This window comes from Anopheles ziemanni, chromosome 2 (genome assembly GCF_943734765.1).
Source record: "Anopheles ziemanni chromosome 2, idAnoZiCoDA_A2_x.2, whole genome shotgun sequence".
Classification (NCBI taxonomy): domain Eukaryota; kingdom Metazoa; phylum Arthropoda; class Insecta; order Diptera; family Culicidae; genus Anopheles; species Anopheles ziemanni.
This window is the reverse complement of record NC_080705.1, coordinates 45,933,365-46,005,453: the sequence shown is the minus strand read 5'-3', so window position 1 is coordinate 46,005,453 and position 72,089 is coordinate 45,933,365.

Here is a 72,089-nt window from a genome sequence, read left to right as displayed (position 1 = left end):
CACCGGAACATCAAAAAACGTTTCCGCTGCAGAACATTTCCATATGAAACTACACCGGAACATCAAAAAACGTTTCCGCTGCAGAACATTTCCATACAAAACTATACCGGAACATCAAAGGACGTTTCCGCTGCAGAACATTTCGATACGAAACTACACCGGAACATCAAAAAACGTTTCCGCTGCAGAACATTTCCATACAAAACTATACCGGAACATCAAAAAACGTTTCCGCTGCAGAACATTTCCATACAAAACTACACCGGAACATCAAAAAACGTTTCCGCTGCAGAACATTTCCATACAAAACTACATCGGAACATCAAAAAACGTTTCCGCTGCAGAACATTTCCATACAAAACTACACCGGAACATCAAAAAACGTTTCCGCTGCAGAACATTTCCATACAAAACTATACCGGAACATCAACAAACGTTTCCGCTGCAGAACATTTCGACACGAAAATACACCGGAACATCAAAAACCGTTTCCGCTGCAGAACATTTCCATACAAAACTATACCGGAACATCAAAAAACGTTTCCGCTGCAGAACATTTCCATACAAAACTATACCGGCACATCAAAAAACGTTTCCGCTGCTGAACATTTCGATACGAAACTACACCGGAACATCAAAAAACGTTTCCGCTGCAGAACATTTCCATACAAAACTATACCGGAACATCAAAAAACGTTTCCGCTGCAGAACATTTCCATACAAAACTATACCGGAACATCAAAAAACGTTTCCGCTGCAGAACATTTCGATACGAAACTACACCGGAACATCAAAAAACGTTTCCGCTGCAGAACATTTCCATACAAAACTATACCGGAACATCAAAAAACGTTTCCGCTGCAGAACATTTCGACACGAAACTAAACCGGAACATCAAAAAACGTTTCCGCTGCAGAACATTTCCATACAAAACTATACCGGAACATCAAAAAACGTTTCCGCTGCAGAACATTTCCATACAAAACTACACCGGAACATCAAAAAACGTTTCCGCTGCAGAACATTTCCATACAAAACTATACCGGAACATCAAAAAACGTTTCCGCTGCAGAACATTTCCATACAAAACTACACCGGAACATCAAAAAACGTTTCCGCTGCAGAACATTTCCATACAAAACTATACCGGAACATCAAAAACGTTTCCGCTGCAGAACATTTCCATACAAAACTATACCGGAACATCAAAAAACGTTTCCGCTGCAGAACATTTCGACACGATACTACACCGGAACATCAAAAAACGTTTCCGCTGCAGAACATTTCCATACAAAACTACACCGGAACATCAAAAAACGTTTCCGCTGCAGAACATTTCCATACAAAACTATACCGGAACATCAAAAAACGTTTCCGCTGCAGAACATTTCCATACAAAACTATACCGGAACATCAAAAAACGTTTCCGCTGCAGAACATTTCGACACGATACTACACCGGAACATCAAAAAACGTTTCCGCTGCAGAACATTTCCATACAAAACTATACCGGAACATCAAAAAACGTTTCCGCTGCAGAACATTTCGACACGAAACTACACCGGAACATCAAAAAACGTTTCCGCTGCAGAACATTTCCATACAAAACTATACCGGAACATCAAAAAACGTTTCCGCTGCAGAACATTTCCATACAAAACTATACCGGAACATCACTGGAAGCTGACTACACCGTCGACGACGCGGCTGCTAATTTTACGTCTGTGATCTCGTCTTTCCTATCCTCCTGCTGTCCCGTCCTTCACCCCCCAACCCACCCGTTGTGGTCTGACGGTCACCTCCGTGCTCTTAAGTCTGATTTTAAGCGTGCGCTTCGTGCGTATCATGTCTCCCGTTCCCAGCACCATCTGCGTGTATTCAAGTACGCTGCGTCCGCCTACCGCAGCTATAACCGGGTGCGCCTCAGGACACACGTCCGGCGCATTCAGGGGAGGCTGTACTCCAATCCTCGGTCGTTCTGGCGGTTCGTCAACCAGCGCAGAGGCCACTCCCGTATCCCCTCCACTATGTCCTCGGGCAACCGCTCGGCCTCCTCTCCCCAAGCGATCAGTAACCTGTTTGCTGAACACTTTGCTGGGCTTTTTGTCGACCCAGCACATTCTACAGCGTCCCTCTCGTCTGGAGTGGCGAATGTACCGCGTGACGCAGTCCATGTCGACTCCGTGTGTATTGATGTTCGCTCGGTGATCGCTGCACTTAACAAGCTGGAATGCTCCTACTCCCCCGGTCCCGACGGCATTCCCTCCTCGGTACTGATCCAGGCCAAGGAAGCGTTCGCCCCCGTCCTTGCTCGGCTCTTCTCTCGGTCGATCAGGGATGGGAGCTTTCCCGCCATGTGGGCGTCTGCTTGGCTGGTCCCGGTGCATAAGAGTGGATGCCGTACGTCCACCTCTAACTACCGAGGCATTTCCCTCCTTTGTGCTGTCTCCAAAGTCCTCGAGTCTATTATCCACTCTGCTATCCTTCCTTGTGTTCAACCTATTATCCCATCCACCCAGCATGGTTTCATGCCCAGACGCTCCACCGTTGCTAATCTGATGTCCTTACTGCAAGTCCTGTACCCGTGTCTTGTTTCAGGGGGGCAAGTCGATGTCATCTATACCGACTTTAAGGCGGCATTTGACTGCTTGCCCCACCAGTTACTGTTAGCCAAACTCGAGCGGATGGGTTTCGGGGGGCCACTTCTGCGCTGGCTCCAGTCCTTTCTACAGGATCGGACGTACAGGGTCAGGGTCGAGGGGTCCCTCTCTGATCCGTTCACTGGCTTATCTGGTGTACCTCAGGGGAGCGTCTTGAGTCCCCTCCTTTTCACTCTTTTCATCTCGGATTGCGTCGGCGTTCTCCCTCCCGAGGGCTGCCTGATGTACGCCGACGATGTTAAGTTTTATCTTCCTGTGTCCTCGTCCAATGATCCTCTCTCACTGCAACAGTTTGCAGACGCCTTCTCGGCTTGGTGTACCGTCAACGGTCTGGTGCTATGCGTGGCGAAGTGTTGTGTCATCTCGTTTGGTCGCTCTCCCGACAAACTGGTGCACAACTACCATCTCAGTGGCCTGCCTCTTCCTCGTGTGACCGTAGTCAAGGATCTCGGGGTGTGGCTCGATGACCGGCTGACTTTCAGGTCGCATCTGGATTCAGTCGTCGAACGGGCCAGCAGGCTGCTCGGACTCATCGCCCGCATGTCAACAGAAATTCGTGACCCCCTATGCTTGAAGGCGTTGTACTGCTGCTGGGTTCGACCCATCCTCGACTACGCTTGCGTTGTCTGGTCTCCGGCGGGCGTCACAGCGATGGACAGATTGGAGGGGGTGCAGAGGAAGTTCACGCGTCTCGCCGTTCGGCGATTCCTGAATGACCCTTCTGCTACCATGCCTCCCTACTCGGTCCGGTGCCGCCTGCTGGGGCTGGTCAGCGTCAAGGACCGCCACAGTCATGCACGCTCGTTACTGATTGCCAACATCCTCCTTGGTCGCATTGACTCTCCCGTCCTTCTCGCAGCCATTCCTTTTTATGTTCCGTCCCACAGGCTGCGGGTCCGACCTCCTTTGCACATTCCCATACGCCGGTCGCTGTTCGCCCAGAACGACCCTTGGCTGCGCGCTCTATCGGACTTCAACACCGTTGGTCACCTGTTCGATCACAACACGTCCTTTGCCAGTTTCCGTTCTCGTCTCTTGTCCACTGTCTCCTAATCCCTTTCCTCGGCCCCTGTCCCTTTTTACTCCCTTCGGCCATGTTTGTCCATCCGTTTAAATTCTAAGCTCGGACTTTGTATAGCCTACAGGGCAAACAATTTGAAAAATAAATAATAATAATAATAATAATAATCAAAAAACGTTTCCGCTGCAGAACATTTCCATACAAAACTATACCGGAACATCAAAAAACGTTTCCGCTGCAGAACATTTCCATACAAAACTATACCGGAACATCAAAAAACGTTTCCGCTGCAGAACATTTCGACACGATACTACACCGGAACATCAAAAAACGTTTCCGCTGCAGAACATTTCCATACAAAACTACACCGGAACATCAAAAAACGTTTCCGCTGCAGAACATTTCCATACAAAACTATACCGGAACATCAAAAAACGTTTCCGCTGCAGAACATTTCCATACAAAACTATACCGGAACATCAAAAAACGATTCCGCTGCAGAACAATTCCATACAAAACTATACCGGAACATCAAAAAACGTTTCCGCTGCAGAACATTTCGACACGATACTACACCGGAACATCAAAAAACGTTTCCGCTGCAGAACATTTCCATACAAAACTACACCGGAACATCAAAAAACGTTTCCGCTGCAGAACATTTCGACACGATACTACACCGGAACATCAAAAAACGTTTCCGCTGCAGAACATTTCCATACAAAACTATACCGGAACATCAAAAAACGTTTCCGCTGCAGAACATTTCGACACGAAACTACACCGGAACATCAAAAAACGTTTCCGCTGCAGAACATTTCCATACAAAACTATACCGGAACATCAAAAAACGTTTCCGCTGCAGAACATTTCCATACAAAACTATACCGGAACATCAAAAAACGTTTCCGCTGCAGAACATTTCCATACAAAACTATACCGGAACATCAAAAAACGTTTCCGCTGCAGAACATTTCGACACGATACTACACCGGAACATCAAAAAACGTTTCCGCTGCAGAACATTTCCATACAAAACTACACCGGAACATCAAAAAACGTTTCCGCTGCAGAACATTTCGACACGAAACTACACCGGAACATCAAAAAACGTTTCCGCTGCAGAACATTTCGACACGAAACTACACCGGAACATCAAAAAACGTTTCCGCTGCAGAACATTTCCATACAAAACTATACCGGAACATCAAAAAACGTTTCCGCTGCAGAACATTTCCATACAAAACTATACCGGAACATCAAAAAACGTTTCCGCTGCGGAACATTTCGATACGAAACGACACCGGAACATCAAAAAACGTTTCCACTGCAGAACATTTCCATACAAAACTATACCGGTACATCAAAAAATGTTTCCGCTGCTGAACATTTCGATACGAAACTACACCGGAACATCAAAAAACGTTTCCGCTGCAGAACATTTCCATACAAAACTATACCGGAACATCAAAAAACGTTTCCGCTGCAGAACATTTCCATACAAAACTACACCGGAACATCAAAAAACGTTTCCGCTGCAGAACATTTCCATACAAAACTACATCGGAACATCAAAAAACGTTTCCGCTGCAGAACGTTTCCATACAAAACTATACCGGAACATCAAAAAACGTTTCCGCTGCAGAACATTTCCATACAAAACTACACCGGAACATCAAAAAACGTTTCCGCTGCGGAACATTTCCATATGAAACTACACCAGAACATCAAAAAACGTTTCCGCTGCAGAACATTTCCATACGATACTACACCGGAACATCAAAAAACGTTTCCGCTGCAGAACATTTCGCCACGATACTACACCGGAACATCAAAAAACGTTTCCGCTGCAGAACATTTCCATACAAAACTATACCGGAACATCAACAAACGTTTCCGCTGCAGAACGTTTCGACACGAAACTACACCGGAACATCAAAAACCGTTTCCGCTGCAGAACATTTCCATACAAAACTATACCGGAACATCAAAAAACGTTTCCGCTGCAGAACATTTCCATACAAAACTATACCGGAACATCAAAAAACGTTTCCGCTGCTGAACATTTCGATACGAAACTACACCGGAACATCAAAAAACGTTTCCGCTGCAGAACATTTCCATACAAAATTATACCGGAACATCAAAAAACGTTTCCGCTGCAGAACATTTCGCCACGAAACTAAACCGGAACATCAAAAAACGTTTCCGCTGCAGAACATTTAAAAACAAAACTACACCGGAACATCAAAAAACGTTTCCGCTGCAGAACATTTCCATACAAAACTACACCGGAACATCAAAAAACGTTTCCGCTGCAGAACATTTCCATACAAAACTATACCGGAACATCAAAAAACGTTTCCGCTGCAGAACATTTCCATACAAAACTATACCGGAACATCAAAAAACGTTTCCGCTGCAGAACATTTCGATACGAAACTACACCGGAACATCAAAAAACGTTTCCGCTGCAGAACATTTCCATACAAAACTATACCGAAACATCAAAAAACGTTTCCGCTGCAGAACATTTCGACACGAAACTACACCGGAACATCAAAAAACGTTTCCGCTGCAGAACATTTCCATACAAAACTATACCGGAACATCAAAAAACGTTTCCGCTGCAGAACATTTCCATACAAAACTATACCGGAACATCAAAAAACGGTTCCGCTGCAGAACATTTCCATACAAAACTATACCGGAACATCAAAAAACGTTTCCGCTGCAGAACATTTCGACACGATACTACACCGGAACATCAAAAAACGTTTCCGCTGCAGAACATTTCCATACAAAACTACACCGGAACATCAAAAAACGTTTCCGCTGCAGAACATTTCCATACAAAACTATACCGGAACATCAAAAAACGTTTCCGCTGCAGAACATTTCGACACGAAACTACACCGGAACATCAAAAAACGTTTCCGCTAAAGAACATTTCTCTACAAAACTATACCGGAACATCAAAAAACGTTTCCGCTGCAGAATATTTCCATACAAAACTATACCGGAACATCAAAAAATGTTTCCGCTGTAGAACATTTCGATACGAAACTACACCGGAACATCAAAAAACGTTTCCGCTGCAGAACATTTCCATACAAAACTATACCGGAACATCAAAAAACGTTTCCGCTGCAGAACATTTCCATACAAAACTATACCGGAACATCAAAAAACGTTTCCGCTGCAGAACATTTCGATACGAAACTACACCGGAACATCAAAAAACGTTTCCGCTGCAGAACATTTCCATACAAAACTATACCGAAACATCAAAAACCGTTTCCGCTGCAGAACATTTCCTTACAAAACTATACCGGAACATCAAAAAACGTTTCCGCTGCAGAACATTTCCATACAAAACTATACCGGAACATCAAAAAACGTTTCCGCTGCAGAACATTTCGATACGAAACTACACCGGAACATCAAAAAACGTTTCCGCTGCAGAACATTTCCATACAAAACTATACCGAAACATCGAAAACCGTTCCCGCTGCAGAACATTTCGATACGAAACTACACCGGAACATCAAAAAACGTTTCCGCTGCAGAACATTTCCATACAAAACTATACCGGAACATCAAAAAACGTTTCCGCTGCAGAACATTTCCATACAAAACTATACCGGAACATCAAAAAACGTTTCCGCTGCAGAACATTTCGATACAAAACTACACCGGAACATCAAAAAACGTTTCCGCTGCAGAACATTTCCATACAAAACTATACCGAAAGATCAAAAAACGTTTCCGCTGCAGAACATTTCCATACAAAACTATACCGGAACATCAAAAAACGTTTCCGCTGCAGAACATTTCGACACGAAACTACACCGGAACATCAAAAAACGTTTCCGCTGCAGAACATTTCAACACGAAACTACACCGGAACATCAAAAAACGTTTCCGCTGCAGAACATTTCCATACAAAACTATACCGGAACATCAAGAAACGTTTCCGCTGCAGAACATTTCGACACGAAACTACACCGGAACATCAAAAAACGTTTCCGCTGCAGAACATTTCCATACAAAACTATACCGGAACATCAAAAAACGTTTCCGCTGCAGAACATTTCGATACGAAACTACACCGGAACATCAAAAAACGTTTCCGCTGCAGAACATTTCCATACAAAACTATACCGAAACATCGAAAACCGTTCCCGCTGCAGAACATTTCGATACGAAACTACACCGGAACATCAAAAAACGTTTCCGCTGCAGAACATTTCCATACAAAACTATACCGGAACATCAAAAAACGTTTCCGCTGCAGAACATTTCCATACAAAACTATACCGGAACATCAAAAAACGTTTCCGCTGCAGAACATTTCGATACGAAACTACACCGGAACATCAAAAAACGTTTCCGCTGCAGAACATTTCCATACAAAACTATACCGAAACATCAAAAAACGTTTCCGCTGCAGAACATTTCCATACAAAACTATACCGGAACATCAAAAAACGTTTCCGCTGCTGAACATTTCCATACAAAACTACATCGGAACATCAAAAAACGTTTCCGCTGCAGAACATTTTGATACAAAACTATACCGGAACATCAAAAAACGTTTCCGCTGCAGAACATTTCCATACAAAACTATACCGGAACATCGAAAAACGTTTCCGCTGCAGAACATTTCCATACAAAACTATACCGGAATATCAAAAAACGTTTCCGCTGCAGAACATTTCCATACAAAACTATACCGGAACATCAAAAAATGTTTCCGCTGCAGAACATTTCCATACAAAACTATACCGGAACATCAAAAAACGTTTCCGCTGCAGAACATTTCGATACGAAACTACACCGGAACATCAAAAAACGTTTCCGCTGCAGAACATTTCCATACAAAACTATACCGGAACATCAAAAAACGTTTCCGCTGCAGAACATTTCCATACAAAACTATACCGGAACATCAAAAAACGTTTCCGCTGCAGAACATTTCCATACAAAACTATACCGGAACATCAAAAAACGTTTCCGCTGCAGAACATTTCCATACAAAACTATACCGGAACATCAAAAAACGTTTCCGCTGCAGAACAATTCGACACGAAACTACACCGGAACATCAAAAAACGTTTCCGCTGCAGAACATTTCCATACACAACTATACCGGAACATCAAAAAACGTTTCCGCTGCAGAACATTTCCATACAAAACTATACCGGAACATCAAAAAACGTTTCCGCTGCAGAACATTTCCATACAAAACTATACCGCAACATCAAAAAACGTTTCCGCTGCAGAACATTTCCATACAAAACTATACCGGAACATCAAAAAACGTTTCCGCTGTAGAACATTTCCATATGAAACTACACCGGAACATCAAAAAACGTTTCCGCTGCAGAACATTTCCATACAAAACTATACCGGAACATCAAAAAACGTTTCCGCTGTAGAACATTTCCATATGAAACTACACCGGAACATCAAAAAACGTTTCCGCTGCAGAACATTTCCATACAAAACTATACCGGAATATCAAAAAACGTTTCCGCTGCAGAACATTTCCATACAAAACTATACCGGAACATCAAAAAATGTTTCCGCTGCAGAACATTTCCATACAAAACTATACCGGAACATCAAAAAACGTTTCCGCTGCAGAACATTTCGATACGAAACTACACCGGAACATCAAAAAACGTTTCCGCTGCAGAACATTTCCATACAAAACTATACCGGAACATCAAAAAACGTTTCCGCTGCAGAACATTTCCATACAAAACTATACCGGAACATCAAAAAACGTTTCCGCTGCAGAACATTTCCATACAAAACTATACCGGAACATCAAAAAACGTTTCCGCTGCAGAACATTTCCATACAAAACTATACCGGAACATCAAAAAACGTTTCCGCTGCAGAACAATTCGACACGAAACTACACCGGAACATCAAAAAACGTTTCCGCTGCAGAACATTTCCATACACAACTATACCGGAACATCAAAAAACGTTTCCGCTGCAGAACATTTCCATACAAAACTATACCGGAACATCAAAAAACGTTTCCGCTGCAGAACATTTCCATACAAAACTATACCGGAACATCAAAAAACGTTTCCGCTGCAGAACATTTCCATACAAAACTATACCGGAACATCAAAAAACGTTTCCGCTGCAGAACAATTCGACACGAAACTACACCGGAACATCAAAAAACGTTTCCGCTGCAGAACATTTCCATACAAAACTATACCGGAACATCAAAAAACGTTTCCGCTGCAGAACATTTCCATACAAAACTATACCGGAACATCAAAAAACGTTTCCGCTGCAGAACATTTCCATACAAAACTATACCGCAACATCAAAAAACGTTTCCGCTGCAGAACATTTCCATACAAAACTATACCGGAACATCAAAAAACGTTTCCGCTGTAGAACATTTCCATATGAAACTACACCGGAACATCAAAAAACGTTTCCGCTGCAGAACATTTCCATATGAAACTACACCGGAACATCAAAAAACGTTTCCGCTGCAGAACATTTCCATACGAAACTTCATCGGAACATCAAAAAACGTTTCCGCTGCAGAACATTTCCATACAAAACTACACCGGAACATCAAAAAACGTTTCCGCTGCAGAACATTTCCATACAAAACTACACCGGAACATCAAAAAACGTTTCCGCTGCAGAACATTTCCATACAAAACTATACCGGAACATCAAAAAACGTTTCCGCTGCAGAACATTTCCATACGAAACTTCATCGGAACATCAAAAAACGTTTCCGCTGCAGAACATTTCCATACGAAACTACACCGGAACATCAAAAAACGTTTCCGCTGCAGAACATTTCCATACAAAACTACACCGGAACATCAAAAAACGTTTCCGCTGCGGAACATTTCCATACAAAACTACACCGGAACATCAAAAAACGTTTCTGCTGCGGAACATTTCCATATGAAACTACACCGGAACAACCGAAAACGTTTCTGCTGCGCAACATTTCCATACAAAACTATACCGGAACATCAAAAAACGTTTCCGCTGCAGAACATTTCCATACAAAACTATACCGGAACTTCCAAAAACGTTTCCGCTGCGGAACATTTCGAAACGAAACTACACCGGAACATCAAAAAACGTTTCCGCTGCAGAACATTTCCATACAAAACTATACCGGAACTTCAAAAAACGTTTCCGCTGCTGAACATTTCCATACAAAACTATACCGGAACATCAAAAAACGTTTCCGCTGCAGAACATTTCCATACGAAACTTCATCGGAACATCAAAAAACGTTTCCGCTGCAGAACATTTCCATACAAAACTACATCGGAACATCAAAAAACGTTTCCGCTGCAGAACATTTCCATACAAAACTACACCAGAACATCAAAAAACGTTTCCGCTGCAGAACATTTCCATACAAAACTATACCTGAACATCAAAAAACGTTTCCGCTGCAGAACATTTCCATACAAAACTATACCGGAACATCAAAAAACGTTTCCGCTGCAGAACATTTCCATACGAAACTTCATCGGAACATCAAAAAACGTTTCCGCTGCAGAACATTTCCATACAAAACTACACCGGAACATCAAAAAACTTTTCCGCTGCTGAACATTTGCGTACAAAACTTCATCGGAACATCAAAAAACGGTTCCGCTGCAGAACATTTCCATTCAAAACTATACCGGAACATCAAAAAACGTTTCCGCTCCAGAAAATTTCCATACGAAACTACATCGGTACATCAAAAACGTTTCCGCTGCAGAACATTTCCATACGAAACTATACCGGAACATCAAAAAACGTTTCCGCTGCAGAACATTTCCATACAAAACTACACCGGAACATCAAAAAACGTTTCCGCTGCAGAACATTTCCATACAAAACTACATCGGAACATCAAAAAACTTTTCCGCTGCAGAACATTTCCATACGAAACTACATCGGAACATCAAAAAACGTTTCCGCTGCAGAACATTTCCATACAAAACTACACCGGAACATCAAAAAACGTTTCCGCTGCAAAACATTTCCATACAAAACTACACCGGAACATCAAAAAACGTTTCCGCTGCAGAACATTTCCATACAAAACTACATTTTAACATCAAAAAACGTTTCCGCTGCAGAACATTTCCATACAAAAGTACACCGGAACATCAAAAAACGTTTCCGCTGCAGAACATTTCCATACAAAACTATACCGGAACATCAAAAAACGTTTCCGCTGCAGAACATTTCCATACAAAACTATACTGGAACATCAAGAAACGTTTCCGCTGCTGAACATTTCCATACAAAACTACATCGGAACATCAAAAAACGTTTCCGCTGCAGAACATTTCCATACAAAACTACACCAGAACATCAAAAAACGTTTCCGCTGCAGAACATTTCCATACAAAACTATACCGGGACATCAAAAAACGTTTCCGCTGCAGAACATTTCCATACAAAACTATACCGGAACATCAAAAAACGTTTCCGCTGCAGAACATTTCCATACGAAACTATATCGGAACATCAAAAAACGTTTCCGCTGCAGAACATTTCCATACAAAACTATACCGGAACATCAAAAAACGTTTCCGCTGCAGAACATTTCCATACAAAACTACATCGGAACATCAAAAAACGGTTCCGCTGCAGAACATTTCCATACAAAACTATACCGGAACATCAAAAAACGGTTCCGCTGCAGAACATTTCCATACAAAACTATACCGGAACATCAAAAAACGTTTCCGCTGCAGAACATTTCCATACAAAACTACACCGGAACATCAAAAAACGTTTCCGCTGCAGAACATTTCCATACAAAACTACACCGGAACATCAAAAAACGTTTCCGCTGCTGAACATTTCCATACAAAACTACATCGGAACATCAAAAAACGTTTCCGCTGCAGAACATTTCCATACAAACCTACACAGGAACATCAAAAAACGTTTCCGCTGCAGAAAATTTCCATACAAACCTAAACAGGAACATCAAAAAACGTTTCCGCTGCAGAACATTTCCATACAAAACTATACCGGAACATCAAAAAACGTTTCAGCTGCAGAACATTTCCATACGAAACTACATCGGAACATCAAAAAACGTTTCCGCTGCAGAACATTTCCATACGAAACTATATCGGAACATCAAAAAACGGTTCCGCTGCAGAACATTTCCATACAAAACTACACCGGAACATCAAAAAACGTTTCAGTTAACGCACTGCTGCGGGTGTTTGAGTTTTAAAAAAACTTAAACTTTATTTCCTACAACATATGTGCGGGTTAATACCCAACTATCGTGTTCGGATGCTGGATACCAACTGATGATCGGTTCGCGATCTGGATCGTTGGTTCACGGTCTTCTGATTCTAGGTGGTCCGCGTCGCTGCGGGAATCTGCAACTCAGCATAATGTTGTGGTCCGGGGGCCGCGTCTCGATGATCGAATGTTGACTCACAATGTATGCTCTGGCGATGTCCACAATGTATGCGATGGCGTTGTCCACAATGTATACGCTGGCGTTGTCTTGACTCCTCCCTTCTTAAATGACTTTGTCCTCAAAGTCTTGTTGCTGCGTGGAATGATGTTGGTCTGCTTACGAATGTTTCTCCGCGTTGCGGTTCTTGGTTTATGTTTACTTTTACCATTCTCCTTCTATTGAAAAATAAGCAGATTACGGTTGCGCATATGAATAGTAACATGAAAGTTCCTCCGAATGCATGAATTTTCCATTTGATGGAATTGTTTTGTAGATTTATACTTTGTAGCGTTTCTCGATGTTGCAACGTAAGATTGTTTAGATATTCTATCGGTGGTCTGTCTTCAATTTCGCTTATGTTGACTTTTATTCCCGCTGTCGAGTAGTATGGTTTACCGGGAATGATGGCTTCGTTGTTTGAATAAATTTCTCCGTTGATGATTATGTTGCAATTTTCAAATTGTATCAAGTATGACCCGTTCAATACTTGGTTTGCATTACTGCAATTTGACGATATTTCTGCGATTGCATCATTAATGAGAATATTGGCGTCATTAATGCGTTTCACCAATCCTTTCGAGTAAATTTTTTCGTATTGACATTCAGCGTCTTCTCGTTTCACGAGTTTTTCTATGCATTTGGTGGGTTGTTGCAGATTTACTTGTTGGCATATGTAGAAATCTTCCTGCTCTTGGCATCTTTCCGTAATTTCGAATACATGCGTTCGATTTCGTATTATGAAATTTTGTTTTACGATAATCCGTCTCTCGTGCTGGATTATGGAGTCAATGTATTCGTATTCGTACATTTGTGTGGTTACTTTGGGGAACTTTAGTATGTAGATAATATGCGTTTGGTTTACAGCAACTTGCGCAGTTGATTGCCCTAGCAATTCCTCTGGAGTACGGTAAGTAATGTTGTTACTCTCTAGGAATTGGGCTACAGAGTTTAGATCATCTAGGGATAGTAGCTTGCTGCTTGGAATCCCGTGTTTCGCGAGTATGATGGCATCTTCAATTACTTCTAATTTTTCTTGTAGCATGTTCATGTTTGATAACAGGATCAGTTGACGAATCTCTGTCTGGTGCGTTTCGTATCGTTGATTTTCAATGTTGATAACCGTGTTGGCGACTTCTGTTATTTGTTGGAGTCGTTCATTTAAACCTTGGTTGATAACTACTTGTTTGTTGTTTTCAGCAATTAGGGAGTTTATCGTTGAGTTAATAATATGTAGGTCGTCGGCGTCTGGATTTCCTGCGATCCATTTCCAAACTTTTCCGATCGTGTCCCATCGTTTTTCTCTGTTTGTAAACGGTCTAATCTTTCTAAAGGTTTCCTGTAGCGTTCTAGCTTTTATATTAATCAAACTTTCAATTGATGCCGTATAGATTCCATTTGGAATTTCTTCTAACGTTTTTTCTACTGCTTCTTCTATGTTTGATAAATCGATTGGATGTATCGTCCTTACATATCCGATTTGAATTTTAGCTTTACTTATTGGTATTATAGCTAAGGGATTATTACTTAGATCATATATGCTTATATCTGCTACAATAAGCTTGATCAACAGGGTTGTAATCACTCTGTAACGATAGTTAAAAGAATTTCAAAGAGTGTATTAATATTTCTTCCTTATTTCCTTAGATTCATTTTATGAATTTTTCGATTATTTGAATCGATTATATAAGTTGGATAATTCTCCTTTACTTTTATTATGTTGAAACGACTTTCGCGTTTATTATTTGTTTTCTTCCTTTCATATACATATTCGCTTTCTTCATAGTCTTTATATTTTTCATCTTTGATTTTTTCATCATTCTTTTTGAATATTTCGAGTATTCTTTCATTTGTAGCTTCTCTTATTCTTGCTCTTTCTTGTGGATCATCTGATCGTTCTCCTACGTACACATTTCTTGGTGTATCCTTTATAAATGAGTGAATAGTATGATTATATTTATAAACGGCTTGTTGCACTAATGTTATGATACTCATTTCTGGATTGAGTTTTTTCGTACATCTTGCTTTGTAAAGTAAAGCGGTGGATCGGAATAATCGATCTGAGCGGGGGCGACATTGCACGCTTCGAGTGCGGCAATGCGGTTAATAATTTGGTCAAGGTCTGGTCTCGACATTTTGAAGGAAAAAGATTGTAATGAATTTATAAGATCCTCCAGGATTTTTTGTTTGTTTTAACACGTTTTTCACTTCACTAGGTAATTTTACTTAATATTTGTTAATCGCGTTTTTGTAATCACTTGATTTTTGTTTCACAATTTTGTGTTTGTTTCACAATTTTTACTTACTGTTTTTTTTTGTTACTTACAGTACCATACGCATCCTGTATCGGGCGATGGTTTTATGATTTATGATGCTCCTCTGACGGGCGTTGTGTTTTACTGCTCCTCTAGCGGGCGTAGTTTAGTTTCTGGAAAACCGGCTGTGAATGACTTCCTTCTCGGTGTAATGGATGGCTCCTTTTTGTCCTGTGTGAGCTGCTAACTGCACAGGTGACTCGGGATCCTTTTTACACGGCTGCACTCGGCGATCAGGAAAGTCTTTTTAAGTTTGGGATTCGGTGGTAACTATCACTCTAGCGTGGTTACTTTCACTTTCACTTGTACTTAATTTCACATAGCGCGGTCCCTATTCGGGCGCCAGTTAACGCACTGCTGCGGGTGTTTGAGTTTTAAAAAAACTTAAACTTTATTTCCTACAACATATGTGCGGGTTAATACCCAACTATCGTGTTCGGATGCTGGATACCAACTGATGATCGGTTCGCGATCTGGATCGTTGGTTCACGGTCTTCTGATTCTAGGTGGTCCGCGTCGCTGCGGGAATCTGCAACTCAGCATAATGTTGTGGTCCGGGGGCCGCGTCTCGATGATCGAATGTTGACTCACAATGTATGCTCTGGCGATGTCCACAATGTATGCGATGGCGTTGTCCACAATGTATACGCTGGCGTTGTCTTGACTTTTCCGCTGCAGAACATTTTCATACAAAAGTACACCGGAACATCAAAAACCGTTTCCGCTGCAGAACATTTCCATACAAAACTATACCGGAACATCAAAAAACGTTTCCGCTGCGGAAAATTTCCATACAAAACTACACCGAAACATCAAAAAACGTTTCCGCTGCTGAACATTTCCATACAAAACTATACTGGAACATCAAGAAACGTTTCCGCTGCTGAACATTTCCATACAAAACTACATCGGAACATCAAAAAACGGTTTCGCTGCAGAACATTTCCATACAAAACTATACCGGAACATCAAAAAACGTTTCCGCTGCAGAACATTTCCATACAAAACTACACCGGAACATCAAAAAACGGTTTCGCTGCAGAACATTTCCATACAAAACTATACCGGAACATCAAAAAACGTTTCCGCTACAGAACATTTCCATACAAAACTACACCGGAACATCAAAAAACGTTTCCGCTGCAGAACATTTCCATACAAAACTACATTGGAACATCAAAAAACGTTTCCGCTGCAGAACATTTCCATACAAAAGTACACCGGAACATCAAAAAACGTTTCCGCTGCAGAACATTTCCATACAAAACTATACCGGAACATCAAAAAACGTTTTCGCTGCAGAACATTTCCATACAAAACTATACTGGAACATCAAGAAACGTTTCCGCTGCTGAACATTTCCATACAAAACTACATCGGAACATCAAAAAACGTTTCCGCTGCAGAACATTTCCATACAAAACTACACCAGAACATCAAAAAACGTTTCCGCTGCAGAACATTTCCATACAAAACTATACCGGGACATCAAAAAACGTTTCCGCTGCAGAACATTTCCGTGCAAAACTATACCGGAACATCAAAAAACGTTTCCGCTGCAGAACATTTCCATACGAAACTATATCGGAACATCAAAAAACGTTTCCGCTGCAGAACATTTCCATACGAAACTATACCGGAACATCAAAAAACGTTTCCGCTGCAGAACATTTCCATACAAAACTACATCGGAACATCAAAAAACGGTTCCGCTGCAGAACATTTCCATACAAAACTATACCGGAACATCAAAAAACGGTTCCGCTGCAGAACATTTCCGTACAAAACTACACCAGAACATCAAAAAACGTTTCCGCTGCAGAACATTTCCATACAAAACTACACCGGAACATCAAAAAACGTTTCCGCTGCAGAACATTTCCATACAAAACTACATCGGAACATCAAAAAACGGTTCCGCTGCAGAACATTTCCATACAAAACTATACCGGAACATCAAAAAACGGTTCCGCTGCAGAACATTTCCATACAAAACTATACTGGAACATCAAAAAACGTTTCCGCTGCTGAACATTTCCATACAAAACTACATCGGAACATCAAAAAACGTTTCCGCTGCAGAACATTTCCATACAAACCTACACAGGAACATCAAAAAACGTTTCCGCTGCAGAAAATTTCCATACAAACCTACACAGGAACATCAAAAAACGTTTCCGCTGCAGAACATTTCCATACAAAACTATACCGGAACATCAAAAAACGTTTCAGCTGCAGAACATTTCCATACGAAACTACATCGGAACATCAAAAAACGTTTCCGCTGCGGAAAATTTCCATACAAAACTACACCGAAACATCAAAAAACGTTTCCGCTGCAGAACATTTCCATACAAAACTACACCGGAACATCAAAAAACGTTTCCGCTGCAGAACATTTTCATACAAAAGTACACCGGAACATCAAAAACCGTTTCCGCTGCAGAACATTTCCATACAAAACTATACCGGAACATAAAAAACGTTTCCGCTGCGGAAAATTTCCATACAAAACTACACCGAAACATCAAAAAACGTTTCCGCTGCTGAACATTTCCATACAAAACTATACTGGAACATCAAGAAACGTTTCCGCTGCTGAACATTTCCATACAAAACTACACCGGAACATCAAAAAACGTTTCCGCTGCAGAACATTTCCATACAAAACTACATCGGAACATCAAAAAACGTTTCCGCTGCAGAACATTTCCATACAAAACTACATCGGAACATCAAAAAACGTTTCAGCTGCAGAACATTTCCATACAAAAGTACACCGGAACATCAAAAAACGTTTCCGCTGCAGAACATTTCCATACAAAACTATACCGGAACATCAAAAAACGTTTCCGCTGCAGAACATTTCCATACAAACATACACAGGAACATCAAAAAACGTTTCCGCTGCAGAACATTTCCATACAAAACTACATCGGAACATCAAAAAACGTTTCCGCTGCAGAACATTTCCATACAAAACTATACCGGGACATCAAAAAATGTTTCCGCTGCAGAACATTTCCATACAAAACTATACCGGAACATCAAAAAACGTTTCCGCTGCAGAACATTTCCATACAAAACTATACCTGAACATCAAAAAACGTTTCCGCTGCAGAACATTTCCATACAAAACTACATCGGAACATCAAAAAACGTTTCCGCTGCAGAACATTTCCATACAAACCTACACAGGAACATCAAAAAACGTTTCCGCTGCAGAACATTTCCATACAAAACTATACCGGAACATCAAAAAACGTTTCCGCTGCAGAACATTTCCATACAAAACTATACCGGAACATCAAAAAACGTTTCCGCTGCAGAACATTTCCATACGAAACTATACCGGAACATCAAAAAACGGTTCCGCTGCAGCACATTTCCGTACGAAACTACACCGGAACATCAAAAAACGTTTCCGCTGCAGAACATTTCCATACAAAACTACATCGGAACATCAAAAAACGTTTCAGCTGCAGAACATTTCCATACAAAAGTACACCGGAACATCAAAAAACGTTTCCGCTGCAGAACATTTCCATACAAAACTATACCGGAACATCAAAAAACGTTTTCGCTGCAGAACATTTCCATACAAAACTATACCGGAACATCAAAAAACGTTTCCGCTGCAGAACATTTCCATACGAAACTACATCGGAACATCAAAAAACGTTTCCGCTGCAGAACATTTCCATACAAAACTATACCGGAACATCAAAAAACTTTTCCGCTGCTGAACATTTCCGTACAAAACTTCATCGGAACATCAAAAAACGGTTCCGCTGCAGAACATTTCCATTCAAAACTATACCGGAACATCAAAAAACGTTTCCGCTCCAGAAAATTTCCATACGAAACTACATCGGAACATCAAAAAACGTTTCCGCTGCAGAACATTTCCATACGAAACTATACCGGAACATCAAAAAACGTTTCCGCTGCAGAACATTTCCATACAAAACTACACCGGAACATCAAAAAACGTTTCCGCTGCAGAACATTTCCATACAAAACTACATCGGAACATCAAAAAACGTTTCCGCTGCAGAACATTTCCGTACAAAACTTCATCGGAACATCAAAAAACGTTTCCGCTGCAGAACATTTCCATACAAAACTATACCGGAACATCAAAAAACGTTTCCGCTGCAGAACATTTCCATACAAAACTATACCGGAACATCAAAAAACGTTTCCGCTGCAGAACATTTCCATACAAAACTACACCGGAACATCAAAAAACGTTTCCGCTGCAGAACATTTCCATACAAAACTATACCGGAACATCAAAAAACGTTTCCGCTGCAGAACATTTCCATACAAAACTATACTGGAACATCAAAAAACTTTTCCGCTGCAGAACATTTCCATACGAAACTACATCGGAACATCAAAAAACGTTTCCGCTGCAGAACATTTCCATATGAAACTACACCGGAACATCAAAAAACGTTTCCGCTGCAGAACATTTCCATACAAAACTATACCGGAACATCAAAAAACGTTTCCGCTGCAGAACATTTCCATACAAAACTACACCGGAACATCAAAAAACGTTTCCGCTGCAGAACATTTCCATACAAAACTATACCGGAACATCAAAAAACGTTTCCGCTGCAGAACATTTCCATACAAAACTACACCGGAACATCAAAAAACGTTTCCGCTGCAGAACATTTCCATACAAAACTACACCGGAACATCAAAAAACGTTTCCGCTGCAGAACATTTCCATACAAAACTATACCGGAACATCAAAAAACGTTTCCGCTGCAGAACATTTCCATACAAAACTACACCGGAACATCAAAAAACGTTTCCGCTGCAGAACATTTCCATACAAAACTATACTGGAACATCAAGAAACGTTTCAGCTGCAGAACATTTCCATACGAAACTATACCGGAACATCAAAAAACGTTTCCGCTGCGGAACATTTCCATTTGAAACTACACCGGAACATCAAAAAACGTTTCCGCTGCAGAACATTTCCATACAAAAGTACACCGGAACATCAAAAAACGTTTCCGCTGCAGAACATTTCCATACAAAACTATACCGGAACATCAAAAAACGTTTCCGCTGCAGAACATTTCCATACGAAACTATACCGGAACATCAAAAAACGTTTCCGCTGCAGAACATTTCCATACAAAACTACATCGGAACATCAAAAAACGGTTCCGCTGCAGAAAATTTCCATACCGGAACATCAAAAAACGTTTCCGCTGCAGAACATTTCCATACAAAACTATACCGGAACATCAAAAAACGTTTCCGCTGCAGAACATTTCCATACGAAACTATACCGGAACATCAAAAAACGGTTCCGCTGCAGCACATTTCCGTACGAAACTACACCGGAACATCAAAAAACGTTTCCGCTGCAGAACATTTCCATACAAAACTACACCGGAACATCAAAAAACGTTTCCGCTGCAGAACATTTCCATACAAAAGTACACCGGAACATCAAAAAACGTTTCCGCTGCAGAACATTTCCATACAAAACTATAGTGGAACATCAAGAAACGTTTCCGCTGCTGAACATTTCCATACAAAACTATACCGGAACATCAAAAAACGTTTCCGCTGCAGATCATTTCCATACGAAACTATATCGGAACATCAAAAAACGTTTCCGCTGCAGAACATTTCCATACAAAACTATACCGGAACATCAAAAAACGTTTCCGCTGCAGAACATTTCCATACAAAACTACATCGGAACATCAAAAAACGTTTCCGCTGCAGAACATTTCCATACGAAACTATACCGGAACATCAAAAAACGGTTCCGCTGCAGCACATTTCCATACAAAACTACACCGGAACATCAAAAAACGTTTCCGCTGCAGAACATTTCCATACAAAACTACACCGGAACATCAAAACACGTTTCCGCTGCAGAACATTTCCATACAAAACTATACTGGAACATCAAGAAACGTTTCCGCTGCTGAACATTTCCATACAAAACTACATCGGAACATCAAAAAACGTTTCCGCTGCAGAACATTTCCATACAAACCTACACAGGAACATCAAAAAACGTTTCCGCTGCAGAACATTTCCATACAAACCTACACAAGAACATCAAAAAACGGTTCCGCTGCAGAACATTTCCATACAAAACTATACCGGAACATCAAAAAACGTTTCAGCTGCAGAACATTTCCATACAAAACTACATCGGAACATCAAAAAACGTTTCCGCTGCAGAACATTTCCATACGAAACTATATCGGAACATCAAAAAACGTTTCCGCTGCTGAACATTCCCATACAAAACTTCATCGGAACATCAAAAAACGTTTCCGCTGCAGAACATTTCCATACAAAACTACACCAGAACATCAAAAAACGTTTCCGCTGCAGAACATTTCCATACAAAACTACATCGGGACATCAAAAAACGTTTCCGCTGCAGAACATTTCCATACAAAACTATACCGGAACATCAAAAAACGTTTCCGCTGCAGAACATTTCCATACAAAACTACACCGGAACATCAAAAAACGTTTCCGCTGCAGAACATTTCCATACAAAACTACATCGGAACATCAAAAAACGTTTCCGCTGCTGAACATTTCCATACAAAACTACACCGGAACATCAAAAAACGTTTCCGCTGCAGAACATTTCCATACGAAACTATACCGGAACATCAAAAAACGTTTCCGCTGCAGAACATTTCCATACAAAACTACATCGGAACATCAAAAAACGTTTCCGCTGCAGAACATTTCCATACAAAACTACACCGGAACATCAAAAAACGTTTCCGCTGCAGAACATTTCCATACAAAACTACATCGGGACATCAAAAAACGTTTCCGCTGCAGAACATTTCCATACAAAACTATACCGGAACATCAAAAAACGTTTCCGCTGCAGAACATTTCCATACAAACCTACACAGGAACATCAAAAAACGTTTCCGCTGCAGAACATTTCCATACAAACCTACACAGGAACATCAAAAAACGTTTCCGCTGCAGAACATTTCCATACAAAACTACATCGGAACATCAAAAAACGTTTCCGCTGCAGAACATTTCCATACAAAACTATACCGGAACATCAAAAAACGTTTCCGCTGCAGAACATTTCCATACAAAACTACACCGGAACATCAAAAAACGTTTCCGCTGCAGAACATTTCCATACAAACCTACACAGGAACATCAAAAAACGTTTCCGCTGCTGAACATTTCCATACAAAACTACATCGGAACATCAAAACACGTTTCCGCTGCAGAACATTTCCATACAAACCTACACAGGAACATCAAAAAACGTTTCCGCTGCAGAACATTTCTATACAAAACTATACCGGAACATCAAAAAACGTTTCCGCTGCAGAAAATTTCCATACAAAACTACATCGGAACATCAAAAAACGTTTCCGCTGCAGAACATTTCCATACAAACCTACACCGGAACATCAAAAAACGTTTCCGCTGCAGAACATTTCCATACAAAACTACACCAGAACATCAAAAAACGTTTCCGCTGCAGAACATTTCCATACAAACCTACACAGGAACATCAAAAAACGTTTCCGCTGCAGAACATTTCTATACAAAACTATACCGGAACATCAAAAAACGTTTCCGCTGCAGAAAATTTCCATACAAAATTACATCGGAACATCAAAAAACGTTTCCGCTGCAGAACATTTCCATACAAACCTACACCGGAACATCAAAAAACGTTTCCGCTGCAGAACATTTCCATACAAAACTACACCAGAACATCAAAAAACGTTTCCGCTGCAGAACATTTCCATACAAAACTACATCGGAACATCAAAAAACGTTTCCGCTGCAGAACATTTCCGTACAAATCTACACCGGAACATCAAAAAACGTTTCCGCTGCAGAACATTTCCATACAAAACTATACCGGAACATCAAAAACCGTTTCCGCTGCAGAACATTTCCATACAAAACTACATCGGAACATCAAAAAACGTTTCCGCTGCAGAACATTTCCATACGAAACTATACCGGAACATCAAAAAACGTTTCCGCTGCAGAACATTTCCATACAAAACTACACCGGAACATCAAAAAACGTTTCCGCTGCAGAACATTTCCATACAAAACTACATCGGAACATCAAAAAACGGTCCCGCTGCAGAACATTTCCATACAAAACTATACCGGAACATCAAAAAACGTTTCCGCTGCAGAACATTTCCATACAAAACTATACCGGAACATCAAAAAACGTTTCCGCTGCAGAACATTTCCATACAAAACTATACCGGAACATCAAAAAACGTTTCCGCTGCAGAAAATTTCCATACAAAATTACATCGGAACATCAAAAAACGTTTCCGCTGCAGAACATTTCCATACAAACCTACACCGGAACATCAAAAAACGTTTCCGCTGCAGAACATTTCCATACAAAACTACACCAGAACATAAAAAAACGTTTCCGCTGCAGAACATTTCCATACAAAACCTACACCGGAACATCAAAAAACGTTTCCGCTGCAGAACATTTCCATACAAACCTACACAGGAACATCAAAACACGTTTCCGCTGCAGAACATTTCCATACAAAACTACATCGGAACATCAAAAAACGTTTCCGCTGCAGAACATTTCCATACAAACCTACACAGGAACATCAAAAAACGTTTCCGCTGCAGAACATTTCCATACAAAACTACACCGGAACATCAAAAAACGTTTCCGCTGCAGAACATTTCCATACAAAACTACACCGGAACATCAAAAAACGTTTCCGCTGCAGAACATTTCCATACAAAACTACATCGGAACATCAAAAAACGGTCCCGCTGCAGAACATTTCCATACAAAACTATACCGGAACATCAAAAAACGTTTCCGCTGCAGAACATTTCCATACAAAACTATACCGGAACATCAAAAAACGTTTCCGCTGCAGAACATTTCCATACAAAACTATACCGGAACATCAAAAAACGTTTCCGCTGCTGAACATTTCCATACGAAACTACATCGGAACATCAAAAAACGTTTCCGCTGCAGAACATTTCCATACAAACCTACACAGGAACATCAAAAAACGTTTCCGCTGCAGAACATTTCCATACAAAACTACACCAGAACATCAAAAAACGTTTCCGCTGCAGAACATTTCCATACAAACCTACACAGGAACATCAAAAAACGTTTCCGCTGCAGAACATTTCCATACACAACTACACCAGAACATCAAAAAACGTTTCCGCTGCAGAACATTTCCATACAAAACTACATCGGAACATCAAAAAACGTTTCCGCTGCAGAACATTTCCATACAAACCTACACAGGAACATCAAAAAACGTTTCCGCTGCAGAACATTTCCATACAAAACTATACCGGAACATCAAAAAACGTTTCCGCTGCAGAACATTTCAATACAAAACTATACCGGAACATCAAAAAACGTTTCCGCTGCAAAACATTTCCATAAAAAACTACACCGGAACATCAAAAAACGTTTCCGCTGCAGAACATTTCAATACAAAACTATACCGGAACATCAAAAAACGTTTCCGCTGCAGAAGATTTCGATACGAAACTACACCGGAACATCAAAAAACGTTTCCGCTGCAAAACATTTCCATACAAAACTACACCGGAACATCAAAAAACGTTTCCGCTGCAGAACATTTCCATACAAACCTACACAGGAACATCAAAAAACGTTTCCGCTGCAGAACATTTCCATACAAAACTATGCCGGAACATCAAAAAACGTTTCCGCTGCAGAACATTTCCATACAAAACTACACCGGAACATCAAAAAACGTTTCCGCTGCAGAACATTTCCATACAAAACTATACCAGAACATCAAAAAACGTTTCCGCTGCAGAACATTTCCATACAAAACTACATCGGAACATCAAAAAACGTTTCCGCTGCAGAACATTTCCATACAAACCTACACAGGAACATCAAAAAACGTTTCCGCTGCAGAACATTTCCATACAAACCTACACAGGAACATCAAAAAACGTTTCCGCTGCAGAACATTTCCATACAAAACTATACCGGAACATCAAAAAACGTTTCCGCTGCAGAACATTTCCATACAAAACTACATCGGAACATCAAAAAACGGTCCCGCTGCAGAACATTTCCATACAAAACTACACCGGAACATCAAAAAACGTTTCCGCTGCAGAACATTTCCATACAAAACTACACCGGAACATCAAAAAACGTTTCCGCTGCAGAACATTTCCATACAAAACTACATCGGAACATCAAAAAACGCTCCCGCTGCAGAACATTTCCATACAAAACTATACCGGAACATCAAAAAACGTTTCCGCTGCAGAACATTTCCATACAAAACTACACCAGAACATCAAAAAACGTTTCCGCTGCAGAACATTTCCATACAAACCTACACAGGAACATCAAAAAACGTTTCCGCTGCAGAACATTTCCATACACAACTACACCAGAACATCAAAAAACGTTTCCGCTGCAGAACATTTCCATACAAAACTACATCGGAACATCAAAAAACGTTTCCGCTGCAGAACATTTCCATACAAACCTACACAGGAACATCAAAAAACGTTTCCGCTGCAGAACATTTCCATACAAAACTATACCGGAACATCAAAAAACGTTTCCGCTGCAGAACATTTCAATACAAAACTATACCGGAACATCAAAAAACGTTTCCGCTGCAGAACATTTCCATACGAAACTATACCGGAACATCAAAAAACGTTTCCGCTGCAGAACATTTCCATACAAAACTATACCGGAACATCAAAAAATGTTTCCGCTGCTGAACATTTCCATACAAAACTGCATCGGAACATCAAAAAACGTTTCCGCTGCAGAACATTTCCATACAAAACTACACCAGAACATCAAAAAACGTTTCCGCTGCAGAACATTTCCATACAAAACTATACCGGAACATCAAAAAACGGTTCCGCTGCAGAACATTTCCATACAAAACTACACCGGAACATCAAAAAACGTTTCCGCTGCAGAACATTTCCATACAAAACTACATCGGAACATAAAAAAACGTTTCCGCTGCAGAACATTTCAATACAAAACTATACCGGAACATCAAAAAACGTTTCCGCTGCAGAACATTTCCATACAAAACTACACCGGAACATCAAAAAACGTTTCCGCTGCAGAACATTTCCATACAAAACTACATCGGAACATCAAAAAACGTTTCCGCTGCAGAACATTTCCATACAAACCTACACAGGAACATCAAAAAACGTTTCCGCTGCAGAACATTTCCATACGAAACTATACCGGAACATCAAAAAACGTTTCCGATACAGAACATTTCCATACAAAACTATACCGGAACATCAAAAAACGTTTCCGCTGCTGAACATTTCCATACAAAACTGCATCGGAACATCAAAAAACGTTTCCGCTGCAGAACATTTCCATACAAACCTACACAGGAACATCAAAAAACGTTTCCGCTGCAGAACATTTCCATACAAAACTACACCGGAACATCAAAAAACGTTTCCGCTGCAGAACATTTCCATACAAAACTATACCGGAACATCAAAAGACGTTTCCGCTGCAGAACATTTCCATACAAAACTACATCGGAACATAAAAAAACGTTTCCGCTGCAGAACATTTCCATACAAACCTACACAGGAACATCAAAAAACGTTTCCGCTGCAGAACATTTCCATACAAAACTATACCGGAACATCAAAAAACGTTTCCGCTGCAGAACATTTCAATACAAAACTATACCGGAACATCAAAAAACGTTTCCGCTGCAGAACATTTCCATACAAAACTGCACCGGAACATCAAAAAACGTTTCCGCTGCAGAACATTTCCATACACAACTACACCAGAACATCAAAAAACGTTTCCGCTGCAGAACATTTCCATACAAAACTATACCGGAACATCAAAAAACGTTTCCGCTGCAGAACATTTCCATACGAAACTATACCGGAACATCAAAAAACGTTTCCGCTACAGAACATTTCCATACAAAACTATACCGGAACATCAAAAAACGTTTCCGCTGCTGAACATTTCCATACAAAACTGCATCGGAACATCAAAAAACGTTTCCGCTGCAGAACATTTCCATACAAACCTACACAGGAACATCAAAAAACGTTTCCGCTGCAGAACATTTCCATACAAAACTACACCAGAACATCAAAAAACGTTTCCGCTGCTGAACATTTCCATACAAAACTATACCGGAACATCAAAAAACGTTTCCGCTGCAGAACATTTCCATACGAAACTATACCGGAACATCAAAAAACGTTTCCGCTGCAGAACATTTCCATACAAAACTATACCGGAACATCAAAAAATGTTTCCGCTGCTGAACATTTCCATACAAAACTGCATCGGAACATCAAAAAACGTTTCCGCTGCAGAACATTTCCATACAAAACTACACCGGAACATCAAAAAACGTTTCCGCTGCAGAACATTTCCATACAAAACTACATCGGAACATAAAAAAACGTTTCCGCTGCAGAACGTTTCCATACAAACCTACACAGGAACATCAAAAAACGTTTCCGCTGCAGAACATTTCCATACAAAACTACACCAGAACATCAAAAAACGTTTCCGCTGCTGAACATTTCCATACAAAACTATACCGGAACATCAAAAAACGTTTCCGCTGCAGAACATTTCCATACAAAACTATACCGGAACATCAAAAAATGTTTCCGCTGCTGAACATTTCCATACAAAACTACATTGGAACATCAAAAAACGTTTCCGCTGCAGAACATTTCCATACGAAACTATACCGGAACATCAAAAAACGTTTCCGCTGCAGAACATTTCCATACAAAACTACACCGGAACATCAAAAAACGTTTCCGCTGCAGAACATTTCCATACAAAACTATACCGGAACATCAAAAAACGTTTCCGCTGCAGAACATTTCAATACAAAACTATACCGGAACATCAAAAAACGTTTCCGCTGCAGAACATTTCCATACAAAACTACACCGGAACATCAAAAAACGTTTCCGCTGCAGAACATTTCCATACAAAACTACATCGGAACATCAAAAAACGTTTCCGCTGCAGAACATTTCCATACAAACCTACACAGGAACATCAAAAAACGTTTCCGCTGCAGAACATTTCCATACACAACTACACCAGAACATCAAAAAACGTTTCCGCTGCAGAACATTACCATACAAAACTATACCGGAACATCAAAAAACGTTTCCGCTGCAGAACATTTCCATACAAAACTATACCGGAACATCAAAAAATGTTTCCGCTGCTGAACATTTCCATACAAAACTACATTGGAACATCAAAAAACGTTTCCGCTGCAGAACATTTCCATACGAAACTATACCGGAACATCAAAAAACGTTTCCGCTGCAGAACATTTCCATACAAAACTACACCGGAACATCAAAAAACGTTTCCGCTGCAGAACATTTCCATACAAAACTACATCGGAACATAAAAAAACGTTTCCGCTGCAGAACGTTTCCATACAAACCTACACAGGAACATCAAAAAACGTTTCCGCTGCAGAACATTTCCATACAAAACTATACCGGAACATCAAAAAACGTTTCCGCTGCAGAACATTTCAATACAAAACTATACCGGAACATCAAAAAACGTTTCCGCTGCAGAACATTTCCATACAAAACTACACCGGAACATCAAAAAACGTTTCCGCTGCAGAACATTTCCATACAAAACTACATCGGAACATCAAAAAACGTTTCCGCTGCAGAACATTTCCATACAAACCTACACAGGAACATCAAAAAACGTTTCCGCTGCAGAACATTTCCATACACAACTACACCAGAACATCAAAAAACGTTTCCGCTGCAGAACATTACCATACAAAACTATACCGGAACATCAAAAAACGTTTCCGCTGCAGAACATTTCCATACAAAACTACACCAGAACATCAAAAAACGTTTCCGCTGCAGAACATTTCCATACAAAACTATACCGGAACATCAAAAAACGTTTCCGCTGCAGAACATTTTCATACGAAACTATACCGGAACATCAAAAAACGTTTCCGCTGCAGAACATTTCCATACAAAACTACATCGGAACATCAAAAAACGTTTCCGCTGCAGAACATTTCCATACAAACCTACACAGGAACATCAAAAAACGTTTCCGCTGCAGAACATTTCCATACAAAACTATACCGGAACATCAAAAAACGTTTCCGCTGCAGAACATTTCCATACAAACCTACACAGGAACATCAAAAAACGTTTCCGCTGCAGCACATTTCCATACAAAACTATACCGGAACATCAAAAAACGTTTCCGCTGCAGAACATTTCCATACAAAACTACACCGGAACATCAAAAAACGTTTCCGCTGCAGAACATTTCCATACAAACCTACACAGGAACATCAAAAAACGTTTCCGCTGCAGAACATTTCCATACAAACCTACACAGGAACATCAAAAAACGTTTCCGCTGCAGAACATTTCCACACAAAACTACACCAGAACATCAAAAAACGTTTAAGCTGCAGAACATTTCCATACAAAACTATACCGGAACATCAAAAAACGTTTCCGCTGCAGAACATTTCCATACAAAACTATACCGGAACATCAAAAAACGTTTCCGCTGCAGAACATTTCCATACGAAACTATACCGGAACATCAAAAAACGGTTCCGCTGCAGCACATTTCCATACAAAACTATACCGGAACATCAAAAAACGTTTCCGCTGCAGAACATTTCCATACAAAACTACACCGGAACATCAAAAAACGTTTCCGCTGCAGAACATTTCCATACAAAACTACATCGGAACATCAAAAAACGTTTCCGCTGCAGAACATTTGCATACAAACCTACACAGGAACATCAAAAAACGTTTCCGCTGCAGAACATTTCCATACAAAACTATACCGGAACATCAAAAAACGGTTCCGCTGCAGAACATTTCCATACAAAACTACATCGGAACATCAAAAAACGTTTCCGCTGCAGAACATTTCCATACAAAACTACACCAGAACATCAAAAAACGTTTCCGCTGCAGAACATTTCCATACAAAACTATACCGGAACATCAAAAAACGGTTCCGCTGCAGAACATTTCCATACAAAACTACATCGGAACATCAAAAAACGTTTCCGCTGCAGAACATTTCCATACAAACCTACACAGGAACATCAAAAAACGTTTCCGCTGCAGAACATTTCCATACAAAACTGCACCGGAACATCAAAAAACGTTTCCGCTGCAGAACATTTCCATACAAAACTACATCGGAACATCAAAAAATGTTTCCGCTGCAGAACATTTCCACACAAAACTACACCAGAACATCAAAAAACGTTTCCGCTGCAGAACATTTCCATACAAAACTACACCGGAACATCAAAAAACGTTTCCGCTGCAGAACATTTCCATACAAAACTACACCAGAACATCAAAAAACGTTTCCGCTGCAGAACATTTCCATACAAAACTACACCGGAACATCAAAAAACGTTTAAGCTGCAGAACATTTCCATACAAAACTATACCGGAACATCAAAAAACGTTTCCGCTGCAGAACATTTCCATACAAAACTATACCGGAACATCAAAAAACGTTTCCGCTGCAGAACATTTCCATACGAAACTATACCGGAACATCAAAAAACGGTTCCGCTGCAGCACATTTCCATACAAAACTATACCGGAACATCAAAAAACGTTTCCGCTGCAGAACATTTCCATACAAAACTACACCGGAACATCAAAAAACGTTTCCGCTGCAGAACATTTCCATACAAAACTACATCGGAACATCAAAAAACGTTTCCGCTGCAGAACATTTGCATACAAACCTACACAGGAACATCAAAAAACGTTTCCGCTGCAGAACATTTCCATACAAAACTATACCGGAACATCAAAAAATGGTTCCGCTGCAGAACATTTCCATACAAAACTACATCGGAACATCAAAAAACGTTTCCGCTGCAGAACATTTCCATACAAAACTACACCAGAACATCAAAAAACGTTTCCGCTGCAGAACATTTCCATACAAAACTATACCGGAACATCAAAAAACGGTTCCGCTGCAGAACATTTCCATACAAAACTACATCGGAACATCAAAAAACGTTTCCGCTGCAGAACATTTCCATACAAACCTACACAGGAACATCAAAACACGTTTCCGCTGCAGAACATTTCCATACAAAACTACATCGGAACATCAAAAAACGTTTCCGCTGCAGAACATTTCCATACAAACCTACACAGGAACATCAAAAAACGTTTCCGCTGCAGAACATTTCCATACAAAACTACACCGGAACATCAAAAAACGTTTCCGCTGCAGAACATTTCCATACAAAACTACACCGGAACATCAAAAAACGTTTCCGCTGCAGAACATTTCCATACAAAACTACATCGGAACATCAAAAAACGGTCCCGCTGCAGAACATTTCCATACAAAACTACACCGGAACATCAAAAAACGTTTCCGCTGCAGAACATTTCCATACAAAACTATACCGGAACATCAAAAAACGTTTCCGCTGCAGAACATTTCCATACAAAACTATACCGGAACATCAAAAAACGTTTCCGCTGCTGAACATTTCCATACAAAACTACATCGGAACATCAAAAAACGTTTCCGCTGCAGAACATTTCCATACAAACCTACACAGGAACATCAAAAAACGTTTCCGCTGCAGAACATTTCCATACAAAACTACACCAGAACATCAAAAAACGTTTCCGCTGCAGAACATTTCCATACAAACCTACACAGGAACATCAAAAAACGTTTCCGCTGCAGAACATTTCCATACACAACTACACCAGAACATCAAAAAACGTTTCCGCTGCAGAACATTTCCATACAAAACTACATCGGAACATCAAAAAACGTTTCCGCTGCAGAACGTTTCCATACAAACCTACACAGGAACATCAAAAAACGTTTCCGCTGCAGAACATTTCCATACAAAACTATACCGGAACATCAAAAAACGTTTCCGCTGCAGAACATTTCAATACAAAACTATACCGGAACATCAAAAAACGTTTCCGCTGCAAAACATTTCCATAAAAAACTACACCGGAACATCAAAAAACGTTTCCGCTGCAGAACATTTCCATACAAAACTATACCGGAACATCAAAAAACGTTTCCGCTGCAGAAGATTTCGATACGAAACTACACCGGAACATCAAAAAACGTTTCCGCTGCAAAACATTTCCATACAAAACTACACCGGAACATCAAAAAACGTTTCCGCTGCAGAACATTTCCATACAAACCTACACAGGAACATCAAAAAACGTTTCCGCTGCAGAACATTTCCATACAAAACTATGCCGGAACATCAAAAAACGTTTCCGCTGCAGAACATTTCCATACAAAACTACACCGGAACATCAAAAAACGTTTCCGCTGCAGAACATTTCCATACAAAACTATACCAGAACATCAAAAAACGTTTCCGCTGCAGAACATTTCCATACAAAACTACATCGGAACATCAAAAAACGTTTCCGCTGCAGAACATTTCCATACAAACCTACACAGGAACATCAAAAAACGTTTCCGCTGCAGAACATTTCCATACAAACCTACACAGGAACATCAAAAAACGTTTCCGCTGCAGAACATTTCCATACAAAACTATACCGGAACATCAAAAAACGTTTCCGCTGCAGAACATTTCCATACGAAACTACACCGGAACTTCAAAAAACGTTTCCGCTGCAGAACATTTCCATACAAAACTATACCGGAACATCAAAAACCGTTTCCGCTGCAGAACATTTCCATACAAAACTACATCGGAACATCAAAAAACGGTCCCGCTGCAGAACATTTCCATACAAAACTACACCGGAACATCAAAAAACGTTTCCGCTGCAGAACATTTCCATACAAAACTACACCGGAACATCAAAAAACGTTTCCGCTGCAGAACATTTCCATACAAAACTACATCGGAACATCAAAAACGGTCCCGCTGCAGAACATTTCCATACAAAACTATACCGGAACATCAAAAAACGTTTCCGCTGCAGAACATTTCCATACAAAACTACACCAGAACATCAAAAAACGTTTCCGCTGCAGAACATTTCCATACAAACCTACACAGGAACATCAAAAAACGTTTCCGCTGCAGAACATTTCCATACACAACTACACCAGAACATCAAAAAACGTTTCCGCTGCAGAACATTTCCATACAAAACTACATCGGAACATCAAAAAACGTTTCCGCTGCAGAACATTTCCATACAAACCTACACAGGAACATCAAAAAACGTTTCCGCTGCAGAACATTTCCATACAAAACTATACCGGAACATCAAAAAACGTTTCCGCTGCAGAACATTTCAATACAAAACTATACCGGAACATCAAAAAACGTTTCCGCTGCAGAACATTTCCATACGAAACTATACCGGAACATCAAAAAACGTTTCCGCTGCAGAACATTTCCATACAAAACTATACCGGAACATCAAAAAATGTTTCCGCTGCTGAACATTTCCATACAAAACTGCATCGGAACATCAAAAAACGTTTCCGCTGCAGAACATTTCCATACAAAACTACACCAGAACATCAAAAAACGTTTCCGCTGCAGAACATTTCCATACAAAACTATACCGGAACATCAAAAAACGGTTCCGCTGCAGAACATTTCCATACAAAACTACATCGGAACATCAAAAAACGTTTCCGCTGCAGAACATTTCCATACAAAACTACATCGGAACATAAAAAAACGTTTCCGCTGCAGAACATTTCAATACAAAACTATACCGGAACATCAAAAAACGTTTCCGCTGCAGAACATTTCCATACAAAACTACACCGGAACATCAAAAAACGTTTCCGCTGCAGAACATTTCCAAACAAAACTATACCGGAACATCAAAAAACGTTTCCGCTGCAGAACATTTCCATACAAACCTACACAGGAACATCAAAAAACGTTTCCGCTGCAGAACATTTCCATACGAAACTATACCGGAACATCAAAAAACGTTTCCGCTACAGAACATTTCCATACAAAACTATACCGGAACATCAAAAAACGTTTCCGCTGCTGAACATTTCCATACAAAACTGCATCGGAACATCAAAAAACGTTTCCGCTGCAGAACATTTCCATACAAACCTACACAGGAACATCAAAAAACGTTTCCGCTGCAGAACATTTCCATACAAAACTACACCGGAACATCAAAAAACGTTTCCGCTGCAGAACATTTCCATACAAAACTATACCGGAACATCAAAAGACGTTTCCGCTGCAGAACATTTCCATACAAACCTACACAGGAACATCAAAAAACGTTTCCGCTGCAGAACATTTCCATACAAAACTACACCAGAACATCAAAAAACGTTTCCGCTGCTGAACATTTCCATACAAAACTATACCGGAACATCAAAAAACGTTTCCGCTGCAGAACATTTCCATACGAAACTATACCGGAACATCAAAAAACGTTTCCGCTGCAGAACATTTCCATACAAAACTGCACCGGAACATCAAAAAACGTTTCCGCTGCAGAACATTTCCATACACAACTACACCAGAACATCAAAAAACGTTTCCGCTGCAGAACATTTCCATACGAAACTGCATCGGAACATCAAAAAACGTTTCCGCTGCAGAACATTTCCATACAAACCTACACAGGAACATCAAAAAACGTTTCCGCTGCAGAACATTTCCATACAAAACTACACCAGAACATCAAAAAACGTTTCCGCTGCTGAACATTTTCATACAAAACTATACCGGAACATCAAAAAACGTTTCCGCTGCAGAACATTTCCATACGAAACTATACCGGAACATCAAAAAACGTTTCCGCTGCAGAACATTTCCATACAAAACTATACCGGAACATCAAAAAATGTTTCCGCTGCTGAACATTTCCATACAAAACTGCATCGGAACATCAAAAAACGTTTCCGCTGCAGAACATTTCCATACAAAACTACACCAGAACATCAAAAAACGTTTCCGCTGCAGAACATTTCCATACAAAACTATACCGGAACATCAAAAAACGGTTCCGCTGCAGAACATTTCCATACAAAACTACACCGGAACATCAAAAAACGTTTCCGCTGCAGAACATTTCCATACAAAACTACATCGGAACATAAAAAAACGTTTCCGCTGCAGAACATTTCAATACAAAACTATACCGGAACATCAAAAAACGTTTCCGCTGCAGAACATTTCCATACAAAACTACACCGGAACATCAAAAAACGTTTCCGCTGCAGAACATTTCCAAACAAAACTATACCGGAACATCAAAAAACGTTTCCGCTGCAGAACATTTCCATACAAACCTACACAGGAACATCAAAAAACGTTTCCGCTGCAGAACATTTCCATACGAAACTATACCGGAACATCAAAAAACGTTTCCGCTACAGAACATTTCCATACAAAACTATACCGGAACATCAAAAAACGTTTCCGCTGCTGAACATTTCCATACAAAACTGCATCGGAACATCAAAAAACGTTTCCGCTGCAGAACATTTCCATACAAACCTACACAGGAACATCAAAAAACGTTTCCGCTGCAGAACATTTCCATACAAAACTACACCGGAACATCAAAAAACGTTTCCGCTGCAGAACATTTCCATACAAAACTATACCGGAACATCAAAAGACGTTTCCGCTGCAGAACATTTCCATACAAACCTACACAGGAACATCAAAAAACGTTTCCGCTGCAGAACATTTCCATACAAAACTACACCAGAACATCAAAAAACGTTTCCGCTGCTGAACATTTCCATACAAAACTATACCGGAACATCAAAAAACGTTTCCGCTGCAGAACATTTCCATACGAAACTATACCGGAACATCAAAAAACGTTTCCGCTGCAGAACATTTCCATACAAAACTGCACCGGAACATCAAAAAACGTTTCCGCTGCAGAACATTTCCATACACAACTACACCAGAACATCAAAAAACGTTTCCGCTGCAGAACATTTCCATACGAAACTGCATCGGAACATCAAAAAACGTTTCCGCTGCAGAACATTTCCATACAAACCTACACAGGAACATCAAAAAACGTTTCCGCTGCAGAACATTTCCATACAAAACTACACCAGAACATCAAAAAACGTTTCCGCTGCTGAACATTTCCATACAAAACTATACCGGAACATCAAAAAACGTTTCCGCTGCAGAACATTTCCATACGAAACTATACCGGAACATCAAAAAACGTTTCCGCTGCAGAACATTTCCATACAAAACTATACCGGAACATCAAAAAATGTTTCCGCTGCTGAACATTTCCATACAAAACTGCATCGGAACATCAAAAAACGTTTCCGCTGCAGAACATTTCCATACAAAACTACATTGGAACATCAAAAAACGTTTCCGCTGCAGAACATTTCCATACGAAACTATACCGGAACATCAAAAAACGTTTCCGCTGCAGAACATTTCCATACAAAACTACACCGGAACATCAAAAAACGTTTCCGCTGCAGAACATTTCCATACAAAACTACATCGGAACATAAAAAAACGTTTCCGCTGCAGAACGTTTCCATACAAACCTACACAGGAACATCAAAAAACGTTTCCGCTGCAGAACATTTCCATACAAAACTATACCGGAACATCAAAAAACGTTTCCGCTGCAGAACATTTCAATACAAAACTATACCGGAACATCAAAAAACGTTTCCGCTGCAGAACATTTCCATACAAAACTACACCGGAACATCAAAAAACGTTTCCGCTGCAGAACATTTCCATACAAAACTACATCGGAACATCAAAAAACGTTTCCGCTGCAGAACATTTCCATACAAACCTACACAGGAACATCAAAAAACGTTTCCGCTGCAGAACATTTCCATACACAACTACACCAGAACATCAAAAAACGTTTCCGCTGCAGAACATTACCATACAAAACTATACCGGAACATCAAAAAACGTTTCCGCTGCAGAACATTTCCATACAAAACTACACCAGAACATCAAAAAACGTTTCCGCTGCAGAACATTTCCATACAAAACTATACCGGAACATCAAAAAACGTTTCCGCTGCAGAACATTTTCATACGAAACTATACCGGAACATCAAAAAACGTTTCCGCTGCAGAACATTTCCATACAAAACTACATCGGAACATCAAAAAACGTTTCCGCTGCAGAACATTTCCATACAAACCTACACAGGAACATCAAAAAACGTTTCCGCTGCAGAACATTTCCATACAAAACTATACCGGAACATCAAAAAACGTTTCCGCTGCAGAACATTTCCATACAAACCTACACAGGAACATCAAAAAACGTTTCCGCTGCAGCACATTTCCATACAAAACTATACCGGAACATCAAAAAACGTTTCCGCTGCAGAACATTTCCATACAAAACTACACCGGAACATCAAAAAACGTTTCCGCTGCAGAACATTTCCATACAAACCTACACAGGAACATCAAAAAACGTTTCCGCTGCAGAACATTTCCATACAAACCTACACAGGAACATCAAAAAACGTTTCCGCTGCAGAACATTTCCACACAAAACTACACCAGAACATCAAAAAACGTTTAAGCTGCAGAACATTTCCATACAAAACTATACCGGAACATCAAAAAACGTTTCCGCTGCAGAACATTTCCATACAAAACTATACCGGAACATCAAAAAACGTTTCCGCTGCAGAACATTTCCATACGAAACTATACCGGAACATCAAAAAACGGTTCCGCTGCAGCACATTTCCATACAAAACTATACCGGAACATCAAAAAACGTTTCCGCTGCAGAACATTTCCATACAAAACTACACCGGAACATCAAAAAACGTTTCCGCTGCAGAACATTTCCATACAAAACTACATCGGAACATCAAAAAACGTTTCCGCTGCAGAACATTTGCATACAAACCTACACAGGAACATCAAAAAACGTTTCCGCTGCAGAACATTTCCATACAAAACTATACCGGAACATCAAAAAACGGTTCCGCTGCAGAACATTTCCATACAAAACTACATCGGAACATCAAAAAACGTTTCCGCTGCAGAACATTTCCATACAAAACTACACCAGAACATCAAAAAACGTTTCCGCTGCAGAACATTTCCATACAAAACTATACCGGAACATCAAAAAACGGTTCCGCTGCAGAACATTTCCATTGTAGCATGCCTATGCTATACGGCTGAAAATCAACCACCACAGAAGTACCGCGTTTTTGCTGAGCGTGGAAAGTACAATGAACTCTCCATTTCATAATCAAATGTTATAAACTAAGTATCGAAAACAACAAAATCAGGTGACACCGCCTCAAAACAAACAAAACCCATTTCGGTAAAACCTCAACCCAGAAACAACCGCAAAACACCCAAAACTGCAATCTAGGCAAATTGATAGATCGACGCACCCAGCGATACCGCGCAAACAAGTTGCGACACGATCGTGCGCGAGCATTGCACATAAGTAATATGACCCACGGCAAGCCGGTGCATGAAAAACAGGGAACCAACGGGTTCGGGCATTTGAGCCAAGTTAGCATGACCCACTTCGGGCCGGATGTTATGAAACAGGCAGGGAACGATGCGCGCAAAAACGTTTGCGCGATCGACGTCAATAACCTAACCATGATTAAAAACACCAAAATTATCCAACCAGCATTTATAGAATCGATAAACAAAAGTTTGTAAACTAGGTCAGTCTCAAACCCAACACTTATCCAACTACCTGTAAACTAGCCTTAAGAAACAGTATAAATAAATCGATGCCGAATAGAGAAAGGAACTATTCGGTGGACACTGATCGGACGTGGTCGTAATGCCCGTCGCGCATCCAGTAAGTTAAAAACTTCTGAGTTTTCATCTAAGTTCAAGTTGTACACGATGACAAACCCTCCGCTTTGATAAGTCCGCGACCGCGAGTGGTTTCACGCAGTATGCGTTGATACAAGGTGACCACGAGTTATGGATACCGTATATCCACCACATGGCGACCGTGATTATAATCAGCAATCTTCGGAGTGAAGTGATTAATAAGTGACTCGAATCATCGTGACCAACAAAAACCTTGATGGTTGAGAGTGCGGAAAAGTGTCAATTCAAAAACGATAACCTTTAAAAAATAGACAAAATGGGAGGAAAATCGTCAAAACCGCAGGCTGATGTCTCTGGAACAAAAGACATTACAATTGTGCAAAATCAGGAAGTGCACACAGAAATGCACGAAGCACATGAGCTCAAGCTCAACATTCTTTTGGTTTTGGTGACAGCAATCTTACTATGCATACAAGTAAGAGTTGTTGTAAGTAAGAGTAAGTTGTGAAAAACGCAAAAAACAAGCATTAAAGGCATTAGAGCTACCACGATAAAAGTGACGATAGTTATCGCAAATTTGAGTTTAACGAACACAGAAACAAAGTGCCAATTATACAAAGATAAAAACAATTAAAATAATGGTGCGCGAAAAAGCAGTGTCGACGCACGCAGCAAACAAAACAGAGTGAAATGCATAACGCCTATCGTTAGAAAATCATGTTGTGTGTATGAGTGACTATGTTACGCAAAACACAGTTATTGGCGGAAATGAATCGAGTGGTAACCGGAACGGCACTTGTATCAAAGGAAAAGGCGCACACCAAGCGACTACAGCAGTGAAGACGACTCTACCGAAGGAAGGAAATAAGGAAGGAAGGATGACGATAGCAGCAATATAGGATGATGACGAATATCTCTGCACCCCAGGTCAACGATACACGATGGTGGCGAGAAGCATGAAAGTTAAGTTTATTACATTTTTATCATAAATATATTAGAGTAAGAATAAGAACTAAAGTAAAGAAAGATGCTCCACGGATAAAAGAAAATAATACGACAATGAAACAGAATATGAAGAATGAAACGAAAAAATATGAAAATATGAGACATTGGGGATAATATGCGTATAAATGAGAATTTCTATAACAAAGTTTACAATTAATCCAACAAATAGTTGCACGATGAACGATGCCAGACAATATTAAACCCGCGGATGGAATTAAAAAATTAGAAAGGATCTTAGATAGGATTAAAGATTATACGAAAAGGCATAGAAAGGCCACATTAAGAGCAATCGAATTAACTTCAGAAGAAACATTCGAAGGGTTACAACATTATTTCCTTAAGCATGAGAGCAAGTACTCGGACCACGAAGTAACTGCATATATGGTAGCAGCAAGAAACTTGCTGACAAAGATTAAAGAGTTAGTCAAGTTGCATATGTCAAAACCGCAACACGTACAGTTCAGTATACTGGTACGTTGCATTATTAATTTGACAAAATTACACAAAAAGCATAAGAAAATGGCTACGTTCGATTTCAAAACGATTAACGCGGTTCTACCGTCGTTTGATGGCAAGCCAGAAAATGTGAAAATGTTCATCAAGGCGATCAAGATAGCCAGGGATCTGGCCAAGGATAATGAACCAATGTTAGTAAGGGTATTAGAAACAAAGCTGATAGGGAAGGCAGCTCAAGCGATGCCCGAGGACATTATGAAAATTGATGACTTCATCGCCGAAATCAAGAAGCGATTTGAAGAAAAAACGGATCCATTGAAAGTGATCGCTGCTATCAAAGCAATCAGGAAGTCGGACAATAAGGCAATAGGAGAGGAGATTGAGCTCCTCACGAACAAGCTGATGGCTTTGTATAGGGAAAATAAAGTCCCTGACGACTTTGCAAATAAGATGGTAGTAGGACTGGCAGTCGATACACTGGTAGAAAAAATTAGTGGCGAGAGAACGAAAACATTGCTAATGGCAACTAAATTTGCAACTGTCTCAGAAGCAGTGCAAAGAATGCAGGAGCTCGATGCAGCAAATATGGACACCAGTAGAGTGTTAGCAGTTCAAAGGGAATCAGGAAAGGGACAACCTTATAGGAGACAGTTCGAGCCTTCCTATCAAAACAGAAACGAAGACAGATACCGGCAAGCTGGGAGGTATCAGTCGAACTACAGGAACGAAAGAGGTGGAAGAGGAAGAAGAGGAGGTTGCCAAAACTGCAACCACTCTAACAATGGATATCCATCCAATCGTTATGGATACCCACCCAACCCACCCAATCACTTCCAACACCACGCTAATAACCAAAACAGACAGGTGATTCCAGGCCATGCACGCAATGTGCAAACACAGCAAAACTGGCGTCAAAACTCGCAACGGGTTTTGATCGCGCAGGAAGGTGAACAAATGAATCCACCTTCTGGCGGCGAAGCGTATATGGAAGAAAAAATACGCCAAGCACCCAACGCCAACGCTGACCATTTTTTAGGCCAACAGGCGCAATCTCAACAAGATTGCCAGTTTTTGCAGTAAACTTATCAGCAAGCAATTACATTAAAGTAAAACTGGATATGTCAAGGGATGCATATAGCATACTAATCTTAGATACAGGTGCAAACATATCCCTATTCAAAATGAATAAAGTCAAACCAGATCAAATGTTAAATACTAACAGAAAGATCAATCTGAAAGACCTTAGTAGCACAGTAACTACAACAATAGCGGCAACATCATCAAAAATGCTATTTGGAAATAACTGGATTGAACATGAATTTCACCTCATACCTTCAACCATTGACATTAATGCAGATGGAATTCTTGGAAAGGATTTTCTTACAAAATTCATGTGCAACATTAACTACGAACATTGGTTACTTCAATTTCATCATAAAGGTGAAGTGGTATCGCACCCAATTGAGGAAGAAGCCAGTAATCGAATAGTTTTGCCATTCAGAAGTGAAGTCATTCGAAGAATTAAATTAACTAATGTTCAGGAGGACTCAATAGTAAAAGCCGAAGAAATTAAGCCAGGTATATTTTGTGGAAACACAATTATCACACAAAATGAACATTATGTTAAATTCATTAATACAACTGACGAAAATGTATTTTTATGTTTGAATTCATTTAAACCACAAACAGAACCACTGAGAAATTATAACGTTCTCAAGTTCATGAACAACAATAGCAACAACTTAAAGCGAATACAAACAATTCTTGATCAAATTGAACTCAGTAAAGCACCAATAGAAGCACAAAAAGATCTCGAAAAATTAATCAATGATTATTCAGACGTCTTTTGTGTTAACGATGATCCAATTACAACCAATAACTTTTACACACAACAAATCCAGTTAAAGGATAACATTCCTAGCTACATTCCAAACTATAAACAAATTCATTCACAGGCAGAAGAAATCAACAAACAGGTCGATAAAATGCTTAAAGACAACATTATAGAACACTCTGTTTCAGCATATAACTCTCCAATTCTTTTGGTACCGAAGAAATCGGATGAGGGAAACAAGAAATGGAGATTAGTTGTAGATTTTCGGCAATTAAACAAGAAAATCGTAACTGACAAATTTCCATTACCAAGGATTGACACAATTTTAGATCAATTAGGAAGAGCCAAGTACTTCAGTACTTTAGACTTGATGTCAGGCTTCCACCAGATCTCTCTCGACAAAGACTCGCGAAGATACACAGCGTTCTCAACTCCTTCAGGCCATTACCAATTCACAAGAATGCCATTTGGACTAAACATTAGCCCCAACAGCTTCCAAAGAATGATGGCAATAGCCATGGCCGGGTTGACACCTGAACTCGCATTTGTATATATAGATGATATAATTGTTACTGGATGCAGTGCACAGCATCATATCAGTAACCTAGTTAAAGTATTTTGTAGATTAAGAAAATATAATCTTAAACTTAACCCTAGTAAATGTAAATTTTTCAAGTCTGAAGTGACTTATTTAGGACATAAAATAACAGATAAGGGCATTTTTCCGGATGAATCGAAACTCGATAAAGTAAAGAATTTCCCAACACCTACAAACGCAGACGAAGTGTTACGTTTTGTAGCATTCTGTAATTATTACAGGAAATTTGTCAAAGATTTTGCAAAGATTGCAAAGCCGCTCAACCAGTTGAAGAAGAAAGGAGTAGCATTTTTGTGGACTGACGAATGTCAGCTGGCGTTTGAGCAGCTAAAGCAATGTCTGCTATCGCCAACAATCCTTAAATACCCAGATTTTACAAAGGAATTTATTATTACAACGGACGCATCCGACTTGGCATGCGGGGCCGTATTATCCCAAATAACAGACGGAAATGATTTCCCTGTTGCGTACGCAAGCAAAAGCTTCACGCCGGGAGAAAAGAATAAGCCCATCATTGAAAAAGAGCTTACAGCGATTCACTGGGCCATCAATTATTTTAAACCCTATGTGTATGGTCGGAAGTTCAAAGTAAGAACCGATCATAGACCACTAGTATATCTATTTGGGATGAAAAACCCAACGTCTAAGTTAACTAGAATGAGATTAGATTTAGAAGAATTCGATTTCGAGATTGAATTTTTAGCAGGTAAAGCCAATGTAGCTGCAGATGCATTGTCCAGAATAGTCATCAATTCAGATGAACTAAAATCATTTATTCCCAAAAATAAGGAGGATAAGATGAATGTACAGATGAAGAGCACAATCTTAACAGTGACAACGAGAGCAATGTTAAAGAAGAAGGAGATAAACAAATCTGAGAAGAGTGAGGAAAAGAAGAAGAAAAATGAATCGAGGACTGATCATCCTGCGATGTGGGAAACGGATAGACCTTCCGAGGTATCCAAAATACTGAAAATAAAGACAAATGAAAGTAGAAAAGGAATAGAGCTCATGGTATATAACCATAAAGGAAATAAAGCGCTAGGGTCGATAATAATCCCTTCTAATAATGATGCACCGAAAAATGGAAGTCAAGCACTAGAGCTTGCTCTTCTAAAGTTGTGCCAAGTAGCAAAAGACTACCACAGAGACAAGTTAGCTTTGTCAATTCAAGATATATTGTTCAAGTACTTCTCCCATGAAATGGTAAAGGAAGTAGCCAATAGGACTATTTCTAATTTCAGTATAATTCTGTTCACTCCAACCAGTTGGATCACAGAAAGGGAAAATCAGCTGAGAATAATCCACGATTATCATATGACCCCTTCGGGAGGACATATAGGCCAGTACAGAACGTATCTAAAACTTAGAGAGAAGTATAGATGGAAAAACATGAAGGAAGATATAAAAAATTACGTACGAAATTGTAACGCGTGTATTAGGAATAAGGCAATTAAGCATACTAAAGAAGAGACAGTTGTGACGACAACCCCTTCGAAACCATTTAGCGTAATATCCATAGACACAGTTGGACCACTTCCAAAAACAAACAACGACAATAGATATGCAATTACAATTCAATGTGACCTAACAAAATACGTTGTTATAATCCCCATACAAAACAAAGAAGCAAACACAATAGCCAGAGCATTGGTAGAAAAGTTTATTCTCACTTTTGGTAATTTCTTAGAACTAAAATCTGATCAAGGTCTGGAGTACAACAATGAAATTTTAAGCAAAGTAGCAGAAATTCTCAAAATAAAACAAACATTTGCAACCGCATATCATCCACAAACCATAGGAGCGTTAGAAAGAAACCATAAGATGCTTAAACGAATATTTAAGGTCATTCTCAAACGAACACCATAATGATTGGGATACCTGGACTAAATTTTACGAATTTGTGTACAATACCACAACCCATACAGATACAAGATATACACCATTTGAACTAGTTTTCGGGAGAACAGCTAATTTACCACAAGATTTATATAAAGCTAAAACAGAACCAGTATATAATATCGAGCAATACTACAATGAAATGAAATTCAAGTTGCAAAAATCAAACGAAATAGCCAGGGAAAATTTAATCAGAACAAAAGAAAAACGACAGGCAACCTTGAACAAAACCACAAATCCAATAAACCTAAAAATAGGAGATACAGTGTACATTACAAATGAAACAGGAAGAAAACTAGATCCCATGTACATTGGACCATTTTTCATAAAAAGCATACAGGAAACCAATTGCGTAATACAAAATTGTCAATCTAAAAAGGAGAGTACAGTTCATAAAAACAGAATAATTAAACAACCTAGTGAGTAAGGTCATGATTCTTGACAATTGAGTAAGAACCATAACCTTCCTCAAGAAAAGGGGGGCGTGTAGCATGCCTATGCTATACGGCTGAAAATCAACCACCACAGAAGTACCGCGTTTTTGCTGAGCGTGGAAAGTACAATGAACTCTCCATTTCATAATCAAATGTTATAAACTAAGTATCGAAAACAACAAAATCAGGTGACACCGCCTCAAAACAAACAAAACCCATTTCGGTAAAACCTCAACCCAGAAACAACCGCAAAACACCCAAAACTGCAATCTAGGCAAATTGATAGATCGACGCACCCAGCGATACCGCGCAAACAAGTTGCGACACGATCGTGCGCGAGCATTGCACATAAGTAATATGACCCACGGCAAGCCGGTGCATGAAAAACAGGGAACCAACGGGTTCGGGCATTTGAGCCAAGTTAGCATGACCCACTTCGGGCCGGATGTTATGAAACAGGCAGGGAACGATGCGCGCAAAAACGTTTGCGCGATCGACGTCAATAACCTAACCATGATTAAAAACACCAAAATTATCCAACCAGCATTTATAGAATCGATAAACAAAAGTTTGTAAACTAGGTCAGTCTCAAACCCAACACTTATCCAACTACCTGTAAACTAGCCTTAAGAAACAGTATAAATAAATCGATGCCGAATAGAGAAAGGAACTATTCGGTGGACACTGATCGGACGTGGTCGTAATGCCCGTCGCGCATCCAGTAAGTTAAAAACTTCTGAGTTTTCATCTAAGTTCAAGTTGTACACGATGACAAACCCTCCGCTTTGATAAGTCCGCGACCGCGAGTGGTTTCACGCAGTATGCGTTGATACAAGGTGACCACGAGTTATGGATACCGTATATCCACCACACCATACAAAACTACATCGGAACATCAAAAAACGTTTCCGCTGCAGAACATTTCCATACAAACCTACACAGGAACATCAAAAAACGTTTCCGCTGCAGAACATTTCCATACAAAACTACACCGGAACATCAAAAAACGTTTCCGCTGCAGAACATTTCCATACAAAACTACATCGGAACATCAAAAAACGTTTCCGCTGCAGAACATTTCCATACAAACCTACACAGGAACATCAAAAAACGTTTCCGCTGCAGAACATTTCCATACGAAACTATACCGGAACATCAAAAAACGTTTCCGCTGCAGAACATTTCCATACAAAACTACACCGGAACATCAAAAAACGTTTCCGCTGCAGAACATTTCCATACAAAACTACACCCGAACATCAAAAAACGTTTCCGCTGCAGAACATTTCCATACAAAACTACACCGGAACATCAAAAAACGTTTCCGCTGCAGAACATTTCCATACAAAACTACACCGGAACATCAAAAAACGTTTCCGCTGCAGAACATTTCCACACAAAACTACACCAGAACATCAAAAAACGTTTCCGCTGCAGAACATTTCCATACAAAACTACACCGGAACATCAAAAAACGTTTCCGCTGCAGAACATTTCCATACAAAACTACACCAGAACATCAAAAAACGTTTCCGCTGCAGAACATTTCCATACAAAACTACACCGGAACATCAAAAAACGTTTCCGCTGCAGAACATTTCCATACAAAACTACACCGGAACATCAAAAAACGTTTCCGCTGCAGAACATTTCCACACAAAACTACACCAGAACATCAAAAAACGTTTCCGCTGCAGAACATTTCCATACAAAACTACACCGGAACATCAAAAAACGTTTCCGCTGCAGAACATTTCCATACAAAACTACATCGGAACATCAAAAAATGTTTTCGTTGCAGAACATTTCCATACAAACCTACACAGGAACATCAAAAAACGTTTCCGCTGCAGAACATTTCCATACAAAACTACACCGGAACATCAAAAAACGTTTCCGCTGCAGAAAATTTCCATACAAAACTACACCAGAACATCAAAAAACGTTTCCGCTGCAGAACATTTTCATACAAAACTATACCGGAACATCAAAAAACGTTTCCGCTGCAGAACATTTCCATACAAAACTATACCGGAACATCAAAAAACGTTTCCGCTGCTGAACATTTCCATACAAAACTACATCGGAACATCAAAAAACGTTTCCGCTGCAGAACATTTCCATACAAAACTATACCGGAACATCAAAAAACGTTTCCGCTGCAGAACATTTCCATACAAAACTATACCGGAACATCAAAAAACGTTTCCGCTGCAGAACATTTCCATACAAAACTACATCGGAACATCAAAAAACGGTTCCGCTGCTGCACATTTCCATACAAAACTATACCAGAACATCAAAAAACGTTTCCGCTGCAGAACATTTCCATACAAAACTACATCGGAACATCAAAAAACGTTTCCGCTGCAGAACATTTCCATACAAAACTATACCGGAACATCAAAAAACGTTTCCGCTGCAGAACATTTCCATACAAAACTACATCGGAACATCAAAAAACGTTTCCGCTGCAGAACATTTCCATACGAAACTATACCAGAACATCAAAAAACGGTTCCGCTGCAGCACATTTCCATACAAAACTATACCGGAACATCAAGAGACGTTTCCGCTGCAGAACATTTCCATACTTAACTACACCGGAACATCAAAAAACGTTTCCGCTGCAGAACATTTCCATACAAAACTACATCGGAACATCAAAAAACGTTTCCGCTGCAGAACATTTCCATACAAAACTATACCGGAACATCAAAAAACGTTTCCGCTGCAGAACATTTCCATCCAAAACTACACAGGAACATCAAAAAACGTTTCCGCTGCTGAACATTTCCATACAAAACTACATCGGAACATCAAAAAACGTTTCCGCTGCAGAACATTTCCATACAAAACTATACCGGAACATCAAAAAACGTTTCCGCTGCAGAACATTTCCATACAAAACTATACCGGAACATCAAAAAACGTTTCCGCTGCAGAACATTTCCATACAAAACTACATCGGAACATCAAAAACACGTTTCCGCTGCAAAACATTTCCATACGAAACTATACCGGAACATCAAAAAACGTTTCCGCTGCAGAACATTTCCATACAAAACTACACCGGAACATCAAAAAACGTTTCCGCTGCAGAACATTTCCATACAAAACTACATCGGAACATCAAAAAATGTTTTCGTTGCAGAACATTTCCATACAAACCTACACAGGAACATCAAAAAACGTTTCCGCTGCAGAACATTTCCGTACAAAACTACATCGGAACATCAAAAAACGTTTCCGCTGCAGAAAATTTCCATACAAAACTACACCGGAACATCAAAAAACGTTTCCGCTGCAGAACATTCCCATTCAAAACTATACCGGAACATCAAAAAACGTTTCCGCTGCAGAACATTTCCATACAAAACTATACCGGAACATCAAAAAACGTTTCCGCTGCAGAACATTTCCATACAAAACTACATCGGAACATCAAAAAACGTTTCCGCTGCAGAACATTTCCATACAAAACTACACCAGAACATCAAAAAACGTTTCCGCTGCAGAACATTTCCATACAAAACTATACCGGAACATCAAAAAACGTTTCCGCTGCAGAACATTTCCATACAAAACTATACCGGAACATCAAAAAACGTTTCCGCTGCAGAACATTTCCATACAAAACTACACCAGAACATCAAAAAACGTTTCCGCTGCAGAACATTTCCATACAAAACTATACCGGAACATCAAAAAACGTTTCCGCTGCAGAACATTTAAATACAAAACTACACCGGAACATCAAAAAACGTTTCCGCTGCAGAACATTTCCATATGAAACTACATCGGAACATCAAAAAACGTTTCCGCTGCAGAACATTTCCATACAAACCTACACAGGAACATCAAAAAACGTTTCCGCTGCAGAACATTTCCATACAAAACTATACCGGAACATCAAAAAACGTTTCCGCTGCAGAACATTTCCATACGAAACTATACCGGAACATCAAAAAACGTTTCCGCTGCAGAACATTTCCATACAAAACTATACCGGAACATCAAAAAACGTTTCCGCTGCAGAACATTTCCATACAAAACTACATCGGAACATCAAAAAACGGTTCCGATGCTGCACATTTCCATACAAAACTATACCAGAACATCAAAAAACGTTTCCGCTGCAGAACATTTCCATACAAAACTATACCGGAACATCAAAACACGTTTCCGCTGCAGAACATTTCCATACGAAACTATACCGGAACATCAAAAAACGTTTCCGCTGCAGAACATTTCCATACAAAACTATACCGGAACATCAAAAAATGTTTCCGCTGCAGAACATTTCCATACAAAACTACATCGGAACATCAAAAAACGGTTCCGCTGCTGCACATTTCCATACAAAACTATACCAGAACATCAAAAAACGTTTCCGCTGCAGAACATTTCCATACAAAACTACATCGGAACATCAAAAAACGTTTCCGCTGCAGAACATTTCCATATGAAACTACATCGGAACATCAAAAAACGTTTCCGCTGCAGAACATTTCCATACAAACCTACACAGGAACATCAAAAAACGTTTCCGCTGCAGAACATTTCCATACAAAACTACACCAGAACATCAAAAAACGTTTCCGCTGCAGAACATTTCCATACAAAACTACACCGGAACATCAAAAAACGTTTCCGCTGCAGAACATTTCCATACAAAACTATATCGGAACATCAAAAAACGTTTCCGCTGCAGAACATTTAAATACGAAACTATACCGGAACATCAAAAAACGTTTCCGCTGCAGAACATATCCATACAAAACTACACCGGAACATCAAAAAACGTTTCCGCTGCAGAACATTTCCATACAAAACTATACCGGAACATCAAAAAACGTTTCCGCTGCAGAACATTTCCATACGAAACTACATCGGAACATACAAAAACGTTTCCGCTGCAGAACATTTCCATACAAAACTATACCGGAACATCAAAAAACATTTCCGCTGCAGAACATTTCCATACAAAACTACATCGGAACATCAAAAAACGGTTCCGCTGCAGAACATTTCCATTCAAAACTATACCGGAACATCAAAAAACGTTTCCGCTGCAGAACATTTAAATACGAAACTATACCGGAACATCAAAAAACGTTTCCGCTGCAGAACATTTCCATACAAAACTACACCGGAACATCAAAAAACGTTTCCGCTGCAGAACATATCCATACAAAACTACACCGGAACATCAAAAAACGTTTCCGCTGCAGAACATTTCCATACAAAACTATACCGGAACATCAAAAAACGTTTCCGCTGCAGAACATTTCCATACGAAACTACATCGGAACATACAAAAACGTTTCCGCTGCAGAACATTTCCATACAAAACTACACCGGAACATCAAAAAACATTTCCGCTGCAGAACATTTCCATACAAAACTACATCGGAACATCAAAAAACGGTTCCGCTGCAGAACATTTCCATTCAAAACTATACCGGAACATCAAAAAACGTTTCCGCTGCAGAACATTTAAATACGAAACTATACCGGAACATCAAAAAACGTTTCCGCTGCAGAACATTTCCATACAAAACTACACCGGAACATCAAAAAACGTTTCCGCTGCAGAACATTTCCATACGAAACTACATCGGAACATCAAAAAACGGTTCCGCTGCAGAACATTTCCATACAAAACTATACCGGAACATCAAAAAAGGTTTCCGCTGCAGAACATTTCCATACAAAACTATACCGGAACATCAAAAAACGTTTCCGCTGCAGAACATTTCCATACAAAACTATACCGGAACATCAAAACACGTTTCCGCTGCAGAACATTTCCATACAAAACTATACCGGAACATCAAAAAACGGTTCCGCTGCAGAACATTTCCATACAAAACTACACCGGAACATCAAAAAACGTTTCCGCTGCAGAACATTTCCATACAAAACTACACCGGAACATCAAAAAACGTTTCCGCTGCAGAACATTTCCATACAAAACTACACCCGAACATCAAAAAACGTTTCCGCTGCAGAACATTTCCATACAAAACTATACCGGAACATCAAAAAACGTTTCCGCTGCAGAACATTTCCATACAAAACTACACCGGAACATCAAAAAACGTTTCCGCTGCAGAACATTTCCATACAAAACTATACCGGAACATCAAAAAACGTTTCCGCTGCAGAACATTTCCATATGAAACTACATCGGAACATCCGAAAACGTTTCCGCTGCAGAACATTTCCATACAAAACTACACCGGCACATCAAAAAACGTTTCCGCTGCAGAACATTTCCATATGAAACTACATCGGAACATCCAAAAACGTTTCCGCTGCAGAACATTTCCATACAAACCTACACAGGAACATCAAAAAACGTTTCCGCTGCAGAACATTTCCATACAAAACTATACCGGAACATCAAAAAACGTTTCCGCTGCAGAACATTTCCATTTGAAACTACATCGGAACATCCGAAAACTTTTCCGCTGCAGAACATTTCCATATGAAACTACATCGGAACATCCAAAAACGTTTCCGCTGCAGAACATTTCCATATGAAACTACATCGGAACATCCGAAAACGTTTCCGCTGCAGAACATTTCCATATGAAACTACATCGGAACATCAAAAAACATTTCCGCTGTAGAACATTTCCATACCAAACTACACCAGAACATCAAAAAACGTATCCGCTGCAGAACATTTCCATACAAAACTACACCGGAACATCAAAAAACGTTTCCGCTGCAGAACACTTCCATACAAAACTATACCGGAACATCAAAAAACGTTTCCGCTGCAGAACATGTCCACACAAAACTACACCGGAACATCAAAAAACGTTTCCGCTGCAGAACATTTCCATATGAAACTACATCGGAACATTCGAAAACGTTTCCGCTGCAGAACATTTCCATACAAAACTACACCGGCACATCAAAAAACGTTTCCGCTGCAGAACATTTCCATACAAAACTATACCGGAACATCAAAAAACGTTTCCGCTGCAGAACATGTCCACACAAAACTACACCGGAACATCAAAAAACGTTTCCGCTGCAGAACATTTCCATACAAAACTACACCGGAACATCAAAAAACGTTTCCGCTGCAGAACATTTCCATACAAAACTACACCGGAACATCAAAAAACGTTTCCGCTGCAGAACATTTCCATACAAAACTACACCGGAACATCAAAAAACGTTTCCGCTGCAGAACATTTCCATACAAAACTATACCGGAACATCAAAAAAGTTTCCGCTGCAGAACATTTCCATACAAAACTACAACGGAACATCAAAAAACGTTTCCGCTGCAGAACATTTCCATACAAAACTATACCGGAACATCAAAAAACGTTTCCGCTGCAGAACATTTCCATACAAAATTATACCGGAACATCAAAAACGTTTCCGCTGCAGAACATTTCGATTCGAAACTACACCGGAACATCAAAAAACGTTTCCGCTGCAGAACATTTCCATACAAAACTACACCGGAACATCAAAAAACGTTTCCGCTGCAGAACATTTCCATACAAAACTACACCGGAACATCAAAAAACGTTTCCGCTGCAGAACATTTCCATACAAAACTACACCGGAACATCAAAAAACGTTTCCGCTGCAGAACATTTCCATTCAAAACTATACCGGAACATCAAAAAACGTTTCCGCTGCAGAACATTTAAATACGAAACTATACCGGAACATCAAAAAACGTTTCCGCTGCAGAACATTTCCATACAAAACTACACCGGAACATCAAAAAACGTTTCCGCTGCAGAACATTTCCATACAAAACTACACCGGAACATCAAAAAACGTTTCCGCTGCAGAACATTTCGATTCGAAACTACACCGGAACATCAAAAAACGGTTCCGCTGCAGAACATTTCCATTCAAAACTATACCGGAACATCAAAAAACGTTTCCGCTGCAGAACATTTAAATACGAAACTATACCGGAACATCAAAAAACGTTTCCGCTGCAGAACATTTCCATACAAAACTACACCGGAACATCAAAAAACGTTTCCGCTGCAGAACATTTCCATACAAAACTATACCGGAACATCAAAAAACGTTTCCGCTGCAGAACATTTCCATACGAAACTACATCGGAACATCAAAAAACGGTTCCGCTGCAGAACATTTCCATACAAAACTATACCGGAACATCAAAAAAGGTTTCCGCTGCAGAACATTTCCATACAAAACTATACCGGAACATCAAAACACGTTTCCGCTGCAGAACATTTCCATACAAAACTATACCGGAACATCAAAACACGTTTCCGCTGCAGAACATTTCCATACAAAACTATACCGGAACATCAAAAAACGGTTCCGCTGCAGAACATTTCCATACAAAACTACACCGGAACATCAAAAAACGTTTCCGCTGCAGAACATTTCCATACAAAACTACACCCGAACATCAAAAAACGTTTCCGCTGCAGAACATTTCCATACAAAACTACATCGGAACATCAAAAAACGTTTCCGCTGCAGAACATTTCCATACAAAACTATACCGGAACATCAAAAAACGTTTCCGCTGCAGAACATTTCCATATGAAACTACATCGGAACATCCGAAAACGTTTCCGCTGAAGAACATTTCCATACAAAACTACACCGGCACATCAAAAAACGTTTCCGCTGCAGAACATTTCCATACAAAACTACATCGGAACATCAAAAAACGTTTCCGCTGCAGAACATTTCCATACAAAACTATACCGGAACATCAAAAAACGTTTCCGCTGCAGAACATTTCCATATGAAACTACATCGGAACATCCGAAAACGTTTCCGCTGAAGAACATTTCCATACAAAACTACACCGGCACATCAAAAAACGTTTCCGCTGCAGAACATTTCCATATGAAACTACATCGGAACATCCAAAAACGTTTCCGCTGCAGAACATTTCCATACAAACCTACACAGGAACATCAAAAAACGTTTCCGCTGCAGAACATTTCCATACAAAACTATACCGGAACATCAAAAAACGTTTCCGCTGCAGAACATTTCCATTTGAAACTACATCGGAACATCCGAAAACTTTTCCGCTGCAGAACATTTCCATATGAAACTACATCGGAACAGCCAAAAACGTTTCCGCTGCAGAACATTTCCATATGAAACTACATCGGAACATCCGAAAACGTTTCCGCTGCAGAACATTTCCATATGAAACTACATCGGAACATCAAAAAACATTTCCGCTGTAGAACATTTCCATACCAAACTACACCAGAACATCAAAAAACGTATCCGCTGCAGAACATTTCCATACAAAACTACACCGGAACATCAAAAAACGTTTCCGCTGCAGAACACTTCCATACAAAACTATACAGGAACATCAAAAAACGTTTCCGCTGCAGAACATTTTCATACAAAACTATACCGGAACATCAAAAAACGTTTCCGCTGCAGAACATTTCCATATGAAACTACATCGGAACATTCGAAAACGTTTCCGCTGCAGAACATTTCCATACAAAACTACACCGGCACATCAAAAAACGTTTCCGCTGCAGAACATTTCCATACAAAACTATACCGGAACATCAAAAAACGTTTCCGCTGCAGAACATGTCCACACAAAACTACACCGGAACATCAAAAAACGTTTCCGCTGCAGAACATTTCCATACGAAACTACATCGGAACATCAAAAAACGGTTCCGCTGCAGAACATTTCCATACAAAACTATACCGGAACATCAAAAAAGGTTTCCGCTGCAGAACATTTCCATACAAAACTATACCGGAACATCAAAACACGTTTCCGCTGCAGAACATTTCCATACAAAACTATACCGGAACATCAAAACACGTTTCCGCTGCAGAACATTTCCATTCAAAACTATACCGGAACATCAAAAAACGTTTCCGCTGCAGAACATTTAAATACGAAACTATACCGGAACATCAAAAAACGTTTCCGCTGCAGAACATTTCCATACAAAACTACACCGGAACATCAAAAAACGTTTCCGCTGCAGAACATTTCCATACAAAACTATACCGGAACATCAAAAAACGTTTCCGCTGCAGAACATTTCCATACAAAACTACATCGGAACATCAAAAAACGTTTCCGCTGCAGAACATTTCCATACAAAACTATACCGGAACATCAAAAAACGTTTCCGCTGCAGAACATTTCCATATGAAACTACATCGGAACATCCGAAAACGTTTCCGCTGAAGAACATTTCCATACAAAACTACACCGGCACATCAAAAAACGTTTCCGCTGCAGAACATTTCCATATGAAACTACATCGGAACATCCAAAAACGTTTCCGCTGCAGAACATTTCCATACAAACCTACACAGGAACATCAAAAAACGTTTCCGCTGCAGAACATTTCCATACAAAACTATACCGGAACATCAAAAAACGTTTCCGCTGCAGAACATTTCCATTTGAAACTACATCGGAACATCCGAAAACTTTTCCGCTGCAGAACATTTCCATATGAAACTACATCGGAACATCCAAAAACGTTTCCGCTGCAGAACATTTCCATATGAAACTACATCGGAACATCCGAAAACGTTTCCGCTGCAGAACATTTCCATATGAAACTACATCGGAACATCAAAAAACATTTCCGCTGCAGAACATTTCCATACCAAACTACACCAGAACATCAAAAAACGTATCCGCTGCAGAACATTTCCATACAAAACTACACCGGAACATCAAAACACGTTTCCGCTGCAGAACACTTCCATACAAAACTATACCGGAACATCAAAAAACGTTTCCGCTGCAGAACATTTTCATACAAAACTATACCGGAACATCAAAAAACGTTTCCGCTGCAGAACATTTCCATATGAAACTACATCGGAACATTCGAAAACGTTTCCGCTGCAGAACATTTCCATACAAAACTACACCGGCACATCAAAAAACGTTTCCGCTGCAGAACATTTCCATACAAAACTATACCGGAACATCAAAAAACGTTTCCGCTGCAGAACATGTCCACACAAAACTACACCGGAACATCAAAAAACGTTTCCGCTGCAGAACATTTCCATACAAAACTACACCGGAACATCAAAAAACGTTTCCGCTGCAGAACATTTCCATACAAAACTACACCGGAACATCAAAAAACGTTTCCGCTGCAGAACATTTCCATACAAAACTACACCGGAACATCAAAAAACGTTTCCGCTGCAGAACATTTCCATACAAAGCTATACCGGAACATCAAAAAACGTTTCCGCTGCAGAACATTTCCATACAAAATTATACCGGAACATCAAAAACGTTTCCGCTGCAGAACATTTCGATTCGAAACTACACCGGAACATCAAAAAACGTTTCCGCTGCAGAACATTTCCATACAAAACTACACCGGAACATCAAAAAACGTTTCCGCTGCAGAACATTTCCATACAAAACTACACCGGAACATCAAAAAACGTTTCCGCTGCAGAACATTTCCATACAAAACTACACCGGAACATCAAAAAACGTTTCCGCTGCAGAACATTTCCATACAAAACTATACCGGAACATCAAAAAACGTTTCCGCTGCAGAACATTTCCATACAAAACTACACCAGAACATCAAAAAACAATTCCGCTGCAGAAGATTTCGATACGAAACTACACCGGAACATCAAAAAACGTTTCCGCTGCAGAACATTTCCATACAAAACTATACCAGAACATCAAAAAACGTATCCGCTGCAGAACATTTCCATACAAAACTACACCGGAACATCAAAAAACGTTTCCGCTGCAGAACACTTCCATACAAAACTATACCGGAACATCAAAAAACGTTTCCGCTGCAGAACATTTCCATATGAAACTACATCGGAACATCAAAAAACGTTTCCGCTGCAGGACATTTTCATACAAAACTATACCGGAACATCAAAAAACGTTTCCGCTGCAGAACATTTCCATACAAAACTACACCGGAACATCAAAAAACGTTTCCGCTGCAGAACATTTCCATACAAAACTACACCGGAACATCAAAAAACGTTTCCGCTGCAGAACATTTCCATACAAAACTATACCGGAACATCAAAAAAGTTTCCGCTGCAGAACATTTCCATACAAAACTACAACGGAACATCAAAAAACGTTTCCGCTGCAGAACATTTCCATACAAAACTATACCGGAACATCAAAAAACGTTTCCGCTGCAGAACATTTCCATACAAAATTATACCGGAACATCAAAAACGTTTCCGCTGCAGAACATGTCGATACGAAACTACACCGGAACATCAAAAAACGTTTCCGCTGCAGAACATTTCCATACAAAACTACACCAGAACATCAAAAAACGTTTCCGCTGCAGAACATTTCCATACAAAACTACACCGGAACATCAAAAAACGTTTCCGCTGCAGGACATTTCCATACAAAACTACACCGGAACATCAAAAAACGTTTCCGCTGCAGAACATTTCCATACAAAACTATACCGGAACATCAAAAAACGTTTCCGCTGCAGAACATTTCCATACAAAACTACACCGGAACATCAAAAAACAATTCCGCTGCAGAAGATTTCGATACGAAACTACACCGGAACATCAAAAAACGTTTCCGCTGCAGAACATTTCCATACAAAACTATACCAGAACATCAAAAAACGTATCCGCTGCAGAACATTTCCATACAAAACTACACCGGAACATCAAAAAACGTTTCCGCTGCAGAACATTTTCATACAAAACTATACCGGAACATCAAAAGACGTTTCCGCTGCAGAACATTTCCATACAAAACTACATCGGAACATCCGAAAACGTTTCCGCTGCAGAACATTTCCATATGAAACTACATCGGAACATCCGAAAACGTTTCCGCTGCAGAACATTTCCATACAAAACTACACCAGAACATCAAAAAACGTATCCGCTGCAGAACATTTCCATACAAAACTACACCGGAACATCAAAAAACGTTTCCGCTGCAGAACATTTCCATACAAAACTATACCGGAACATCAAAAAACGTTTCCGCTGCAGAACATTTCCATACAAAACTATACCGGAACATCAAAAAACGTTTCCGCTGCAGAACATTTCCATATGAAACTACATCGGAACATCCGAAAACGTTTCCGCTGCAGAACATTTCCATATGAAACTACATCGGAACATCCGAAAACGTTTCCGCTGCAGAACATTTCCATACAAAACTACACCGGAACATCAAAAAACGTTTCCGCTGCAGAACATTTTCATACAAAACTACACCAGAACATCAAAAAACGTTTCCGCTGCAGAACATTTCCATACAAAACTACACCGGAACATCAAAAAACGTTTCTGCAGCAGAACATTTTCATACAAAACTATACCGGAACATCAAAAAACGTTTCCGCTGCAGAACATTTCCATATGAAACTACATCGGAACATCCGAAAACGTTTCCGCTGCAGAACATTTCCATACAAAACTACATCGGAACATCCGAAAACGTTTCCGCTGCAGAACATTTCCATATGAAACTTCATCGGAACATCCAAAAACGTTTCCGCTGCAGAACATTTCCATATGAAACTACATCGGAACATCCGAAAACGTTTCCGCTGCAGAACATTTCCATATGAAACTACATCGGAACATCCGAAAACGTTTCCGCTTCAGAACATTTCCATACCAAACTACACCAGAACATCCGAAAACGTTTCCGCTGCAGAACATTTCCATACAAAACTACACCAGAACATCAAAAAACGTTTCCGCTGCAGAACATTTCCATACAAAACTACACCGGAACATCAAAAAACGTTTCCGCTGCAGAACATTTTCATACAAAACTATACCGGAACATCAAAAAATGTTTCCGCTGCAGAACATTTCCATATGAAACTTCATCAGAACATCCAAAAACGTTTCCGCTGCAGAACATTTCCATTTGAAACTACATCGGAACATTTCGATACGAAACTACACCGGAACATCAAAAAAACGTTTCCGCTGCAGAACATTTCCATACAAAACTACACCGGAACATCAAAAAACGTTTCCGCTGCAGAACATTTCCGTACAAAACTACACCAAAACATCAAAAAACGTTTCCGCTGCAGAACATTTCCATACAAAACTACACCGGAACATCAAAAAACGTTTCCGCTGCAGAACATTTTCATACAAAACTATACCGGAACATCAAAAAACGTTTCCGCTGCAGAACATTTCCATATGAAACTACATCGGAACATCAAAAAACGTTTCCGCTGCAGAACATTTCCATATGAAACTACATCGGAACATCCGAAAACGTTTCCGCTGCAGAACATTTCCATATGAAACTACATCGGAACATCCAAAAACGTTTCCGCTGCAGAACATTTCCATATGAAACTACATTGGAACATCCGAAAACGTTTCCGCTGCAGAACATTTCCATATGAAACTACATCGGAACATCCGAAAACGTTTCCGCTGCAGAACATTTCCATACAAAACTACACCGGAACATCAAGAAACGTTTCCGCTGCAGAACACTTCCATACAAAACTATACCGGAACATCAAAAAACGTTTCCGCTGCAGAACATTTCCATACCAAACTACACCAGAACATCAAAAAACGTATCCGCTGCAGAACATTTCCATACAAAACTACACCGGAACATCAAAAAACGTTTCCGCTGCAGAACATTTCCATACAAAACTATACCGGAACATCAAAAAACGTTTCCGCTGCAGAACATTTCCATATGAAACTACATCGGAACATCCAAAAACGTTTCCGCTGCAGAACATTTCCATATGAAACTACATCGGAACATCCGAAAACGTTTCCGCTGCAGAACATTTTCATATGAAACTACATCGGAACATCCAAAAACGTTTCCGCTGCAGAACATTTCCATATGAAACTACATTGGAACATCCGAAAACGTTTCCGCTGCAGAACATTTCCATATGAAACTACATCGGAACATCCGAAAACGTTTCCGCTGCAGAACATTTCCATACAAAACTACACCGGAACATCAAAAAACGTTTCCGCTGCAGAACACTTTCATACAAAACTTTACCGGAACATCAAAAAACGTTTCCGCTGCAGAACATTTCCATACCAAACTACACCGGAACATCAAAAAACGTATCCGCTGCAGAACATTTCCATACAAAACTACACCGGAACAGCAAAAAACGTTTCCGCTGCAGAACATTTCCATATGAAACTACATCGGAACATCCAAAAACGTTTCCGCTGCAGAACATTTCCATACAAAACTACACCGGAACATCAAAAAACGTTTCCGCTGCAGAACATTTTCATACAAAACTATACCGGAACATCAAAAAACGTTTCCGCTGCAGAACATTTCCATATGAAACTACATCGGGACATCCGAAAACGTTTCCGCTGCAGAACATTTCCATACAAAACTACACCGGAACATCCAAAAACGTTTCCGCTGCAGAACATTTCCATATGAAACTACATCGGAACATCCAAAAACGTTTCCGCTGCAGAACATTTCCATATGAAACTACATCGGAACATACGAAAACGTTTCCGCTGCAGAACATTTCCATATGAAACTACATCGGAACATCAAAAAACGTTTCCGCTGCAGAACATTTCCATACCAAACTACACCAGAACATCAAAAAACGTATCCGCTGCAGAACATTTCCATACAAAACTAAACCGGAACATCAAAAAACGTTTCCGCTGCAGAACACTTCCATACAAAACTATACCGGAACATCAAAAAACGTTTCCGCTGCAGAACATTTTCATACAAAACTATACCGGAACATCAAAAAACGTTTCCGCTGCAGAACATTTCCATATGAAACTACATCGGAACATTCGAAAACGTTTCCGCTGCAGAACATTTCCATACAAAACTACACCGGCACATCAAAAAACGTTTCCGCTGCAGAACATTTCCATACAAAACTATACCGGAACATCAAAAAACGTTTCCGCTGCAGAACATGTCCACACAAAACTACACCGGAACATCAAAAAACGTTTCCGCTGCAGAACATTTCCATACAAAACTACACCGGAACATCAAAAAACGTTTCCGCTGCAGAACATTTCCATACAAAACTACACCGGAACATCAAAAAACGTTTCCGCTGCAGAACATTTCCATACAAAACTACATCGGAACATCAAAAAACGTTTCCGCTGCAGAACATTTCCATACCAAACTACACCAGAACATCAAAAAACGTATCCGCTGCAGAACATTTCCATACAAAACTAAACCGGAACATCAAAAAACGTTTCCGCTGCAGAACATTTCCATACAAAACTATACCGGAACATCAAAAAACGTTTCCGCTGCAGAACATTTTCATACAAAACTATACCGGAACATCAAAAAAGTTTCCGCTGCAGAACATTTCCATACAAAACTACAACGGAACATCAAAAAACGTTTCCGCTGCAGAACATTTCCATACAAAACTATACCAGAACATCAAAAAACGTTTCCGCTGCAGAACATTTCCATACAAAATTATACCGGAACATCAAAAACGTTTCCGCTGCAGAACATTTCGATACGAAACTACACCGGAACATCAAAAAACGTTTCCGCTGCAGAACATTTCCATACAAAACTACACCGGAACATCAAAAAACGTTTCCGCTGCAGAACATTTCCATACAAAACTACACCGGAACATCAAAAAACGTTTCCGCTGCAGAACATTTCCATACAAAACTACACCGGAACATCAAAAAACGTTTCCGCTGCAGAACATTTCCATACAAAACTATACCGGAACATCAAAAAACGTTTCCGCTGCAGAACATTTCCATACAAAACTACACCGGAACATCAAAAAACAATTCCGCTGCAGAAGATTTCGATACGAAACTACACCGGAACATCAAAAAACGTTTCCGCTGCAGAACATTTCCATACAAAACTATACCAGAACATCAAAAAACGTATCCGCTGCAGAACATTTCCATACAAAACTACACCGGAACATCAAAAAACGGTTCCGCTGCAGAACACTTCCATGCAAAACTATACCGGAACATCAAAAAACGTTTCCGCTGCAGAACATTTCCATATGAAACTACATCGGAACATCAAAAAACGTTTCCGCTGCAGGACATTTTCATACAAAACTATACCGGAACATCAAAAAACGTTTCCGCTGCAGAACATTTTCATACAAAACTACATCGGAACATCCGAAAACGTTTCCGCTGCAGAACATTTCCATATGAAACTACATCGGAACATCCGAAAACGTTTCCGCTGCAGAACATTTCCATACAAAACTACACCAGAACATCAAAAAACGTTTCCGCTGCAGAACATTTCCATACAAAACTACACCGGAACATCAAAAAACGTTTCCGCTGCAGAACATTTCCATACAAAACTATACCGGAACATCAAAAAACGTTTCCGCTGAAGAACATTTCCATAAAATACTATACCGGAACATCAAAAAACGTTTCCGCTGCAGAACATTTCCATATGAAACTACATCGGAACATCCGAAAACGTTTCCGCTGCAGAACATTTCCATATGAAACTACATCGGAACATCCGAAAACGTTTCCGCTGCAGAACATTTCCATACAAAACTACACCGGAACATCAAAAAACGTTTCCGCTGCAGAACATTTTCATACAAAACTACACCAGAACATCAAAAAACGTTTCCGCTGCAGAACATTTCCATACAAAACTACACCGGAACATCAAAAAACGTTTCTGCAGCAGAACATTTTCATACAAAACTATACCGGAACATCAAAAAACGTTTCCGCTGCAGAACATTTCCATATGAAACTACATCGGAACATCCGAAAACGTTTCCGCTTCAGAACATTTCCATACCAAACTACACCAGAACATCAAAAAACGTATCCGCTGCAGAACATTTCCATACAAAACTACACCGGAACATCAAAAAACGTTTCCGCTGTAGAACACTTCCATACAAAACTACACCGGAACATCAAAAAACGTTTCCGCTGCAGAACATTTCCATATGAAACTACATCGGAACATCCGAAAACGTTTCCGCTGCAGAACATTTCCATACAAAACTACACCAGAACATCAAAAAACGTTTCCGCTGCAGAACATTTCCATACAAAACTACACCGGAACATCAAAAAACGTTTCCGCTGCAGAACATTTCCATACAAAACTACACCAGAACGTTTCCGCAGCAGAACATTTTCATACAAAACTATACCGGAACATCAAAAAATGTTTCCGCTGCAGAACATTTCCATATGAAACTTCATCAGAACATCCAAAAACGTTTCCGCTGCAGAACATTTCCATTTAAAACTACATCGGAACATTTCCATACAAAACTACACCGGACCATCAAAAAACGTTTCCGCTGCAGAACATTTCCATACAAAACTACACCGGAACATCAAAAAACGTTTCCGCTGCAGAACATTTCCATACGAAACTACACCGGAACATCAAAAAACGTTTCCGCTGCAGAACATTTCCATACAAAACTACACCGGAACATCAAAAAACGTTTCCGCTGCAGAACATTTCCGTACAAAACTACACCAAAACATCAAAAAACGTTTCCGCTGCAGAACATTTCCATACAAAACTATACCGGAACATCAAAAAACGTTTCCGCTGCAGAACATTTCCATATGAAACTACACCGGAACATCAAAAAACGTTTCCGCTGCGGAACATTTCCATATGAAACTACACCGGAACATCAAAAAACGTTTCCGCTGCGGAACATTTCCATATGAATCTACACCGGAACATCAAAAAACGTTTCCGCTGCAGAACATTTTCATACAAAACTATACCGGAACATCAAAAAACGTTTCCGCTGCAGAACATTTCCATATGAAACTACATCGGAACATCAAAAAACGTTTCCGCTGCAGAACATTTCCATATGAAACTACATCGGAACATCCGAAAACGTTTCCGCTGCAGAACATTTCCATATGAAACTACATCGGAACATCCGAAAACGTTTCCGCTGCAGAACATTTCCATACAAAACTACACCGGAACATCAAAAAACGTTTCCGCTGCAGAACATTTCCATACAAAACTATACCGGAACATCAAAAAACGTTTCCGCTGCAGAACATTTCCATACCAAACTACACCAGAACATCAAAAAACGTATCCGCTGCAGAACATTTCCATACAAAACTACACCGGAACATCAAAAAACGTTTCCGCTGCAGAACATTTTCATACAAAACTATACCGGAACATCAAAAAACGTTTCCGCTGCAGAACATTTCCATATGAAACTACATCGGAACATCCAAAAACGTTTCCGCTGCAGAACATTTCCATATGAAACTACATCGGAACATCCGAAAACGTTTCCGCTGCAGAACATTTCCATATGAAACTACATCGGAACATCAAAAAACGTTTCCGCTGCAGAACATTTCAATATGAAACTACATTGGAACATCCGAAAACGTTTCCGCTGCAGAACATTTCCATATGAAACTACATCGGAACATCCGAAAACGTTTCCGCTGCAGAACATTTCCATACAAAACTACACCGGAACATCAAAAAACGTTTCCGCTGCAGAACACTTCCATACAAAACTTTACCGGAACATCAAAAAACGTTTCCGCTGCAGAACATTTCCATACCAAACTACACCGGAACATCAAAAAACGTATCCGCTGCAGAACATTTCCATACAAAACTACACCGGAACATCAAAAAACGTTTCCGCTGCAGAACATTTCCATATGAAACTACATCGGAACATCCAAAAACGTTTCCGCTGCAGAACATTTCCATACAAAACTACACCGGAACATCAAAAAACGTTTCCGCTGCAGAACATTTTCATACAAAACTATACCGGAACATCAAAAAACGTTTCCGCTGCAGAACATTTCCATATGAAACTACATCGGAACATCCGAAAACGTTTCCGCTGCAGAACATTTCCATACAAAACTACACCGGAACATCAAAAAACGTTTCCGCTGCAGAACATTTCCATATGAAACTACATCGGAACATCCAAAAACGTTTCCGCTGCAGAACATTTCCATATGAAACTACATCGGAACATCCGAAAACGTTTCCGCTGCAGAACATTTCCATATGAAACTACATCGGAACATCAAAAAACGTTTCCGCTGCAGAACATTTCCATACCAAACTACACCAGAACATCAAAAAACGTATCTGCTGCAGAACATTTCCATACAAAACTAAACCGGAACATCAAAAAACGTTTCCGCTGCAGAACACTTCCATACAAAACTAAACCGGAACATCAAAAAACGTTTCCGCTGCAGAACATTTCCATACAAAACTACACCGGAACATCAAAAAACGTTTCCGCTGCAGAACATTTTCATACAAAACTATACCGGAACATCAAAAAACGTTTCCGCTGCAGAACATTTCCATATGAAACTACATTGGAACATCCGAAAACGTTTCCGCTGCAGAACATTTCCATATGAAACTACATCGGAACATCCAAAAACGTTTCCGCTGCAGAACATTTCCATATGAAACTACATCGGAACATCCGAAAACGTTTCCGCTGCAGAACATTTCCATATGAAACTACATCGGAACATCAAAAAACGTTTCCGCTGCAGAACATTTCCATACCAAACTACACCAGAACATCAAAAAACGTATCCGCTGCAGAACATTTCCATACAAAACTAAACCGGAACATCAAAAAACGTTTCCGCTGCAGAACACTTCCATACAAAACTATACCGGAACATCAAAAAACGTTTCCGCTGCAGAACATTTCCATATGAAACTACATCGGAACATCCGAAAACGTTTCCGCTGCAGAACATTTCCATATGAACCTACATCGGAACAACAAAAAACGTTTCCGCTGCAGAACATTTCCATACCAAACTACACCAGAACATCAAAAAACGTATCCGCTGCAGAACATTTCCATATGAAACTACATCAGAACATCAAAAAACGTTTCCGCTGCAGAACACTTCCATACAAAACTACACCGGAACATCAAAAAACGTTTCCGCTGCAGAACATTTCCATACAAAACTACACCAGAACATCAAAAAACATTTCCGCTGCAGAACATTTCCATACAAAACTACACCGGAACATCAAAAAACGTTTCCGCAGCAGAACATTTTCATACAAAACTATACCGGAACATCAAAAAATGTTTCCGCTGCAGAACATTTCCATATGAAACTTCATCAGAACATCCAAAAACGTTTCCGCTGCAGAACATTTCCATTTGAAACTACATCGGAACATCCGAAAACGTTTCCGCTGCAGAACATTTCCATATGAAACTACATCGGAACATCCAAAAACGTTTCCGCTGCAGAACATTTCCATATGAAACTACATCGGAACATCCGAAAACGTTTCCGCTGCAGAACATTTCCATATGAAACTACATCGGAACATCAAAAAACGTTTCCGCTGTAGAACATTTCCATACCAAACTACACCAGAACATCAAAAAACGTATCCGCTGCAGAACATTTCCATACAAAACTACACCGGAACATCAAAAAACGTTTCCGCTGCAGAACACTTCCATACAAAACTATACCGGAACATCAAAAAACGTTTCCGCTGCAGAACATTTTCATACAAAACTATACCGGAACATCAAAAAACGTTTCCGCTGCAGAACATTTCCATACAAAACTACATCGGAACATCCGAAAACGTTTCCGCTGCAGAACATTTCCATATGAAACTACATCGGAACATCCGAAAACGTTTCCGCTGCAGAACATTTCCATATGAAACTACATCGGAACATCAAAGAACGTTTCCGCTGTAGAACATTTCCATATGAAACTACACCAGAACATCAAAAAACGTATCCGCTGCAGAACATTTCCATACAAAACTACACCGGAACATCAAAAAACGTTTCCGCTGCAGAACACTTCCATACAAAACTATACCGGAACATCAAAAAACGTTTCCGCTGCAGAACATTTTCATACAAAACTATACCGGAACATCAAAAAACGTTTCCGCTGCAGAACATTTCCATACAAAACTACACCGGAACATCAAAAAACGTTTCCGCTGCAGAACATTTCCATATGAAACTACATCGGAACATCCAAAAACGTTTCCGCTGCAGAACATTTCCACATGAAACTACATCGGAACATTAAAAAACGTTTCCGCTGCAGAACATTTCCATACAAAACTATACCGGAACATCACAAAACGTTTCCGCTGCAGAACATTTCCATTCAAAACTACACCGGAACATCAAAAAACGTTTCCGCTGCAGAACATTTCCATGTGAAACTATACCGGAACATCAAAAAACGTTTCCGCTGCAGAACATTTCCATATGAAACTACACCAGAACATCAAAAAACGTATCCGCTGCAGAACATTTCCATACAAAACTACACCGGAACATCAAAAAACGTTTCCGCTGCAGAACATTTCCATACAAAACTACACCGGAACATCAAAAAACGTTTCCGCTGGAGAACATTTCCATACAAAACTACACCGGAACATCAAAAAACGTTTCCGCTGCAGAACATTTCCATACAAAACTACACCGGAACATCAAAAAACGTTTCCGCTGCAGAACATTTTCATACAAAACTATACCGGAACATCAAAAAACGTTTCCGCTGCAGAACATTTCCATACAAAACTACACCGGAACATCAAAAAACGTTTCCGCTGCAGAACATTTCCATATGAAACTACATCGGAACATCCAAAAACGTTTCCGCTGCAGAACATTTCCACATGAAACTACATCGGAACATTAAAAAACGTTTCCGCTGCAGAACATTTCCATACAAAACTATACCGGAACATCAAAAAACGTTTCCGCTGCAGAACACTTCCATACAAAACTATACCGGAACATCAAAAAACGTTTCCGCTCCAGAAAATTTCCATACGAAACTACATCGGAACATCAAAAAACGTTTCCGCTGCAGAACATTTCCATACGAAACTATACCGGAACATCAAAAAACGTTTCCGCTGCAGAACATTTCCATACAAAACTACACCGGAACATCAAAAAACGTTTCCGCTGCAGAACATTTCCATACAAAACTACACCGGAACATCAAAAAACGTTTCCGCTGGAGAACATTTCCATACAAAACTACACCGGAACATCAAAAAACGTTTCCGCTGCAGAACATTTCCATACAAAACTACACCGGAACATCAAAAAACGTTTCCGCTGCAGAACATTTCCATACAAAACTACACCGGAACATCAAAAAACGTTTCCGCTGCAGAACATTTCCATGTGAAACTATACCGGAACATCAAAAAACGTTTCCGCTGCAGAACATTTCCATACAAAACTACACCGGAACATCAAAAAATGTTTCCGCTGCAGAACATTTCCATACAAAACTATACCGGAACATCAAAAAACGTTTCCGCTTCAGAACATTTCCATACAAAACTGCACCGGAACATCAAAAAACGTTTCCGCTGCAGAACATTTCCATACGAAACTATACCGGAACATCAAAAAACGTTTCCGCTGCAGAACATTTCCATACGAAACTACACCGGAACATCAAAAAACGTTTCCGCTGGAGAACATTTCCATACAAAACTACACCGGAACATCAAAAAACGTTTCCGCTGGAGAACATTTCCATACGAAACTACACCGGAACATCAAAAAACGTTTCCGCTGGAGAACATTTCCATACAAAACTACACCGGAACATCAAAAAACGTTTCCGCTGGAGAACATTTCCATACGAAACTACCCCGGAACATCAAAAAACGTTTCCGCTGCAGAACATTTCCATACAAAACTATACCGGAACATCAAAAAACGTTTCCGCTGCGGAATATTTCCATACAAAACTACACCGGAACATCCGAAAACGTTTCCGCTGCAGAACATTTCCATACAAAACTACACCGGAACATCAAAAAACGTTTCCGCTGCAGAACATTTCCATACAAAACTACACCGGAACATCAAAAAATGTTTCCGCTGCAGAACATTTCCATACAAAACTATACCGGAACATCAAAAAACGTTTCCGCTGCAGAACATTTCCATACAAAACTACACCGGAACATCAAAAAATGTTTCCGCTTCAGAACATTTCCATACAAAACTATACCGGAACATCAAAAAACGTTTCCGCTTCAGAACATTTCCATACAAAACTACACCGGAACATCAAAAAACGTTTCCGCTGCAGAACATTTCGATACGAAACTACACCGGAACATCAAAAAACGTTTCCGCTGCAGAACATTTCCATACAAAACTACACCGGAACATCAAAAAACGTTTCTGCTGTAGAACATTTCCATACGAAACTACCCCGGAACATCAAAAAACGTTTCCGCTGCAGAACATTTCCATACAAAACTATACCGGAACATCAAAAAACGTTTCCGCTGCGGAATATTTCCATACAAAACTACACCGGAACATCCGAAAACGTTTCCGCTGCAGAACATTTCCATACAAAACTACACCGGAACATCAAAAAACGTTTCCGCTGCAGAACATTTCCATACAAAACTACACCGGAACATCAAAAAACGTTTCCGCTGCAGAACATTTCCATACAAAACTATACCAGAACATCAAAAAACGTTTCCGCTGCAGAACATTTCCATACAAAACTACACCGGAACATCAAAAAATGTTTCCGCTGCAGAACATTTCCATACAAAACTATACCGGAACATCAAAAAACGTTTCCGCTGGAGAACATTTCCATACAAAACTACACCGGAACATCAAAAAACGTTTCCGCTGGAGAACATTTCCATACGAAACTACACCGGAACATCAAAAAACGTTTCCGCTGGAGAACATTTCCATACAAAACTACACCGGAACATCGAAAAACGTTTCCGCTGCAGAACATTTCCATACAAAACTATACCGGAACATCAAAAAACGTTTCCGCTGCAGAACATTTCCATACAAAACTATACCGGAACATCAAAAAACGTTTCCGCTGCAGAACATTTCCATACAAAACTATACCGGAACATCAAAAAACGTTTCCGCTGCAGAACATTTCCATACAAAACTACACCGGAACATCAAAAAATGTTTCCGCTGCAGAACATTTCCATACAAAACTATACCGGAACATCAAAAAACGTTTCCGCTTCAGAACATTTCCATACAAAACTATACCGGAACATCCGAAAACGTTTCCGCTGCGGAACATTTCCATACAAAACTACACCGGAACATCAAAAAACGTTTCCGCTGCGGAACATTTCCATACGAAACTACACCGGAACATCAAAAAACGTTTCCGCTGCAGAACATTTCCATACAAAACTATACCGGAACATCAAAAAACGTTTCAGCTGCGGAAAATTTCCATACAAAACTACACCGGAACATCAAAAAACGTTTCCGCTGCAGAACATTTCCATACAAAACTACACCGGAACATCAAAAAACGTTTCCGCTGCAGAACATTTCCATACAAAACTATACCGGAACATCAAAAAACGTTTCCGCTGCAGAACATTTCCATACAAAACTACACCGGAACATCAAAAAACGTTTCCGCTGGAGAACATTTCCATACAAAACTACACCGGAACATCAAAAAACGTTTCCGCTGCAGAACATTTCCATACAAAACTACACCGGAACATCAAAAAACGTTTCCGCTGGAGAACATTTCCATACAAAACTACACCGGAACATCAAAAAACGTTTCCGCTGGAGAACATTTCCATACGAAACTACACCGGAACATCAAAAAACGTTTCCGCTGGAGAACATTTCCATACAAAACTACACCGGAACATCAAAAAACGTTTCCGCTGCAGAACATTTCCATACAAAACTACACCGGAACATCAAAAAACGTTTCCGCTGCAGAACATTTCCATATGAAACTACACCGGAACATCAAAAAACGTTTCCGCTGCAGAACATTTCCATGTGAAACTATACCGGAACATCAAAAAACGTTTCCGCTGCAGAACATTTCCATACAAAACTACACCGGAACATCAAAAAATGTTTCCGCTGCAGAACATTTCCATACAAAACTATACCGGAACATCAAAAAACGTTTCCGCTTCAGAACATTTCCATACAAAACTACACCGGAACATCAAAAAACGTTTCCGCTGCAGAACATTTCCATACGAAACTATACCGGAACATCAAAAAACGTTTCCGCTGCAGAACATTTCCATACAAAACTACACCGGAACATCAAAAAACGTTTCCGCTGCAGAACATTTCCATATGAAACTACATCGGAACATCCGAAAACGTTTCCGCTGCAGAACATTTCCATACGAAACTACATCGGAACATCAAAAAACGTTTCCGCTGCAGAACATTTCCATACAAAACTATACCGGAACATCAAAAAACGTTTCCGCTGCAGAACATTTCCATATGAAACTGCATCGGAACATCCGAAAACGTTTCCGCTGCAGAACATTTCCATATGAAACTATACCGGAACATCAAAAAACGTTTCTG